At 34.4% G+C, this 72089-nt stretch overlaps 1 protein-coding gene and 1 non-coding gene across 2 annotated transcripts; one reads left to right on the top strand and one right to left on the bottom strand.

The window, feature by feature from the left end:
• Nucleotides 1–14116: 14116 nt before the first annotated feature.
• Nucleotides 14117–14189, bottom strand: TRNAF-GAA (transfer RNA phenylalanine (anticodon GAA)). The gene has a single exon. It is a non-coding gene; the product is annotated as a tRNA-Phe (tRNA).
• A 29554-nt stretch (nucleotides 14190–43743) lies between these two features.
• Nucleotides 43744–66915, top strand: wgn (Tumor necrosis factor receptor superfamily member wengen). The gene is made up of 2 exons (XM_090393625.1): nucleotides 43744–44514; nucleotides 65978–66915. The coding sequence occupies exons 1-2, from the start codon at nucleotides 44028–44030 to the stop codon at nucleotides 66238–66240; spliced, it is 750 nt and encodes a 249-aa protein (XP_090249751.1). The 5' UTR covers nucleotides 43744–44027; the 3' UTR covers nucleotides 66241–66915.
• The last annotated feature ends 5174 nt before the right edge of the window (nucleotides 66916–72089 follow it).

Raw genomic sequence — 72089 nt, 5'->3', positions numbered from 1 at the left:
CGTTTGGCACTGCTGATATCTTGGATACAGCTATCCTTCAAGACATTAAACTTCAGTACAGCCTTAAATCACTAAGATCAGCGGATCACAATTCAATTCTACTACAATTGGGAGAACAAGAATACCTGTATCCTCCCTCTCACTCAGACATATCGTGGGAGAGAGAGATTGTCTAAAGCACTTAGAGATCAAATTGGACCTGTCCCTCACATATGCACAGCAGAAGATATGGAATCTGCAGTGACTAGCCTCATCCAACAGATTAAGTCCGCTAAAACGGTTGCAACCTTCCACAAACCTGTTCCTAAGCCTGATCGTTTGCCTGAGGATATTATGGACCTTATCAGAGAGAAGAACAAAGCTAGGAAGAGATTTCATAACACTCACTCTCCTCAGGACAAAACAGTTCTTAATAGATTGAATGGGGAAGTAAGAAATGCACTTAAAACTCATAGAAACCAAGTTTGGGATAAAAAGTTAGCCTCTATCTCACCTGTTGATCACTCTATTCGGGGGTTTACTGAGAAACATCAAAAATAAAAAACAGATCCCCCCCCTCCATAATCTCAAACCAGGGCTTAGTTCACACAGATGTAGAAAAGGCAGAAGCCATACTAAAGAATCTAGAGGAGCAGTGCAAACTTTCTTATAACAACTTAGATTTCAATCACTTGTATAAAATCCACAGACAGGTCAGACACGTATTAAATCTCCCAGATACTAGTGCTGACCATATTGTACCCACATCACCTGTTGAATTATATGATATTATTAAAAACCTTAAGAACAATAAAGCTCCGGAACAGACGGTGTCTCAAATAGGGTGGGGTGGTCAAGCTGCTGCCTCGAAAAGCTGTAGTGCACCTGACCAGTATAATAAATGCAATCTTAAGATTTCACTATTTTCCTTCCACCTGCAAACTGGCTGATGTAATCCCTATACATAAGCCAGGCAAGGACCCACACCTACCGCAAAATTATTGTCCAATCAGTCTCATCTCCAATCTGGGTAAAGTTGCAGAGAAGGTCATCCTCTCACGACTCCAAACCTTAGTAAATGACCTAAACATCCTCTCTAAAGAATAGTTTAGTTTCAGGCAACACCATAGTACTACCCAGCAAATCCACAGAATTGTGGAATACATTACCACCAGCTACAACTGGCACCAGTGCACAGGCGCTGTTTTCCTAGACTTATCCAAAGCATTTGACAAAATCTGGCATTTTGGACTCCTACACAAACTTATCTCAGCCGGTATCTCACTAAAAATGGTTCATCTAATCCATTCATATCTTCAGAATAGATCAATGCAAGTTCAAAATCAACGGTTCTACATCGTCCCAGCGCCATATCTTTGCTGGAGTGCTGCAGGGATCCCTACTGGCTCCATTGCTGTTTTCTGTATACATGTCGGACATCCCGCACAATCCGATGTCTTCCATTTTGGCCCTGTATGCGAACGATACAGCAATACTAACCAGATCTCTCCGACCCCATCTCATTACCAGAAAGCTTCAAGAAAACCTTCTACAGCTGGAGGGTTGGTTCTCTAAATGGAGATTGGAAGTCAACCCTCAAAAAAGCTCAGCCATTCTTTTCTCGAAAAGGCCAATGTCTCCTGCAGGAGGCGTGTTACTATTCAATACTAAAATTCCCTGGCAGACAGAAACAAAATACTGGGTGTAATTCTCGACAAAAAAAGCTATCTTTCAACCAACACATCAAGTCTACGTGCGCAAAGGCATCTAAATCAATAGCTCAGATCTATCTGCTAATTAACAGAAATAGCAAGCTCAGCAACAGAATCAAATTGCAGCTATACCAGATGACGATTCGTCCTATATTAAAACAATATAGGACGAATCGTCCATGATGGAGCCCCACCTCTAATACTAACATTATCAAGATATAACGAGTGCAGAACAGAACAAGTGCTTGAGAATGATTCTGAACGCCCCGTGGTATGTTAGAAACAATCAACTTCATAGAGATACAAATATTCCCTATATTTTCTCTTTTCTACAATCTTTAGCATCCAAGTTTTTCCTAAAGACGTCCACACACCCCAACGATTTGGTTCAGCAAGCTGCAGCATACGAGGCAACGGACATAATCAAACATAGAAGACCAAAAGCTATATTAACCTCCTATAGCGATGCATAATCTCCATGCCCATTCAGGGCGAGCAACCTGCTCATAAATTTTACCCTCACTGTAACTACAACAAATAGTGGGGAATATGAAAAGCATCTTGCTTCACCCCTAAAGACATAATTGCCAATTGTCAAAAACTGTATAACAATAGAAAATAATACCTATCAAATATATTTAAATTAAACATAAGAACTATTGTTTTAATACTGACCATTTACAAATATCTTACATCATAGCTACCAGTTTCGCTAGCAAACTGTCTAGCTTTTTCAAGGCGTTTACGGAAAAACATAAAAACTAGAAAATTCAAATTGAAAGGAACATAAAAACGTTGTAAACAAACTAGTATCTAAGGTTACACGTTCGCGTGACAGAGACTGAAAGGACTTATCGTTCTTATTCATTATCACGCATGCGTGTTTGTTGTAAACGTGTAATGTGATTACTGGCTAGCTGTAGTTCAGATGGATTTAGAGAGAGGATCAGGTTTTTTCACGAACTGTTTAGAATGGTACCCTGATTTCTGTTGAGGTTTCCGCCGGTTATTAACACTATTGTGGCTTCCTTGAATAAATGATGCCTGTAGTCGTCATCCAGATATAGCATGGAGCTGTTTTTGCCACTCTGTCGTGTGGTTAGACGTACAGAAATGATGTGCTAAGCCCGAAGAGATATTTCTCTTGTGGTTTACATCACACATGTTCTTTTTGTCTGATTTCTAAACTCCGCGAAGTTTGTCCGATGTAGACAAGACCACAGGAGCAAGGAATGTAATATACTCCTGGATATTTGTAGAATGGCACCTTATCTTTTGGAGATCCTAAAAACTGTCTGATGCTGGTGGTTGGTTTGAAGACCACTCTGATGTTGTAGGCTCTTAGTATTCTGGCTATTTGATAAGAAATTGACCTGAAGAAAGGGATCACTTCAGTAGAAATGTGCTGGGAGCTTGATTCTTCTTGTCTCTGGTTGTCATTGTATAGATATTTTTGATGATGTTTGGAGGATATCCATTTTGTGATAATGTGTTGGCTATTAGTGAGAGTTCAGTCTGTATATCCTTCTCTTTTGATATAAAATTGCTGGTCCTATTTTTCAACATGTGGATAATGCTCAGTTTGTGTGTCTTGTGATGGTTTGAAGTATAATGAAGATATCTTCCAGTATCTGTAGGCTTTCTGTAAATAGATAATTTGACACTATTTGATTGTTTCTTTATCAAGATGTCTAAAAAATGCAGTTGGCTGTTGTTTTTCACTTCTAGAGAGAATTTTATCTTGTTATGTATTGAGTTAATTTTATTCACAAACGATTTTAGGTTTTCTAAGCTGTCTTGCCATATAATGAAAATATCATCAACATATCTCCACCATATAGATGGTCTAGGGGAGATTGTGGAGAGAATTTCTTTTTCAAGTTTTTCCATGAAAAGGTCTGCACAAGATGGTGATAGTGGGCTTCCCATTGCTAGGCCTTCTAATTGTTGGTATATAGTGTTGTTAACTTTTGAAGAAATTAGACTGAAGGCAGTGTCTAAACATCTGTGTGATGTCTAGAGGAAAGAGGTCTTGGATAATGTTTATTACTTCTACTGGTACATTGGTAAAAGGGATAAAACATCTAGACTGGCTAGCATGTCTATTGGTGCAATCTTAATGGCTTGGAGTTTATTTACAAAATGCTGACTATTCTTGATATAGGATTCTGTTGATCTTATTTTATTATTTAATAAGTTTGCAAGAAGCTTTGTCAAAAGGTAAGTTGGGGATGATCTTCCATCAACGATTGGACGGAGAAGTATATCCTTTTTATGTGTTTTAGGTGTCCCATATAGTCTTGGAGTGATGGGATGTGAGGATTTTAGTGTTCTCTTTACTTCTTCTGGCCAAATGTTACAATTTCTGATTAGTTGGTTTGTTTCATTATGATTTTTTATTGTGGGGTCTCTGTCTAGGATCTTATAGGTGGAGTTGTCTGAGAGTAATACGTTTAACTTATCATAATAGTCTTTAGAGTTAAGGATAACTGTTGAATTTCCCTTATCAGCGTTTGTAATAATGATATCTTTGTTTTTCTTCAAGTTGAGGATTGCCTTTCTATCATAAGGAGACGTGTTGAGAATAGGTTGTTTGGCTTTGGCTAGGATTATCGTACTTTTTGAATCTAATAGTGTTGGCTACGTTTTGCGGTAGTGGGTATAGGCCTTTTTCAATTCCACACATGAAATCCATTTTAGGAACGTGTTTGGGCGTAATCGCAAAGTTAAAACCTTTTTTGAGAATGTCGTATTCATTTTTTGTGAGCCTATGATTCGACAAATTAAAGATCACTTTGTCGTCCGGGAGGTTGTTTTGTGTCCGATATTTTTTGTTGTAAAGTTCATTGAATTTCCTAATTTGTTTGTCTTTATAAAGTTCGAAAGTTTTTTCATAACTGCGTTGTATCATTTGATCTATTTGATTCCATATGGTATATTCTAAATTGTTAGAAATGTCATCAAAGAACTTGCGGCAATTAATATCACTTTTATTTAGTTCGTGACACGTATGCCATAGTAAATAACTATTTTATTATGTAAATATTTCGTCTTATGTTCATAAGACATCATCAGTACAATTATCGAACAACAATAGGAATTGAATTCAAAAAAACAGTAGCGGGCATGCTTATATTGGTATTCCTCTACGTATATAGTCACGTGTTCATGAAACCTAATGGGCTGAAATTAAAATTAATAAAAAACAACAGATAAATTATTGAATACAATTGAGGATAACAATTTCCTAAACTTTTGAAACAGCGAGATAGTCGTTCCGATTAAAATTAAGTATATGAAATAAAGCTTCAGCACTTTCTTTATATAACCGTTCATCTTTATATATGGATCGATGTAGTAGCTTGGCGTTTGCCATCGGTCCTTGCACAAATCTGTCTATGTTGTGCAAGGACAGATTTTTGAGGTTTCATAAGACGGTGCGGTCTTAATGTTCAGAGATACGTTTATTTATAGAATTTCCTCTTTGTCCATAGTAGCATCATTGGTGAGAGTTTGTCTTTTGAAGAAGGTAGCAAGTTGTGAATTTGGTTCATGGGCTTATAGGTAGCAATGAGTTGATATTTTTTCATAATTTTTGTCAAACGTTCACAGATCCCTTTAATGTGTGGTATAGGAGTCTTGTGGGCTTCTATCCACAGGATTCGTGGTGCTACCTGGCGTATATAAAACTTGTCTTACTATGGACAAACACGAAGATCTATAAAGAAACGTATCTCTGAACATCAAGAACACATCTGCCTTATCAAACCTCACAAAACATGGAGATGAAAATGCTAACCACTAATGGCAAAACGCCAAGCTACTACATAGATCCACTTATAAACATGAACGTTTATATAAAGAAAGTGTTGAAGCTTTACTTCATAGACCTCATCTTAATCGGAACGACTGTCTCACTGTTCCAAATGTTTAGAAAATTGTTGTCCTGAATTGTATTAAATCATTTATTTGTTATATTTTAATTTGATTTAATTCATTTTAATTTCTGCCCAGTAGTTTTAATCCATGAACACGGGACTGCATACGTAGGATTCCAATTTAAGCATGCTCACTACCGTTTGTGGATTCAATTCCTATTTTTGTTCGATAATTGTACTGTTGATGCCTTATGATACATAAGACGAAAAATTTACATAATAAAAGTTATTTACTGTGGCATACGTGTCATTCTATAATTATGGATACCCCACAGGTTTCACTGTGTATATATATATATATAGATAGATAGATAGATGTGTTTTTCTTGCCTTATGGTAGTGTTTCTCAAACTTCAGATATCCGCGTATCCCTTCTTAAATTTTCATTATTACCAAGCACCCCCTAATTAATTAAGTAAAAATAAATTAATTAATTAAAAAATTAATTAATTAAAATTAAATATCTATTTTATTTGAATTTATATGTTCATGTAAACAAAAAATATGATTTATTTTTAAATTTTGGTTCCCTAGAGATGTCAGACGACACATCCTTATCAATTTCATTTGATCCAGATGCAATATCAACATTTTCTTGTTGCTACTTGCATTTGCTATATTCCTCTCTTTTGGGGTTTTTATAAATCCAATCTTTTACCAATGATTCATACGTAAGAATTTGAAAGCTAAAAAAAAAAAAATACTGTATTTACTCGAATATAACTCTAAATTTTTTTCCAAAATTAAAGCTAAAAAATCGTGTTGCGAGATACGTGCGGGAATTTTCGGTAACTAAAGTTTTCAAAAAAAAACTGAAAATGGTGCGACTTACCAAGAAGCTCCTACTCGCTATACTTTTGGCATCGAGAACAGTTTCTTTGTGTGCATCGTCAAAGTCATCTATCCAAATAGCGTCATCTTCTTTCCTATTATTTCAAGCAAAAATTACCAGTAATTTACAAGACTTGAGATACGTACAGCAGCGAAGAACTGCATATGATTGGTGGGAATTACCAAAAGATCGCGCGAACCAAAGACAAATTAGCATTTCAACAGTTGAGTCGAAATGTTAATTCCCTTCAACCGAATTCCATATTATCTGAAACACATTCACTATATATTTCGTAGTTTTAACACGTTAATGACGGGGGTGGTGTCAAGCAAAACCATATGTTCCACCGGCAATATATGGTTTTGCTTGGTCTATAGTTTCTGTTGGAGAGGGAATGTGATTCATTAGTTAGTGCCGTTTTATCTCGGTTGTCTCTAGTTTGTTGAAAAATATAATGACTCCTTTAATTATGCATAGCGGAAAATTGCCACGTATCCCCTAACGACCTTTCGGGTATCCCCGTGGGTACGCGTACCACACTTTGAGAAACACTGCCTTATGGAAAGAACAACTGACATTGGATGAAAGGTTTTTCTTCACAGAATATCTCAAAGTGATCACTTATTTAGGTAATGGTAGATTCAACTTGTCTTGTTTCTTATGGCGTTTATGGAGGTTTTTTAACAGAATTATTGCTGAGTTCGTTTGAACATATATCATAATGCGATGCATACAATGATCTCATTAGAAATGTTACTTTCTTTTGTTACTCTATTTCAAAGCCTTGCTATTTTAGATTAGCGTATTTACTCGAATATAACTCGCCCTCGCGTATACCTTGCACCCCGATGTTCCTTTACGAAAAAAGAAATTACAAAGTTTCGCATATGGTTCGCATACTAAAAAAGTTTAAAACTTTAAGAAATAGATAGTGAATGTTGTTAAGGCAGTTTCAGATATTTTGGAACTCGATTGAAGAGAATCGGCATTTCAACTCCACAATCGTCGGCTTGCCTTTGTTGTTGAGTCGCGCGATCTTTTGTTAATACCGCACCAATCATATGCATGGAGATGGAAGCAACCGGTAGAGGAAATATGGGAGTGAGGGCACTGACTTCTTCTCGATCTTGGATTGCGTGGGGGTGGAGTAAGATTAAGAGATCATCATTAGAACTGGAGTACAACTGGATTTTGAGAGCTTGGGACATGATTTCGCCAGAAATAATTAATTTAATTACAGAAGAATTGTCTCCGATCGCGTAAATAACGTTGATAATTAACATTTAAATCTATTCATTTTATAAATAAGGTGAACAATTATAAACTATAATGAATACCGAGCAAAGCCGGGATAAGGATGAGGCAAACGAGGCACTTGCCTCAGGTGAACAATGGGAAAGGGGGGAGGGGGAATTGATGAAAAATGAAAATATAGGAAAAGAAGAAAATTGAGAAATGAAACAAATCAACATAGTGTAATACAGTTGCAAAATTGGCTAGAAAAACAGAATACTTCAAATACAGGCAGTTCACTTGAGACAATACCAGTGGAGCTCAAGAAAAGACGATTGAATTTGAAGAAAACACTACCATTGAAGATCAAGAAAAAGGAAGGGAAGTTGAAGAAGAAGAAATTGAAATACGAGAAAATTCGACAGAACAAGAAAAAGAGGTATTTAATTCTATTAATTTCGACGATCCTCCTTCATGACTGCCTATTACGGATAAAATTAGATGTGTTCTAATTGAACATGGACCAGAACAAGGAGAAGACACAGATTTTAGGGAATCTGCTTCAGAGGATGGCAGGAGATTTTCAAAGGATTTTCTTAAAAAATGTCCCAATGGAGAGCGAGTCCATCGTAACTGGCTAATTTTTTCAAAAATATCTATGTCATTTTGTTTTCCATGTATCCTTTTCGGTAAAGGAGGTAAAACAGATTCTGCCATCTGCAATCCAAGCCGAGGATTTAAAGATTGGAAAAATCTAAATCGAATTTCCGATCATGAAAATTCTGTATTTCATCGGGACGCGTATCTCTATTGGAAATGCTTTGAAAAGAAACTTAAAACTGGTGGTTTTATAGACGATTTGTTGCAAAAAGCAATATAGACAGAAAAGGAAAGATGGCGAAATATTTTACGTGTTGTGTTGGATGTAATTTTATTTTGTGCAAAGAATAAGTTACCTCTTAGAGGTACGCAAGAAATGATTGGTTATCCGAATGCAGGAATTTTTCTAAACTTGATTGAATTAATAAGCCGACACAATATGACCATCGCAGAACATGTTGCTAATCATAAGAAGGGGATCTGTTTCATACTTATCTAATAAGATTCAAGACGAATTTCTTTTCCTCTCAGGGAACCATGTTCGAACTGAAATTCTTTCTAGAATTAAAGAATCGAAATACTTTTCCTTGATGTTTGATTATACACCTGATGTATTGCATCACGAACAAATGTGCCAAATTATTCGATATGTAGTTATTAGGAACGATTCTATTATGATTGAAGAAAGCTTTATAGATTTTATAGCGATAAAAGAAAAAACTGGTAGCGGTTTAGCCTAATGAAATTGTCAATATATTAGAAAAGGATGGACTCGATATTCTAAACGTTAGAGGTCAAGGATATGACAATGGGGCGAACATGGTTGGTGTTTATAATGGAGTACAAGTCATAATTTCTAAAAAAAATGAACAAGCTATGCACATTCCTTGTGCGGCTCACAGCCTTAATTTGGTTTGTAAAAATGCTGCTTCTTCAAATGCTAACATGATCACATTTTTCGGAATCGTTCAGAAACTTTATACGTTTTTTTGTGAATTCGACGACTAGATGGGACAAACTAATGTCTGTATTAAAAACAACTTTAAAAGGTCATACAGACCCACGATGGACCTCGACAAATACCCCAAGTGTATAAGATATTAATTGATTTGAAAAATGAACAATCATTGCAATGCGCTGAAATTGAAAGCATATTGAAACAAATAAATTTGAAAATCTTATGTACATTATCTACATGGAATTTAATATTGCAAGAAGTTGATAAAATAAACAACGCTTTGCAATCAAAAACGATAACTATAATTAAAGCTTCACGTTTAACAGAAGGATTATCTAATTCCTTGCAACAAATGAGAGACACCATATGGGAAAATATTTTTTCTAAGAGTGAAATTTGGCTTCAGAAATGGAATTGTCTACAGATTTTGAAAACAAACGAAGCCAAATTATTAAATTAGATGATCAATCTCAGCAATCAGTTCCTTATAATGATAAATATTTATTTACAGTAGAAATGAAAGGAGTAATAGATATTTTAATAACACAACTTAATAGAAATATGAAAAACTATATGGGATTTCGTCTGACTTCGAATTTTTAACAGGTGAAAATTAAAGTCGATGGATACAGAAAATTTAAAAAAAGCAGTTTGTGATTTATACCTTAAATATCCAAACGATATAAACTCTGTAGAATTATTCTCAGACATAATCAGTTTCAAAAATCGGGCAGTGACGTTAATTCCAGACCTTAAAGCAGCTACAAGTTTAGTAGATCTTTTAAAAATGATTCATGAATATAGTTTAGTTCAGTCCTATCCAAATTTCGAAGTTGCATTGAGAATAGCCCTAACACTACCTGTTATTGTAGCCTCTGGTGAAATAGACTTCAGTAAACTAAAAATTATCAAAACATATTTAAGATCGTCACTTGCTCAGGAAAAATTGTCAAATATGGCAAATTTTATCAATCGAACAGGAATTTACAAAACAAATTAATTTTGATAAAATAATTGAATGAATTGGCTTCACTAAAAGCAAGAAAAGTAAAACTTTAAAAAAAGATTTTACATTGGGCATTTATTTATATAAGTATTATTAATATTACTTTTTCTCTATTATTAAATTAAATTACTGAAAAATTTGTAATATTCTAATTCATCTCATGTGTAATACTTATTTTGTTTTTCTTTTGTTAAGGTTGTGTGATTTTATTTTTAATATGTGTAATTTTAGTTACTACTACTACTATTGTACTATTACTGCGTTCTGTGACTTTTTTTTATTTAACAATTAATAAATTTATTTTGTTCCCCAAATCATTTATTTATTTATTTTTATTTAATACTTATTAGAAATAAAAAAAAAACTATATACATAGGGGCGAAAATTTATCCTCCTGCCTCAGGTAAAAATACCTCTAGGCCCAGCTCTGATACTGAGGATTTAATTTTTTCGTGAAAAACTTTAGTAGTTTCCGAACATCCCCATATATCTCGCACCATGATTTTTTAACTTTAATTTTTGGGGAAAAAAGTGCGAGTTATATTCCAGGAAATAATCAAGATTTTTTTTTTTTTAGTTATGAGAAACAAAAATATGTATCACCTCAGCAATAGATCATATACAGCTGAAAAAAAAAAGGTGAATTACAAGATTTGCTATTAACAGTTATAACATAATACAGTTTGACAGTTTGATAAACATCAATATAATTGAATTTTATCAAATTCAAAATTCAATTATATTGAATAATTCAATATTCAATAATTAAAATTCCAATTATTGAAATTTTTGAATAGTAATAATTGGAATTTTAATTATTACTACATAATCGAAGAATACAATCTTTTGTCTCTAGATGGCAGCACAGTTTCAGATCTTTATATATGTAATTAATTTTTGCTCTGACTATATGACGTCACATTCTTGTTTATCGAAAGTTCTTTTATTTCCAGACGTAAAATGATTAAATGTGAAATGTACCTTAACATTAAAGTTAAATCGAATTTAATAAACTGGAATGAATATTTTTGCTTTTCTCCTATAATAGTATGGTAAAAAAAAAATATTACAAATTGCAAATATTAGCGCTATCAAATAAGATATTAAAGACGTCCAGAAAATATTATTTGGAATAGGAAAGCGCCATCAAAATTGATTTTTGTATCGCTACAAAAAATGAGGAAGTATTGAATAAATGCATTTTTTACATATTAAAATATAAACAAAGATTAGCCTCACCGAATAGGAAATATAAGAAGCAATTTATCAAAACTCAAGGAAATCTCTAGAAATTTTATTGAGAGAACTATGAGGTGCCAATAATATTATATATATACACACGCACGCACACACACCTATATATCGCTTTCTCTCCCTCTCCAGCCATCTCTCTCTCTCTCTCTCTCTCTCTCTCTCTCTCTCTCTCTCTCTTTCCATCCTTCATTTCTATTCCATGTGAGCCAATAGAAATGATAATGACTGTCCTTGGTGTATTGTAATGACTCCGTGACTGGGACACACACGTATGTCGTGAATAATTTGCGGGAAATGCAGCTTGGTAGTGAGTCCTTCTCATCGCACATAGCCTGCTTGCGATCCGTCAAAGTTGCTGGTTTTGAGAAAATTGATTTCTGGTTCCTAACAGTTCTGAAGTTGGGGAGGACTGTTCATTAGGCCGTGTTACGCTCAACTGACAGTACCCTCTACAAAAGGGATGGCGTTCCTACCAGCACATAATGGGCGATTATTTTCTTTAAAAGGAGAGATGTGTTCGGCGAATGTTTGGGGAAGGGTGGGAGAGGGGGGGGATAAAATAGAACTGGAAAGTTTCAGTGAACGTATCGCACTATTTTTTTTTTTTTAACTTTCCGATGTTCCTGTGCGAATTTTGACGAGTAGATAATACGCTGAACAATTGTAGAAATTACAATCACAATCATTGATATTGAAATAGTAGAAATCAATATGGTAATTCATTTTCTAGGTAATTTCTTAATCATTCCCTTATTTTATTTTATTTTTTTATAATTGTTATCTAATTTGAAGTTATAGAGTTAAAGGCTTCAACAGCTAGAAGATAAACAAAGTTTCTGAAAGTAATGGTATCATAATATTATATACAGCTTGCTCCACCTTTGTTATGAGTTGTTACGATATTTGCTATTTTAAAAGACCATCTTAAAAAAAAAAAAAAAAAAAAAGTCTTTTCTCACCAATTAAGGAAGTATCGTTTCTTGTAAATAGAGCAGTAGAGAACAAGTGTTGGGAAGGTCGATTTAAACCGTATGCTATCATAGAGTGGTCACTTTTAGAAACTTCGATGCACAGCTAAGACGTTAGTGTTGTTTGATTGGAAAGGTGAATATTTTATTCTTCAAATATTATCTTTTGTATGGCTGTAAAGTAATTGCAATTTTAAAAAAAAAATCTTACAATTTATTTGAAATGTTTGTAATTTTCTGAATTCCCACAGAATCCAGTTTTGATTTATCTTTTCATTTTTAAAATACAGTAGTAATAGTATGGATATTAGTATATGTAATTATTATTGTTATTAAAACAAGAATAAATTTATCTAGAAATGTTAGTATTTATATTTTGTGACGAGCCTGAAACCCTACACAGTACTTTACAAAGTAATCCAAAAATCCAAAGTTCTCGGGGAAAAAAAAAAAAAAAAAAAAAAAAAATCTAGATCTAATTTAAAGGGGGATTTCTATTAATAAACCAAGATCATGTGCAGCAGAATAAAAATGCTTAATTTCTAACCCTTCTCATGAAAATATTTTTAAACTACTAGGATTGTACAATATTTATTTACGCTATAGCGTAAATCATTTATTTATTTATCATTTATTTTTATGCGAATACCAGCTCCAGTACCGTAGAGCTTCCCAAACACTTGGGTGGCGGACCTCTTCGCGGCCGGAGTTTTGTTGAAGGTGGGGGTGTGGGGGGATGAAATAACGAAAACAAATTTAAACTATTTTAAGACTAAGTATGCCATATCAAATGTGTACGTAAGATACTAAAAATGTAATATTTCCATTTGATTTTTGCAATGCTCGCTGTGTAGGTTTTGTATTGAATATAAATACAAATATTATAATAATATATGTCTGTATGACGATTTTTTTTTTTTTTTTTTTTTTATAATTGGGAGCCGTGAAATATTTTAATTTTTCTAAAGGGGCCTTTGCATCCATATGTTTGAGAACCACTGCCGCGGCCAATCTAGGGGTTAGATGTTTCGGAAAGACTGATCTAAAAACCTAACATGAACTTTTTCAAGCAACTTCAGGCCTCCAGTGAGTAAGATACTGATCGCACACCACGAGACTCTCCTACCATCTAAAAAATTATATATTTCACTTTAATCTTTTGTATAGTATTAATCTTTATTTCCAACCTACTATAAATGTCTTCGTTTATTCACATTGTTTAGGAACAGGAGTGCATTTATTTTAATCAAATTTAAAAAAAAAAAAAAATCGTGAACATACGTAAAACAAAATGTAATTAGTGAAAGAAAAAAGAAAGAAAAAAGCTGCACAATATTACTGAAGAATGCTATTTTTAAATCCACAAACGAATGTTTTTATTTTATATTTTTAAATCCTCGGACTCAGAAGGAGGAATAACATTATCCTATCTATGACGTAAATGGAAAACCAGGTAGCTTCTATTATTCTAAAGTATGCATTCGCGCTCTTTAGATATAACATGAACTAGCTTAGCTGTTTTGAAATTATTCTAATGTTCATTCTTGGAATTCTGATGACCATTTTATATTATCTAAGAGTAACTTTCTTTAAATAAATAAAAATCTGTGAATAAAAAAAACAAAAAAAAAATCTCTGCCGAAACCCGGGATCGAACCAGGGACCTTTAGATCTTCAGTCTAACGCTCTCCCAACTGAGCTATTTCGGCGCGTGCTGTTGAGCCTGAATGTTTGCTAGAAAAACACGGAAGAATTATGATAGTTTGTTATCTTGAGTGCTTGTTGTATAATAATGAACTTCTCTTATGGCGTTATTATTAAAGAATATTCAATAACTATAGAAATTGCTTTTGAATAAAAAGCAACCAAAAATACATTAAGCAATTACATCACAGTTATTTTTTTAAATAAAATTGGTCTCAGAATAATTATCAAAATTAGAAGAAGAAAAAAAAATTACAGTGCTATATTAAAGTTCGCTGTATGTTTTTTTTTTATGTTTAAAATGAGTTCTCCTTTCATTGCCCACTACAGTTGAACTCATTTCAAAAAGGAAGAAGTAGTCATATACTAGACAGCCTATAACATTCTACTTAATATAACTTTAAAAAATATTCACGAAACTACACAAGCAAGCAAAGTCTGCAATTTCTATTGAATATTCAAAAAATGTTCTGAAAATTTAAGAGTTCTGCAAGTTAGTTTTTTTAACCTTCAGTTTCTCAAATGTATTTTTTAATTATTCAGAATACATCCTCATATATACATAACTTCCATAACTTTTCTGATTTAAAATAAGCTATTATCAAGATATATATTATATATAATTAATTTATAATTTAATTTAATTTATTATAATTTATAGTATATAATTTATATATAAGATAATATGCGACATATATAAAATGCGATTCAAGTATTTATGTTATTTTTAGATTATCTTAATTCCAGATGGCGCAACAGTCTACTTGACATGCTACCTTTTCCATTTTAAAAAAATGCAACAAAAAATTAGCATTTTTTTTTAATGGAAAAGATAGCAAGTCAAGTAGACTGTTGCGCCATCTGGAATTAAGATATTCTAAATAAGTGAGCTAGTTTGCTTTTGATGAAGCATACAAGTGAAATATACATTTGTGCTATAGTATAAACTTTAATATTCAAAAATTATATATAGGAATAATGTACCTATTTTAAATTTATACATAAATTACATCAAATGATTTATAAATTCAGTTAATTATCGAAATAAAACTGAATATTTATTATCTCAGTTATTTATATTTTACATGTTAAATATTAAGTACAGTACTACCAAATAAATATTCAATATTAATTATTCAGTATTAATTAAAATATCATCAAATATACTACTACCAGGTAAATATTCAATATTATTTAATTCTTGTTACATGAAATTAAAAAAAAGTAGGTGCATATTTAATATTAAATTATTGATATTTAATATTATTCTTTAATACAAAATTAAATTAAGCTTATTCTTTGGTAAAAATTGAATATTAAATTATTAATATTCGGTTAATATTTAACTATTTAATAGTATCTATCTAATTTTAATATTTCCTATTGTACTGATTCAGTTTGTTGGTTCTGCTGTCCCACATAGAATTTAACGACATGCAGTAATTTAGGTTATGTGTATGAACAAGTGTCAGGATAATAATGGCAACAGATACATCGAATAAACTGCAGTTGCGTCACTGGTGACAAAGAATTTTTCTGAAAACATTTACCTACTAGAATCCCAAACGTTATATTGTAGTGCACTAATTTATTATTACACTACAGTATAACGGGTAACATTTTTATTTTAGATTATAGAAGTTGGAATTTCCTTATATTATTAATTTTTAATGATAAAAAATCCGTTTAGCCCTAACTAACTTTTGGAACCTGTGGAGAGGACTGCATTATTATTATTATTATTATTATTATTATTATTATTATTATTATTATTATTATTATTATTATTATTATTATTATTATTTTAATAATGTCGTATTTTAAACAATTCAATAAATCAACCATAGACTATTGGAGAATGTGAAAATCTGTGTTAAAGTGCTGGACTTGGTGTTTCTCACCCTTTCTTATTTTATTTTATTTTATTTATTTATTTATTTATTTTAAAGTACGACCCTTCTGAATATTAAGAATGCCTTGATTCCTTCATTGGCAATACTTAGGAATGCTAATGTTGTATCGAAGACTATAATATATATATATTTTTTTAAACAACTACCAAATTAATTGTATTAATTAGCTGTTGCTAAAATGGAAATGAAGAACAGCTTTAAATCTCTGACGCTTGATTTGTGGATGAGTACATTTTATTTTCTTTCTTATCGTTATGCTGGTCTCATTTCGAATTTTAGAGCTAAGGAACTTTTATAAGGGCTTTTCAAATGAGGACGACCTGGTCTCAGTCTCATACGCAATATAACTTCCTTCCTTCCTTCCCTTCTCATCCGTCCCTTAGGACGCGTACACTGTACGAGTGCACGTAACTAACAATCAGAATACACTCATAAATTTAGTTGTTTCATCCCATAATTCCTCCCAGCCATCATATACGAGTAATACGGTAAAAGTACCATTTTAGTTTCTGTTTGAAAACTTAAATTTTTATTAGTTATGTTGATTTCATGCTTCTTCTGTTTCTTGGATTTAGCATGAAATTTATGGGTAATAATTTCTTTATAATTTTATTTTATAATAAACCAACGAAAATCCATTAACTCACACATAAATGACTACTAAATGCATTGTATTTAATCTAAGTTGACAGTTGACGCACCCTGGTGCGAGGAAAAGAAAACTCTTAGATTACAAATAAAATTAAAGCTATTTTTATTTTTAATTTTCCTTTACAATATTTATGAAAAAATTAATTAGTTTATGGAGTGCAGCTATAATTCTATTTATTTTTATTAATATATAAAATGATAATACATTAAATGTATAAGTTAAAAATAAAACTTTATAATCAGATTGTATTAAAAATGTACGTGTACAGAAAAGACATCTTTATTTGATTACCTGAACTGCTATCTAAAATTATAGGATTAATATAAAGGGCTACAACGGTCTTCTAATAGTGAAATATTCGGAAATCCCACGCCATCGTGTGATCTATCTTCGTTTCATGGAAACACTGGGGATATGACTATACTGTATATTCCTAGTCACATCTCTAGTGTAGTATCGCAAATTAGATGAGAATGTTGTTGTAGTGCCATCTATTGTTCATAATGTACACTAAGTTCTTTAATGACAAAATTAGCGACAACAAAATTTTGACTATTTAACAGTCTTGGGAAGGGAGGAAAAATCCCATTATTTTCATTATTTTGAATCGTTATTATTTCTTAATAATGATTAAATTGAGACTTAATTGAAATGGATTATTTCTGCATATAAAATTATCCCAGTGAATATTATAATGTTATATAGCTTTTATGATATTTTACATAATGAATTCTAGGGGTTCTTCATAATATCCATAAAATAAAAGAAATTCTCATTTAAAATGTAAATTACGTAGTTATTTTCATAAGCTAATCTTCATAATCTTCCTTTGAAATTTTATGAAAAGTGCCAATCCCTCTCCTACAATATCTCCTGACCATCCCACAGATCTGAAGAAGCAGAAGAAGTATTTTAGTTTCTTCTTCTTCTCACCAGTTTCTTTTGAATAGAAATAAAATAAAATTATTGATTTATCTTAAGATTGTTATACATACTATAGATATTATTCTAGATGTTATTATTATTATACGTAATTATTCAAGTTATACGAAAATAAAAAATAACTTCATCTAGAAATTTCAAAGGCAAAAATTACGGGATTTACTTTTTTTTAAAAAAATCTTTGAAATTTTGAAATTTTTCTAATATATTTACAAAAGGTTTTAAGCGAGGATATTTTAAAATTTGTGACCCTGAAATTTATTCTATAAAAATTAAAATATCATCACGAGATGGCACCATGTATTTTATTATTCATTCAAAACCAGATATCGTACTAGTGAATTTAGTTATTGTTCTACGTATTACTTTCCGTACAATGTGTACACAAACTCCACATTGCTTCAGTAACGCAAAATTTTATTTAGATAAAAAATACACTTTTAAATCAATCAGTTCTGAGATCAATCAATCAATGACGGGCAATAGATGGCGATGATGGTTGTAGTGTCATAGTAAGATTAAGTAGTAGTGGAGAGAGAGAGATGTATTTAGAGAAGTAAAGTACCCTCCTGCGATGAGTCCTTGAACTTCCTGGAGGTGTCACATAATAATAAATACACGAATGAGTCCTAATCCTAAACTTACTAGCGTGCTCTTTTAATAAGAAATATGTTTAAAATAATAAATCCCTAAAAATAACTTAAATCATATATTTAATGTTTGATTCCATGCTTGATTCTAATAACTTCTATTTCTTAAATAAAATTTATTTTATTACAGTTATTTACTCTTCCAGTTTCTTCTTAATCTTCTAAACTGATAGTTATAATTTCTCTATAGGATTTCAATTTAATTAATATTACTTATTTAAAAATATGTTGGAGTATATTTTAGTCACTGTCAATGAGCAAACATTCAAACAAATCCTTGTTTAGAAAATAAACAATAATATTGGGTTATTCGTTTTGAGAACGATAGATGGCAGCATAATGCAACAAATGTCAATGTAATTTAAATAATTGATCTCTGAACATGACTGATTTTTTATAGCATGAAATAAAAATGGTCATGATATTTTTTTTTATAAACACTACTTCTGAATTTTTATAGCTCCAGGAAATTTCATAAAAACTTTGTTGTTGTTGATAAATAAATGCCTTCAGCGTAGAACACTTCCGGTTATAAAAAAAACAAAAACTAGAACAAACGACTAGTTTGTAACCTAAAGAGAATAAACTCATTCATGAACCCCCCCCCCATTCTATTTACATAAAGTAAACACCCAATTACGAACTATAGGACACTGTTCTTAGAGGAAGTTCACCCACGGTTTAACCTTATTCGACCTTTTCATGACTAACCTGGTGGCTTAGAAAACAGGTAACACTGTAGCCTTCAAGCAAACACAAAGATTCAGTTATTTACTCTTTCAAAGCAGACGTTACGGCACGTAGATCTAAGATGTCACCTAGAAAAACACGCAAGGCAAGCCAGAAAATAACACACTATTCAATATTTTTTATTATTCATTTTATTTATTTTATTTTTTTAATTCGTATTTCTTTTTATATAACTTATATAGAGAAATCAACTGTAGTGTGACCAATCAACGTACCCACTGGTGGTCATGCGCAATGATTACAATTCTAAAGACTCCCAAACAATTATTATTATTATTATTATTATTATTATTATTATTATTATTATTATTATTACGGGCGACTCCAAGAAGTCCTTAGACTCATCGAGGGAGGCCCTAAATATCATGTCCGCACAACTATTCAACATTCTCACAGTATCTAATCATACCTTGCCTTGAACTCATTCACTGTTATAGCACCCACAACAGACTCTGGCAGCTTATTCCACTCATTCACCACTCTAAAAGTAAAAAACCCAGCTCTAACACCCTTACTAACATCACTCTTGTCCAGCTTCCATAGATGTTCCCTAGTCCTCCCACCACCAGTCCTAATCTCAAAAATATCCTCTAAATTAATCCTATAGAAACCCTTCAGCAATTTAAATATCTCAATCATATCTCCCCTTTTACGCCTATCAACCAATTTCTGCAACGCACAAATCTTCAACCTGTTCTCATAAGGTTCATTCCATAGACCCGCTATCATCTTGATCACTCGCCTCTGGATCCACTCAACCTCCTCCCCATCAAGAAAGAACCTAGATGACCAAATGTGGGCACAGTAGTCGAGATGAGGTCTCATCAAGGCTTGGTACAGAGGAACAATCACTTGCTTATCTCTGCTGGTCAAAGTATTCTTCAGCAACCAAGTGATTTGATGAGCTGATTTAGCCACTTTTGCAATGTGCCCCCTAAACTTCATCTCCCTATCCACCAACACTCCCAAGTCCCTGGCCTAATCAATCTCCTGGAGTACAGTTCCACCAATGTGATATACCGCTGCTAATCTTTTCATCCCAAAATGCATAACCTTACATTTGTCACATTAAATTGACATCCATTCTCCTTAGCCCAGACCTCCAATATATCCAAATCATCCTGCAAGATTTTGACATCTTCTGCATTCACTATCGCCCTACCTAACTTTGCATCATCAGCGAACAAATGAACCGTTCCTCTTAGATCCTTCCCTATATCGTTAATGATCAAATTAAACAGCAGTGGTCCAAGAACAGAACCCTGTGGCACACCACTAGTCACAGACCGTCTTTTGGACTCTACTCCTGAATAAACTACTCTCTGATATCTCTTCATAAACCACCCTCCTATCCATTTCACCAACGCTTTATCCATTCCCATATGTTGCAGTTTACGGATTAGAATTCCATGTGGTATCCTGTCAAACGCTTTTGCCAGGTCCAGCAGTATCACTGTAAACCGATTACTCTTATCCAGTTCAGTCGTCACTGTGTTATAAAACTTGACCAAGTTACTGAGGCATGATCTACCCTTCACAAAGCCATGCTGTCCCCCATACAGTTTCTCATTTTCATCAATCTATTCCTGTATTTTTCCCTTAACTACTTTCTCCAAGACCTTGACCACGACTCCTGATATGCTGATCGGTCGGTAATTTGCAACAGTAGTCTTGGATCCTTCTTTATGTAGTGGAACTATTTTCTCCTCTTTCTACCCCTTCGTGACTAAACGAGACTCAGATTAAACAACATGGTCAAGGGCACTGATAATTCTTTAGCCGCTTCACGTAAGACCCGTGCCGGTATACCATCCAATCCCACAGATGTATTCACATTAAGGTTCTGTAATAGAGTATTCACCTCCACTTTATTCACCACAATTCCCGTATAAACTAATGGTTCTTTCATTCTTTCAATGTCACCACCTGGATGATATACTCTTGAAAAGTGCTCGCTCAGCAATTCCACTATATCGACTGATTCAATGACTTCCTTGCCATCGGCATTCCTTAAAATCATTCTGCCATGTACAGTTTTTTCATTTACTTGCAGCATATTGAAAGAACTGTTTGGGATTCTCTTTAACTTGCATGGCTAGTTTCCTTTCGTAATCTGCTTTTGCTTGTCTTACCACACTCGTTACCCTTCTGGCCCGCGCTTTATACCGTTCGTGTGCCTGCAGGTCACCTTTCTCTTTAAGTTCCCTCCACATTTTTTTTTTTTTTTTTTTGCAGCTCAAGCTTAATGGTGTTATTCATCCATTTAACCCGTATTTGTTTTACTATTCAATCAGCCATAACCTCCTGAAAATGTTCCTTGACCACTTCCCATGCTCTATCGACATCCAGCCCTTGCAGTTTTGCATGCCATGGCATTGAACCAAGCAATCTCCTAAGCTTGTCATACTTGCCAGCATAGTAATTCCACATATACCCTGTCTTAATCAAAAATTCTATCACTCATGATCAAACCTTTTGATCAAAAATTTTGAACCTTATGATCACTCTCACCAATAGGTGGCAACATGGTTTTATTCATTACAGTCAAATTCTCAGATGCTATTACCAGGTCAAGGACTCTCAAACCCCTAGTATTTTCTATAACATGCTGTCTCAGATAGTTATCCCTTAGTAACTGAATAAAGTACAGTTCCTTTCTCATATGTGTCCTCTCCTCCTTCCAATCAATGTTACCATAGTTGAAATCTCCCATAATAATTAACCTCCTTCCACTCATTTCATCAATTTCCCTATGCATACTATCTCCACCATCTATTCCATCACATGGTCTACAGCAGCACCCAACTACATATTTTGTTCTGCCAGTCTCAATCTCACACCAAATAGCCTCAAATGAGCTCTTTTCACTATCCTGCGATACAACTTCAATTCTTCTTGGCTGCAGTTCATCAGCTATCATCAATAACACTCCACCCCCATTTTATTCTCTCTGTCCCTCCTAAACACACTATAACCTACACATCCCACTAACTATATCATCTTCCGTCAGCCATGTTTCATTAATGCCAATAACCTGTGACCAGGAAGAGCCAATCAAGGCCAAAAATTCTTCCTTCTTGTTCCTAATACTCCTGGCATTAGTATACATGAAATGCAGAGGTCCCTTTGTCCCACCCCTATCTTGATGCGTTATTCTAACTGTTCCATTCTGATTTTTTGTCCTTAGTGCCGGCTCGGGTACATTATATACATTCTTACTCTCAACTGTCTCACTGATGTCCGCATATCCACCCCCCCCCGTTCCTTGGTAGTTCTAGTTTCCCTGGTTCTGCACATCTATTTTTCACTTCATTCAGCAAACCCTTTTTCCAGTCTCCGCACACCAAATCCATTCAAATGCAGGCCATCCATCTTGTATAAATCCTTTCGCCCGTCAAACTCATTCCACACGTCCACGAATTCCACACCACACCATCTGCATAACCTGCGCATAAAGTCATTTGCGATTATGGCCCTCCTTCTAAACTCTTCTCTGTCGTACCGCGACAACAGACTCACCATTTTAACTCTGTCACTCTTTTCTTTCGCCACCTTTAACAATACTTTCAAGTTTTCAAGTCCTCTCTCATAAAAAAAAATATCTCCTTTCAATTCATTCGTACCTGCCACAACTATCAATTCTTTTACCCTCTGTTTTTGCACTCTAATACTCTTATAAAATAATGAAATGAATACACAACAAAATCGATTGTTTTGAGCTTTTTTTTTAGTAGAAATGATTTAAACACAATTTGTCACATTGCGTGTATAATAATACACTAGATGTCGCTTTGTAAGAACCTTTTAAGTGAAAAAAAAAAATTGCTTATATATTATACACACGCATTGGCAAAATGCCAACAGTTCCAAACAGCATTAAGGTCCGCTGGGAAAAAATAATACTCGGAATTACACTGTTTTGTATTTTCTCTTGCAACAAATAGAGAATTGCAAATTAAGCAGAAGTCTGACATTTAATACTTAAAGTAAGATTTTTTAGACTTATGTTGCCGTATACTTACCTAAGCAAAATAGCATATTTCATTTGTTAAACACATGCTGACTTAAGACGAAGAAATGATGACGAGCGATTTACCCAAGTTTCCTACTGAAACCGCAAGAAAAAGGATGATGCAAGTTCCCACATCTGTCCTTGTTAAGGAAGTTACAAGAGTCGTGCTAGAAAAAGGGATAGGTGTATATGACTTCACTGAATTTTTATACCGTCAGAGAAGTTTAGAATTTCTAAGTATTAATTATTAAAACTAGCAACTTAGAATTCTTAAAAAAATAAATAACACACAGTGAAAAAGTTAATAAAAATTCCAGTAATTATTTATCGGCCTGGATGGCACTCGCGCCTCCTTGTGGCAGGAATGTTTTGTGAGAGTGAAGTTGTAAAAATAAATAAATAATTAATTAATTAAATCATTTACTAATGTGATGGACTGCGGATTAAATATAGAAATCCTTCTCTTTTTTACAGCCACGTCCTTTCGGTTGTAAATAATTAGATGTCACGGCTATTTAATTATTTATTTAGACAATCTATAATTCAATGTTTTTTAATGAGATTTCGCCTACGAAAGGTTGTAAATAAACCTACAGCACATTGGAGTATCGTTGATGTAAAAAGGATCAGAATAACCGGGAATGTTGTTATATGGACTAAATATAGAGTTTAAAAAAAAAAATGGTCACAATAAGAGAATAGTAAAAATAATATCCTGAGAATTATTCTTGCAGGAAATCTGGTTACTACTACTACTACTACTACTACTACTACTACTACTACTACTACTACTACTACTACTACTACTACTACTACTACTACTATTATTATTATTATTATTATTATTATTATTATTATTATTATTATTATTATTATTATTATTATTATTATTATTATTATTATTATTATTATTATCGAAAGTTCCTATCGAATAAGGCAGCTTGTGCTCTTGGAGAATACAGAGACAAATGTAAGAAAGCTAAACACTGTGTAAAACTGGCTAAACAAAAGTCATGGAAGGACTTTGGCAAGAACACAGAAATTAAATAGCAAGAAGGTGGTAGCAAGATATTCTGAAGGTTGTTGAAAAAAACTCAGAAATTGGGGAAAGATTGCTGTAAACGGAATTAGAATTGATAAAGGTGATATAAAAACTGGAGAAAAAACATATATCCTTGAAGTATGGAGTAATTACTTTGAAAAATTGCTAAATGAAGCAATCGCTGATGACAGCACAGTGGTAAGAAACACTGATCAGGCATGCGATCAGGAATAGATACTCACAGTTGAAGTTGAAAAAGCCATCAAAAGCCTGAAATGTGGAAAGGCAGCAGGAGTAGATGATATTCGACCAGAAATACTCAGGTATGGAGGTATAAAAGTCGTACAGGGGCTGCACTGCATAGTTCAGAAGGCCTGGACAGAGGAACGAATTTCGGATGATTGGAGTAGAGCGCTCATAGTACCCATATCCAGTGGCGTATTTAGGTATTTCCCTCCCCAAGGCCCGCAGAAAGTGCCGTTGGGATCATGACCTACCTATGGGCAGGTCACGATCCCAACCTCTAGTAACTGAAGTTGCTATAGAATTCCACTTGCTTCACATCGCGTAATTTTCTTCTGGGTGGTGTCATTTTCAATTCTGGACAAAGTGGAAATTATTTCCGTTCCATCCCTCATGAAGACTCCGATAGGCATCGTCACGAGCTGACCAACGAGTAGGCGAACGAGGTTTGATTACTTTTGCAGGTTTCCAGGTGCTTTCTTAGAACACTCCACCGATGTATTGAAGATGTGAAAAATATGTACAGTCTCTGAAGGACATCAAAAAATGCAGAAGAGTACGGACAGGATTCGGCAGCACAAGTAACAATTTGAGACAGAGAATGTCCAGCGCACGGTACGAATTCTGCCAATGGATTTATTTCAAGAATTCTTGCTTGCAGACCTGTGTACTTGCCTGACATGTTCTAGCATTATCATATGCCTGCCCTCTGCAATTTGCTACATCAATTCCAAACTCGTTTTGTGGAGGCAAAACCGCCTCTTGTAACTCTTCAGAGTTACAAGAGGTTAGAGTTACAGAGTTACATATCGTACAATGAAGGACAGCTGATCAAAATGAGACAAGTCTCGTGTTGAGTCAACGTTTATGGAATAGTACTTAGCTATTTTAATTTCTTCCACAATAAATCTGATTACTTTCTCGCCCGTTATTTTAATAAATTCCTTATGCGTGGCAAAGAAAAGATAGGAAACAAAACGTTTTCCTTTTTTCCCCGCTTTTGGCAATGTGCTCAGCGAGAAAGGAATCAAATTCACTAATCCCTATTGCCTTTGTGTCACGTTACTGATAACAATACTAGCACGTGTCTCGGTCTGTATAGTTATGCAGAATCTGATTACATGTCACTATGCTTGCAGACTAAACTTACAATGAGGAAAAGAAAAATATTTCTCTAGTTGTGAGTAGATGCGGCATATAAGGAAAACATGTTATAATTAAAAAATGAGAACTTGAAAATTTCCGATACCCCTCAAAATTTGCCACTCTAGGCCCGGGCCTATACCTAAATACGCCACTGCTCGTATATAAAAAGGGAAATAAAACTGAATGTGAGCATTACAGAGGTATTTCTCTACTGAGTTCTCCTGGTAAGATATGTACAAGAATACTTGAGAAACGGTTGAGAAGGATTATGGAAGAAAAGCTTGGTGAAGAACAAGCTGGATTCAGGCCAAATAGAAGCTGTGAGGATCAGATTTTCACTTACTACAAATTGTTGAGAAAGCATGGGAATATAACAAAGATCTTTATTTAAGTTTTGTCGATCTGGAAAAGGCATATGACAAGGTGCCAAGAGAGAAGCTATTCAATACACTGCAGTTATATGGTGTGAATGGGGCATTATATCAAGCAATATTTAGTCTTTATTTGAGTTGTAAGTCAGCAGTTAGAATTGAAGGAGGTTAACTGAGATTAACATCTCCAATCAAAATTGGAGATGTTAATCTCAGCTCTTTGCTTTATGCAAACGATGTTATACTTCTAAATAAATCCAGTACAAGTCTGCAAGATTCCTTGACTGAATTGAATAACTGTTGTAATAAATTTGGTATGAAAATCAGCAATAACAAGAAAAAGACAATGAAAATAGGTAGAAATTGAAAATATCAACTGCATCGTGAAAGGAGAATCTATAGAACAAGTAAAACATTTCAGCTACTTAGGCACGATTTTTAATGAAGATGATAAATTAAATATGAAAATAGACAACAGAATCAACAAATCTAGTATGATAGGAAGTCAACGGAATAAATTTATATGGAATAAGAGAGAAATTAGTCAAAACACTAAATTAGCTGTATACAAGACAATGAACAAACTAATTTTAACTTATGGATCTGAGAGCTGGGTTAGAAATAAAACACTTGACCAAAGACTAGACCGCAGATATGAGAGTCCTGAGAAAGATTAGGGGCATGAACAGATGGCATCAATGGCAATATCATATTAAAAAAGAGGATATTAGGAAAGAACTTGTGGTTGTTAGTATCCAGGAATGTGAAAGCAGAGCTAATCTCAGGTGGTTTGGTCATTTAAACAGAATGGGAAAGATTAGGAAAACGAGTGTTCTCTGCTAGGTTGGCAGGAAAAACACCCAGAGGAAGGCCAAGATATAGGTGGATTGATACAGAAAAAATTACCTTAGAAGATAGAAATATAAGATTTGATGATAATGGAGGCCCACAGGTAACAGATTGATTTGGAGGAAAATTGTTGATAGGAAGTGAGTAATGATGTAAGTTTTTCATGTAGTACTATTATAATATCCTGTAAACTTCTTGAGGGTACATGCCAGGAATTTCATTATTATTATTATTATTATTATTATTATTATTATTATTATTATTATTATTATTATTATTATTATTATTATTATTATTATTATTATTATTATTATTATTATTTTGTGAGTTTGAAATTTTGTCTATCAATTTTCCCAGAGATCCGCTAAACATTTTTTTTGTTCGAATTAATCAGGAATGGTAAGGCAAGTTACACTTGACAAGTAATTATATTATTGTTTTAATTATATAGCCAAGAGTAAGGCACAGCTGGAAATTCACGACATTACCATGATCAGTTTCGACCTTTATTGAGGGTTCATCAGTGCAAGCTAGATCCTGTAAGCTACCAATGTTAAATCAATGCAAAAGATATATTTTCTGTCTTACTACGTCTAGATCCCACCGATGATCCCTGAATAAAATTCGAAAATGGTTTGACCCTTGCTGTAATCCTTTTGCATTATGAGATATTAAAGTAAATGTTGTGAAGTCAACAGCCTCTATATACAAGTAGTATTGATGCTTCAAGAGTAAACTTTGCTTTCTCTTAGGTAAAGATATAATTGTAATATAATATATTTCTTAAATCTAGCGGTAAAACATTTTACAAACGATAAGACTTAAATATGTATTTTCTTCCATATATACAGGTAGGATATCAACTTTTCTAAGCACAGTTCGATTGAAATCAGCGAATATTTCTCAGTTTAATTCCCTTGGACGCACACACGTTGCAAGGAAATCTGATAAAGTCGCGATGCACTCCTACTTCCTTATTAATCGGGATACTCTGGTAACACAGGAAGTAAAACATTCTGAACTTCCGCTGTGAGTCATTATGGGGTATACAGAACCTCAGTTCCTTATAACCATTCTTTAAATATCAGATACTGTACTCTGCTGTCTCCATCCTACGTAGGATTGTGTCATCAAAAACTTTCCGCAGTTATTTTTCCTCTAATATTAATTGCTATTTCATGTTGCTTCCATTGGGAAAAAAAAAATCTTTAATGCGTCCATTTTTTGTGTTATTTTCCGTGCATCTGAATGGACATGTTTTATAAGACGTGTTATAAATTCTACTTTAGCTATAACTAGCAAATAAATTTTGTCTACTGCAGTGCCATCTAGTTGTCAGTCGAGAGTTTCTTTTTTTAAACATCTCATATTTTTTTAATTTCAATTGGTAGTTATTTTTCAACACTCATATGCAATGAATGTTCCCCAAAATGACAATTTTGGGTGTAAATAATAATTATTGAAATTTTAAAGTAATTAACTATAATAAATAATAATTATTATTTTATCTGTATTTATAAAATTATATACAGTTCGAGCATTTCATAAAATTATATTCGACGTTTTTTTTTTTTTTAGCCACAGGTGGAGCTCCAATTGTAGACGATCCAAACGATAATCATAAATCTGAGCCCAGTTGCATGAAAATAATAATTGGCATTCAATATTTAGAAATCCAATTTTGAAATTATTAAATATTTTTGAAATACGAAAACAAATATGTTTAAAATCGTCCCTCTAGGTGCACCACTGAGTAATACCAAAATCGCTAAATAGTATGTATTGCTAAATAATGCGTAGATTGTTAGAATGTCTTTTGGATGTCTTTTGGCATTTCGCCAATCTTTCTCTGAGATCTGCTGCTTCTATACTAAACCGTCGAGGTTATGGTTTCTATGTGTTTTTGCAAGTTTGGACTTGGAAGAGCTGTTTTGTAATTAGAGGCATTATACAGAGTCGAAATATACTGTGTCATTCTGGATAACAAAGTTGTGCCTGACTTGAAGAGGATAAGGCTCGTTACTCAGCTAATACACAAACATCAGAAAGTAAATTGTAAACAATTCTGCTATTTTCAAGGTTCAGTAAAACAGTGAATTTTATTTAAGCAGATTTCTTTTATTTATTTATTAAAATTGAACATAGGGAATTTTCTTTGTTTCTTTTGATGTCAGTTATGACTTGAGATGAGATTTTTAAATCTTGAAAACAGGACGTGAGGTGGAACTATAAAGACTAGAGACACCGGATCTTCCATCACATTACGTCATATATGATGATGATGATACAGTGTTCAGTGAACAGAGCGCAATGCAATATTTTGCACATTATTAATAAAATTTCATTTTTATAAATTCAGTTTATCTTTTTATTTTGGAATTCTTTTATGAAATAGTTTCACTAACAGATTAGTAGATTAGTATATGTCATAAATTTTAAAATCGCATATCATAGAAAATAACATCGGAAATAAAAATAATTCGAAATAAAAGAATTTTGTGATTATTACTAATGTAACAAGAATTAGGATAGGGTGTTATTGAGCTATATATAAAGCTCTCATCATGGCAGAAGGGTAACAGCAATAGCCGAGCTTCAGTTAGAACTTCATTGGCTACAGCATTGCCATCCATTACCCTCTCTGGATACCCATTTTAGTCGCCTCGTATGACATGCATGGGCTACATTGGTACTATTCTTATCCTAGCAACCACACGGGGACACTTGTGTAACAAGAACTGTTATATGCTTTTGATGTTAAATGTAACTGATACAAAAAATAAATAAATGAAATAAAAAGGTGTTTCTGTGTAATAAAGAACATAATGTTTATCAGTTTTTTTAATTAAGCTTAAAACATATATTATTTTAATCAGTTTTGTTAACACATTTTTAATTTTAGTTTAATATATTTTTTAAATTATTAAATCTATTAATTAGGAATATATTTTTAGTTTCGAATTAAAATATCAAAAATTAAATATAGTTGTAACAAAGAATGTGGACTAATTTTCTTTGTCTAAATGATGACGTCACAAATATCATGAACCAATGACTGATTGTCATTAGTTCAATTATTATTATTTTTAAACCCTTTATATGATCCACAAGAGGTCATCTTTTGATCTAAGTTGCAAGGATGCAATTGATATCCCCCCCCCTTAATATGTTTAATACAGATTTTTTTTTCCCCAGTAAACTTTATTTAGTCATTCTAAATGCAGTTAGATATTTAAAATAATTGCTGTTATTATTTCTATAAAAATTTGTTATTTAAGTAAAAAACTTAAAACATATTGAGGAGTCTTGGGTTACAAACTTGGTGTGTGTGTGTGTGTGTGTGTGTGTGTGTGTGTGTGTGTGTGTGTGTGTGTGTGTGTGTGTGTGTGTGTGTGTGTTGATTTTTCTTTACTTTGTATTTTCTTCCCTTTTCATTTAAATAAAAATCGCTGCTACAACAGCTAATAAAAATTATTAGCCGTTATAATAGCAATAATATTTCCAATATCGTTATAAAAACTTGAAAATATGGAATAATATTATTTATGATATCAAAACTGCTGAACGAAATAAATTTAGGTGTTAAATGAGTTTCACCGTTTGGTGTGATCCAACACTTTGTTTATTGGAGGTCGGAAGTGGCTTGAAACAATTCCATGTTTGGTCAAGAGCGTGGATTCCGGATTATGTGAAGAATAAATAAAAAGAAAAAAAAATAATTTAAAAAAATCTTAGCCTACCTGTGGTAATAAAAAATAATAAAATAATCGGTCGTTCCATATTTCGAGCTTTGATAATATCACTTCTTGTGAAGCAGTGAAGGTTTCCTTTTCACGCACAAATTCTCCCTTAGAATTTGTGCGTGAAACACACACACACACACACACACACACACACACACACACACACACACACACACACACACACACACACACACACACACACACACACACACACACACACACACACACACACACACACACACACACACACAGAGAGAGAGAGAGAGAGAGAGAGAGAGAAGAAAAAACGAGTAAGTTAAGTCACAACTATTTTCTTAGGATATCTTGGCTGGCGTCAGGAAGGGGTAAAAGTCCTTCCCTGAACTGTCTGAGCATTTTAACTCTGAGTTTATCTTGGATTTTTTTTTTTTTTCTTCACTATCTTTCTCTCGGTGGCTAATGTTTTTCAGTGCGTCATTCTGTTTTTAGTGAAAGCGATTTTTGACAGCCAATTAAAAACGCTGACCCGTGCGGAGATGACTCATTGGCAGGATTGTATTTCGTCAGTTATAAGGCTCATCCCCAATGATGTTTACAACATACCGCCGGTGTATCGACTTCTTGATGATGTTATTATTTAATTAATGAAAAATTTTGTTATCGGTGGACCAGGAGTGAAGACCTCACGGATAAAAAAAAAAATTAAAATAAAATAAAAAAATCGATGAGCTAATGCGTTTTGTTAGCAATAAAATGCAAGGCATTTCGGGATGTTTATGAAATTGAAATTTTTCACCCGTTTTAACATTGCTTACGTTTACATAATATATTTATTAAACTTGTACAGTCACTGTACATCTTTCTGCTTTATTCAGCTATTACTACGCATGTATAGAGATCACTGTTCTTGTTGTTTTTTTTGTTTTAACAACCCCTCTCCCTGAAAAAGTCTCTGTTGTCAGACGAGGAACAAGTTTTGTTAAAATTGTTCTTCAAGTATATTTTATAGCAATACATTCTTCATCTCCCTCAGTAAATATATGTTTTATTAGCGGTTTGGTCAATTATAAATCAAAATTTAGTAGCAACACGTGTTCCGCACCTTCAGACATCCTAAAAATCCTCACGAAATGAAATATATTTATTTTGACTTCCCTACAGCATGCTTAAGTTGTCTAAACTTGTACAAACATGTTCAGCGTTTTTTTATTTGGTACGGATATAGTATAACTCTTGACATTTATTGGCCATGACAAGTAACGACCTCTATAATATTTGTTAAAATCGTGTCATTCCACTTTTGCGTGATACAAATTACAGTGGCAATGACATGCAGCGCCATCTATGATATTCTCTCTCTTTGTATGAAATGTGTGCAGTTCGTGCACAAATTTAAAGAGAATTAGAATGTGTAATCGAACCAAAAACAGGATTTCTTCATCATGTAGGTCACTAATGAGACCTAGCAGAAACCTTGACTTGCCTGCTTTTAGAACAGACTAACGACCTGTTTATGACCCAGTTATAGAATTCTAGTGGTAAGAACTACTCGAGTAGCTCTGGTTAGCAGCAAAACGGAATTACAACGCCCTGCATGTTTGACCACATGTTTGAGATGCCCTCGTTCTTTCTAAAATCCCCATTTGCTCCTAACCCTCCCCACCTCAGACAAGTTAGTCGATTCTGTGAAGGCCCACAGCGATGAATACTACTGACAGCCACTTCCTGCGTCGTCCCTTCCCTTGTAACCGCGTGTTAGTGGCAGGCCTAGGGTCACAAGCGGAGAGTCTTAGTCATCATTCAGCTGATGCTAACAAATACATGACCTTGAGATGTGTGGTGCGTAACCTCCCCACTCTCTCTCTCTCTCTCTCTCTCTCCCCCTTGTTCAAAAGAAAGATGTGAGGGATGGGCGAATTTAATTGACGGTGTTGCTTCCCTTGGAGCTGAGGTTTAAGTGGGAGGGGTGAGAACACGAATCACAAACATCGGCCAACCACTGTGTATTAAAAAAAAAAAAAGTCTTATTCACGCAGGTAGGAGAGACTGTCGAAAAGGAGATAGATGAGCCTCTTTGCTAAGGAAATATCCTATTTGTAAAACAAACAAGGCTTTCAATAAACCTTCTTGGGGATATAAATCAACAAGGCAAGAATGTGTTCGATGTTTTGGATTTATATATACACGAATAAACAAATTAAGAGAAACAATTAAATGTAGATGCAAGACATCTTGTGGAATAGTTATGTAAAAGAAAATTCTAAGTTTTGACGGAATGTTCCCATTTTTATGAGGTTTGACCATGCTAAATGTTGTTATAGCATTTGTGGTACAAAGAACTAAACCATACAATAAACTTCAGAATTGGATTCGATTAATAACATATTTTTTCAAATATAATTTCATTTAGGACTTTTATGATCATCATTTATGATCAATGATGGTCTTTATTCAGTTTTATTCTCTAGTGCTCCTTCTAATCCACGCGGCTGTGCTATTGCAAAAAATGCTTAAAAAAAGCGGTTTCAATATAGTGTTGAGACAAACTAGAAGTCTGCGCATGCACCGAAAAAAAACTTCGAACCCTGCTTTTCGCTGTCTTTGTGTCATCTCAGGCATCTTGTAGAATTAACGAAAGAAAACAAACCTAGTTTACAAATAGAGGAATAATATAAGTTTAAGTTACATCTTTATTAAAAAAAAATCAAAACTCTAAAACTAATTGGGGCATCTGTTTTTCTTCCTGTGTTTAAAAGTTAAGAATGTAGATGAAGGAATTCATTATGAAATAAGATGGGTTTGGAGTCAAATATTTTTCTATATATACACTTCAGCTATATTTAATAAAATAATTGTGCAAGGTAATTAATTCTCTCTCTCTTTCCTCCATATTATCGTGGAAATAATTGTGATGTATGTGTGAAGCAAAAGTTTGGAAAAGTTTTTAGTGAATGCATAACATTCACTAAAGGGTGTTAGAGAATACCTAGAAGAAGAAGAGGAAAATCAAGAAGATATTAGTAACACCAATGTACACGATTGGTCCCTAACCAGACAGTACTGAGATCGGTAAATTTATTTGAAACGACAGAAAACCTTATGGATGGGAAAAACAAAGAGGTCATTCCAACCATCGTCTGTAATAAATGTCTCAGAGGATGGAAAAGACTAGTGAATCTTACAACGAAGTCCAAAGAAGGTTGCAAAAACTTTTACATCACATGAATCCGTATACAGCAATAGCGACGAAGATTTATTGATCTGACTTATTTAATCTTCCAAAAAATATTATAAATGGACATGGGGTGGGGGAAGCGCCGTTTTTGGTTTAACGACGGAATTCAGTGAACTATAACAAGAAGACCTTGAGGAGGCCAAAATGTAAGGCTCCGTAGACTCCCAAGATGTGATTGCTGACCATTCATTTACACTAATAGAACAGTGTGCATCCTCTGCAGTGGATAATTCTTAGATTAGAGTCTCTTGACGAAAACATTGCGAGAGATCGCTCAATTCCGTGTTGAGTTTTGTGACTATGGCATGGAAGGAACGTAGTTTCAATAAAAACAGTGCGAAATCCCAACTCCGAAGTACTTCTAGAGATTGTGAACGAATATTCTGACTGTAGACTGCTGTTTCTACGTAGGCGACGATGACATCCGACATCGCCAGATCGAAATCCATGTCATTTCTTTCTGTGGAAGTTCAGAGAGGACTATGAATCGGCAGAGTTTGAAGACACCGATTATAAAGGAATTTTTTTGGTCACAGAAAGACATTGCAAAATGATCTTCACAATTTCCATTTCGGACTTCATTCCCAATGTGTGTTATTATGATTATTATTAGTGTGTTTCGTGAATTTTTTTCCTCCACGCCGTTGAGCATATCATTTTGTTGATAACATTTCATTGGTTAGGTTTTGTTTATTACTTTTCCTGCACACGTTTGACTTTACTGTTTACTTCTATATCCTTTTCATTATCAATCACGATGAGTATTTTCACTTTCTATTTTATTCTTATCTTTCTGCAGTCCTCTATTCTTTTAAGCATTGACATTCATTCAAGTTTAGAGATCATAATCACAGTCTGTCCGAATCATTTTTTTTGAAGAATAGCTTTATTATTCCTAAAAATATTTATTCTGCCTTACCCGTTATTCTATTTTACCAACAGATTTTTTTCCTATCGGAAATTTCGATTTTTATCCCATCAAAACAAACCGAAGAAAACTCGCAATAAATACACGTAACAAACTTGTCTCATAGCTCTGACCTTTTCTGTGTAATCATAAACAGAATAAAAAAAAAAATTCTTTGTAATCTACAAGGCATGAGTTTGAATAGTAAACACTTCAGGGATATCTCATGAAATTATTATGATTATTATTAGATGACATTTCCAAGAACTGATCACTAGAGGGCACTCAACTTCTACACGTAAACACAACGTCTTCTGCACATTACGTTACAATCCTCAACTACACGCAATGCCATCTACAGCCAATAAAGCACTTTTTTTTTTTTTGTCTAAACTGCGTGTGCAATAAGGCTGATTTTCCTGTGTGATTTGTTAAAATCTAGATCACTGATATTAAAACAATTGATTACATCTAAATTGAATATGTTATAATAGTTAAGCAGATGGATTACTTTTTCATAAACCCATACCAGAACGTAGAATAGTGTTTACATCCAATTGTTTCCGTAATGTTATCTCAATGAATGTATTCGTTATATTTACTACTGATGAGATTATGCTTATCAGTCTGTAGTTTGTGAATCAGTCTTTGTTCTATTTCTGTCAGTCAGTCAGTCAGAATGCCATTTTACATGTTGTCTCACTACAACGCGCTTGAGTCACAGATATTTGCGGCCATTGTTTCAACGGTATTCTTATCTTTCTATACGATATTTATCCGAGTGTATTACTGCCGTCTTCAGTGTAGGGACCAAGTATTGATAAATAATCAGGGTCGGCTCTACCGACGGTATAAGACGTGCATTTTCACGGGGCGACTTGGGGCGACAAAATTCCCATAAACTATAAGAAAAAAATAAGGGGGAAGAGTCGGCAAAATTCCTAGGGGAGGGCCTGTAAATAATTAGTACTAACTGGAAGGAAGACTTCCGGCCTTAGCACACCATTCCTGTTGCTAAGGGAATGCATGTTGTAGATACGCACGTAATCCGAAGTGGAATTTCAGATGAGATGGGAGATTTTGTAACGATTTTGTATTTTTTTAAACTCATTTCTCCAGATTATGTTTTTTCTGATTTCATTTTGTTTAGTAAGGAATGCACGCTCTACGGATGTATATTTTACACGAACTGCAGATTTTTGAAGATTTTTTTTTTTTTTTTGAAAATTGAAAATCAGAAGGATAGTATAAGCAAGGCTGCAGTTTGCTGGAAGAGTCCTCCATTATCACCATAACCACTTAGTCAATAATTTCCACTTGTCTTATAATTTCAGACGCCTAACAATTCAGTGTATTGTCCTAGTAATAATTTATTCATCTTTAGTTTGTTATTATTTTTCTATATACGCACTTGAAAGTTACCCATAGAAGAAACATGCTCGGTATAATACTTCAAGACAGGAGGATATCCTTCCATTTGATAAGATCGAGAACAGATCTACGCAACATCATCGGTTGTATGATATGTATTCAAAATGGAAATAGACTGAACACATTTTAAGATATAATAATACAAGGTGGCCTAAATTATCAACAGAATGGAGACCTAGAAAGAAAGAGATGGCAGATTAAATGGTTAGGAGTGCTAGAGAATGCAATGGATGAGAAAAGTTGAAAAACAGAATGATTGCATAAAATTGTGGGAGACCTTTGGGCCGATCCAGGGGTTGAAGAAGAATTAAAGGAACACACACACACACAGTTCTAAACTGAAAGCAAACAAGTAACAGTGTTGTTACATGTTTGTTTTTACTTTTTATAATTATATTAATTTGTTTTTACTTATTTTTATACATTAATATGGTTAAATAAAGTTGTAAATGGCAACTTGAAAAATTTAATTTAAATTATAACCAAGTAAAAAAAAAAGTTTTTCTTTAAATAGGATTTTATTAACATTTTAATATAACACAGAAAAAAAAATAAGTAGATAGTACAAAAAGATGTCGTGAGAGGACTTTAGTGCAGGTAAACGTCACAAATCTGTGATCTCCCCCCCCCCACACACACACACCGAATGTTTGGCACATTAGCCAGTGTAAGCAATATTTTGCAAGCATGATTTTTATTTGTGTTTTATAGTTAGATTTGAACATTTGTGCAATATGCAGTCAAAAGCGTTTTAAAACTACAAAATCTGTGAAATCCACTAACGTTTTTTATTCTACCTCATTAAGAAAAAATGCTGGTTGCCACCCACTAAATTGATTTCGCGATCTACCGATGAGTTGCTACCCACAGTTTGCAAAACGTTGAGTGGACAGAACAACGTCTCAGAGATCAGCAGCTGAGCTGTTGATTCCCGAGACGTTGATGCCAGATATCCACTGGCATCAACCAGCGGATGCTGCGCTCCACTTGATTCCACAAATGTTCGATAGGATTTAAACCAGCAAAATTAGGTGGCCAGGGGAGCACAAGGAATGATTGAATAAACTCTTCGATCCAGACTTGCACAATGCGGTTTGCTGGAAGAGTCCATTGTCACCATTACCACTTGGTCAAATATGCCGGCGAATTACGAGAAATAAAAAAAATTATAATCAAATTTTGCAGTTAAAATTATAATAAAATGCTTTAAGAGATTATAAGATATACTGATTGAAGTATGGTGACCTTTCAAAACTTGTTGCATACAACTTTTTTTGAGTTATAACTCGTATTATGCATGAAATTTGTCTGTAATTTTAAAACTTTTGCCAAAGATTTTAAAAGTACATAATATGAGGTGTTAGCTCCTTTGGTCTCATGCTGTGGACTGCTAATATATAAGGTATATCTCAGTCTAAAGGTTTTTAATTAATTTATTTTTTTAAATCGGTCAGCAGTCACTAAACTTGTGAAACCGAGCCATAAATATAAACAATCAGATGGAACATGACCAAGCATTGGCTAAAGAATTGAGCACAAATCAAAATCAACAAAGAATTTTGACATCTTTGTTTCAATGAATCTTTTTCAATTTTTCTATTCGTTCCATCAAAAAGAAAGAAAAAAAAAAAGAACTGGTTTTAGTTCATTATTTTGGCTGAGTGCTGCGTGTTCTAACTGTTTCCACTATATTTATTAATAGTGTTTGCAGTTTTTAATTTATTAATTTTGTGTTGCTATAAAATGGATGCATCTCCAAGAAAGCATTCAAAAATATGTACTCTTCCTCAGCACACACTCAAAGACAAATTGCCAACGAATATGGTGTTGGTTTGGTTACTGTTTATGCGATTTTAAAGGGGTTTAGGAAGACAGGTACGTTTTCTCCTGCAGAAAAGGAAAATGTTGGTGAAAAAGGAAAACTTCACTTACTGAAGATTGGTTACTAGTTAGGAAAAGCAAAGTTATTCCAGATTGTCTGCTGTAGACATAAATAGAGACTTAGCAACTACTGGGATTAATGTTTCTGACATGATAGTCTGTCGGAGATTGTTGGAAGCAGGGAGGACTGCCCACAGGCCAAAAAAGGAAACAATAGTTGACGAAGGCTAACAGAAAAAGAGGTTCCAGTGAGCAAAACCGTACAAAGATTAGTCTGTTGAGAAGTGGAAGAAGATCATATTCTCAGATGAGAGCCATTTCTTTGTCCAAAGAGAGCAAGTACCCTATGTTCGCAAATCAGCTGCTGAAAAGATATCTCTGGGGTTGTTTTACACACGATGGTCCAGGATCACTTGTGTCTTTTGACTGTATGATGAAAAGATATCAATACATAAAAATATTGGAGAAAAGATTGGTCCCACAGATCCAGAATGAAAAAGAACTCATCTTCCAACAGGACCTCGCCCCATGCCACACTTCAATAAAAGTGAAAAAGTTCCTCAAAAATCACAACAACCAATTGCTTCAGTGGCCAAGTAACTCTCCTGACATTAACTCAATAGAAAATTTGAAGTGAAAAAGAGACTTGAAAATTTAAATTCTAATACTAAGGATAACTTAATACGATCCATTATAAAAATATGATTTTTCGAGATGCAGAAATAAGAAAAATGTGTTTTAGGTTGGTAGAGTCCATGCCTAAGCAAATTAATGAACTTATTAGGAACAGAGGAGCATATATAAATTAATAGATAAAGTTGGAGTTTAATTTTTGTACTAATTTTCTTGCAAAATTAAAATTTTTCTTTAAAATGTGTATTCGGATTAATTTGTTCGCTACTGTATAACAACGTTTATAACACTATTTAAATCGAAAAGAATGAAAATAGATATGAGTTGCTGAATGGAACAAAATTACTAATGCTATTACTGTCATTCCACATCCAAAAATGAGTCATACTCGATAGCTAGAATGCATGTCTGTAGAACAACGAACAAACTGTGAGCATGAAGAATTCCTTTTTCCAACAGCAATGCTCGAATAATTGGTGACATTCGAATGTCCGCCTGTAAGTACTCTACGACGTAGGGTACTTACAGGTCACCGTTCTATTTTGCTCTTATCTGATTTATTGTGGCCTTTCTGTTAAGATTGCTTTATGTTTGTAAATATCCAACAACAGGCTTTTTCCCGGCGTTGGCTATATACGAGAGTGGTCTGAAAAGTTCTCGCCTAACAATGAAAAAACGAATTTATAATTTCAAAATTATTTTTATTTTTCAACATAATCTCCCTTAAGGCTAATACATTTATTCCATCCATGCTCCAGCTCTATTATCCCGTCCCTGTAGTTGTTCTCAGTAAGATCTGCAAAATACCTCTCTACAGCTGCAACCATCTCTTGATTCGAACAAAAACGCTAATCAGCGAGGAAGAGTTTTAATTTTGGGAAGAGATAGAAGTCAGAGGGAGCCAAATCTAGGGAATAGGGTGGATGTTCCAACAATTCAAAGTGTAGATCCCTTAATTTTCCCATTGTCAGAACACCTTTGTGGGCAGGTGCATTGTCCTGATGAAAGATAATTTTTTTTTTTCTGCAAACTAAGTCTTTTCTCACGAATTTTTTGGTCTAAGCTGATTAAAAGATCGTAATAATATTCCCCGGTTATTGTTTTACCGTTTTCAAGATAATTAATAAACAAAATGCCTTTAGCATCCCAACACACCGATGCTATGACCTTTCCTAGTGATGGAACCGACTTTGTCTTCTTTGGCACTGAACAACTGGCTTCTGTCCACTGTTTTGACTGCTGTTTGGATTCTGGGGTATAATGGTGAATCCAAGTCTCATCCATTGTAATAAATCGACGCACACAATCAGTTTTATTCTTGTTAAAACGCTCCAAGCACTGTTCAGAGATTTTCATGCGAGTGATTTTTTTGATCTGCTGTGAGCAAGCGCAGTACCCATCTTGTGCAAAGCTTTTTCATTTGCAATTCTTCATGCAAAATATATCGTACACGTTCTTTTGAAATGCTATAGTCTCAGAAATTTCATTCACTTTGATTCACCGGTCATCCAATACCATATCGTGCAATCTATCAATGATTTCTGGAGTTGTTACACTTTTTGGACGTCCTTCATGTGGATCATCTTCAAGGCTGGTATGGCCATGTTTAAACTCAGCAGCCGATTTCTTACTAAAGCGAAGGAGAAAAGTGCCCATAAACTTTTAACTTCGAATGAATTTCTTTTGGCATTAAACCTTCTTTTACAAATTTTATAACCGCACGATACTCAAATTTATCCATTTCAAGAGATACAAACAACACTTTTGCTTCAGGCAGTTGTATAAAACAAACTACTTGATAGAATGACTTGCAATTTCACATGGATGCTTATGACAGATGAAAAAAAAATCTTGCCGATAGTGTTGCCATCTATGGTCGAGTCCGAGAACTTTTCAGACCACCCTCGTATTTGTTGATTGTTTCTTGTACCTTATAGGCCAATGTGTGTGAACATCCCTGTAGAGAGAGAGAGAGAGAGAGAGAGAGAGAGAGAGAGAGAGGTAGTTTTCGTTGCACTTGCATCGGCACATTTAGTGCCGACTATAATATCTCACTCAAAGTCATTTAAGGCTGCCGCCTTCATACTTCAGTCAAGTCAGTAACGATGAAGTTCTGCTGGAAAGATCTGAGTTCGAACCTTTTCTAGGACGCGAGGAATACTCACAAGAGCTTTTTTAACTGGAGAAGAGTTAGGCAGTCTCATACGGAAGTGGCAGGGTTTGTTATATTGCAAAGGAGAAGTCCTATTACTAAAATATGTTCGCTTTTTTCCATCTAATATGTATCAGAAATTGTTTCGTAGTTTTAGTTTCATTGCCATGCGCTGTTGCAAATCCTCAGAGAATGGGAAGAAAGGTTCGATGTAAATAAGGAAATCCTCCTTATTTTTTTGAGGGGGGAAGGGGGGACTAAAATATTAGAGAGAAGCTTAAAAAACAATAGTTGTTTAAAAATATTTCTTGTTTTATTAACATAATTTTTTTCAATAGTTCACTAACAACATTTATTTCAAATATTTAATTTGTAATACAATTCTATATATATATATATATATATATATATATATATATATATATATATATATATATATATATATATATATATATAGGTTATGTTGTTATCTAATTATTTAATCTGAGCTTCCAGAGCCCTGTCTAATACAGCAATCCCTCGATTAGTGCGCCTAATGCGTTCTTTAAATCAGGCGCACTAATCGAATATAATAGCCTAAGGGGAAAAGTATAATTCGTTCCTCAAATTTCTTTTTTGAACGTTAATTTTTTATATAATAATTAAGGTATGTCTCAGGGCCTAGTTAAAGGAAAACCATGAAGCTGAAAGACAATAAAACATATTCAGAATATAAATTTTATTATTCTACTTCTTAACAAAGAATTCAGCTAACGTAGTTTGGAGGGCATTTTGTTTCTTTTTTTCATACAATCGACGGTATGGCCCTATTGCCTCTTCTACAAATTTTACTGCTTCTCTATTCGCTAGGGTCCGTTTCTAAGCATTGCTGCTTAAAAACTTCGATTGTACGAAAAATATTTTCAAATTGTTTCCGTGTAATCTCTTTTGGTGGTTAACCACTGACTATCAGTGGTTAAATTTTCTTCATATTCTTCGGGATCTTCCCGCTGTGCATCTAAATTTAGCAGGTCGGAATCACTCAATTCTTCAGAATGAGATTTAATTAACTCTTGGACGTTATCATTGAAGAGGAGAAAGAAATGAAGGACGTACGAATTGGTCGCAACACGCGAAATCTCGTGCTTTATAGATAAAACTTCTCAACTGTTATACAGCAAAATAGTTACCACTTTAAAAACTACAATGATCATAAAAGAGAAGTTAATTTTCCGACGTGTAATAATAGAAAACACTCATCCCAGAAGACGGATTGATTACCCTATTATCGGATTGGATTCTCCTTTTTATGACATGCGCAGAAGTGTCGAAGTGTCTCGAATCTGTGAGCGTACTATAGCAGACGACATAAATTTTGCCGGTAAAAATTTGGAACATAGTGTACATGAAAGTAGTGTAGTATGCCATTAAAAATAACTTTGTAAAATGTTTTAAATCGGTAACTAAATTATTTCGCACTAAATTAGGCGCACTAATCGAATTTGGGCATTGAAAAAAATGACGCACTAATCGAAAACACACTGATCGGGGACGCAGTAATTGAGGGATTACTGTACTCAGTTTAGTAACTACAGAATTACCATTGAACAAATATTTAGATATGAAGCATTTTTTATTAATTATAAAAAAATAGATCTTTCTACAAATTCCAGGTGGCGTTATCGAAGAATTGAAGTGAATAACTAATAAACTGTTCTCTAATTTCTTATTGTTTCAATTTAATAATTCTTTTATGGCTATCTGAATGGCAATGCTTAAAATAACGAAACTAATAAATAACAAATTAATATTTTACCTAGGTTACTATTTTAATGTATATATTAAATATTAATATACGAAGCGAGCAATGAAAGACATATTCAATTAGCTTGATAGCTAACTGCATAAGCATGCGCATTAGCCACATTCCAAGTTACAACAATGTCATGTTATATTCATACGTAAGCGAGGAAAGGAAAAAATTCTGATGTATCCAATATCGCAAGCAGTGACGAAAGAGGAAGTTACATGCCTGGAATTTCTTTTCTACATAAATTGAATTGGAATTCAGTATTAACGGAAATTACGAAATAAAATAACGAAATTAATTCAGTATTAAAACAGATGGAATGCAGCTATTTATAAAAGATTTTGTGATATTAATAATATATTTTGTCACGTGTTCAAACAAATTAGAAGTGAACAAATTAAACAAAACTATACAAAAAATTGCAATTAAAAGGTGTCTCTAACAACTGAATGAATGCTGGAAAAATTTATACATGCATTAAGAACTCATATCAGTTCTGTTTTTGACGACGCAGAAGACGTGTTCTTTATGCTAACACTAATGCTTTTCCGTTTACTTTTGCTCCTTTTTTCTTTTTCTTGCTTTAAGTTTAAGTTTCCGCTTGTTGCGTCTACAGTACTTCAGTGTAGGCAGTAAGTTCATCGTTCTTTGTCTAAGAATGGGCCTGTTTTTCTAAATTTTTGGATTAAAGCTGCACATATTTTTATTTTTTTTTATTTTATTATTTTTTTTTTTTTAACGTGGAGATCATTCAATTTATTTTTCAAAATTTTCTCTGAATATTTTTCCTTTCTTGCTTTTGAATAATTTCAATTTTTCTACTTAAAGGCTTTTATTTCTTTCGAAAAGTATTTTCGTATGCCTTGTGACTGGACTCCTCATCAATCCTTTTGTTTAGTGACAAGTTCTGTTATCACCAGTTACGTTTACTCATGATTTATATTAATTGATAAACTTGCAAGCGATACTCACTCGTGATTACACTTGAATCAACTGCTACAAGAATAAACAATATTAATATAAAAAAAAAACAGCAAAAAGTCATCAGTTTGCTCTATTTTTATAACATAAATCGGCTTTTCAACACAACTGTGTGTGCATGTGTGCGCGTATTTTTTTCCTATTTACTTTCTCTTTAAAGCCATGACATCAAGTTAGAGACACGCCATTGGCTTCCAGGAAATGCGACGTCATAGGACGAGGCCATGAATGACTAGAACGACGAATTTCCAGCCACACTTGCTTGATTTCTAGTAAAGGCCTGAGGCTGTTACCCCGCGTTTGGGAAACGGCTCGTTTCCGGCGAATATATCAGTCACTTTCCTATACGAACGATTTCTGTGTGTGTCTGTGCGTCGATGACTCACATGCAAGTAGGTTGTCCGATAGAAGGAAATGTGATGCCGATCTGAAGGTTTTTACGTTTCTGTAGCAGAACTGCGTATAACCCTTTGGCATATCAAGAAACGCAGATCGGTCACGAGGATTTCAACCCCCCTCATCCCCCCGTCTTCATTTTCAGCATGTTATCAACGTTCGGTTTCAGCCTGGCCACCTGCCTACTACTCGAAGCAGCGACCTCATATAAAACCAGTGAGTCTAGTCTTTGCCTCGTTGACGAAGCGTGGTACGATTCAGACCGAGGGCGCTGTCGCCCGTGTACCGAGTGCAGCCCAACTCAGGTGGAACTGGCCCGGTGTTCCACTTACAAGGATACGTTGTGCGTTCCCCTTTCCGCACTGGACTTTAAGCAAGGAAGTGAAGTCATGTCTGCCGGACTTCGAGCTCCCGCTACTAACGGACACAAATGGCACGAGACGGAGTTTGACGACGTTCAAGCGGCAAGTTACAGCTTGCAGCAGCCGTCGAAGACGATGGAAGTAAGGCCCGAATGGAACATGGCAGCAGTCGCCATTGGGGTTGTGTGTCTGATCGTAGTGATCGTCGCAGCGGTGGTCGGAGTACTGGCGGCCAGGTACATGCGGCGAAGAAGAAACGAAATGAAATCCGGTAAGTTTATTAGTCGATTGGTGAAAAAATCTCGAAGAAATATCAAAGTGTATGTGTGTGTTTATTTGCTTAGTTGGCGTTATATTCGCCTAATTAAATTTTTAGAGTTAATGAATTTTTTCTTAAACTGTCTTTCTTTCTAAGATACAATTAGTCCTAGCGAACTATTTCATTATTCAGATTTAACCCTAACAGAATAAAATATCCAGATTGCAGGGCGTGGCAAAAATTACACTGTGTTATGCATTGGTTAAACGAACTCTTGGTTTTAGATATGTCGATTATCGTGTGTTATTTTGTATTTTACAACTGACTTTTTTTTTTTTTTTTTGGTCAATATTAATAATTTCAAAACTTACAAATCCGTACAGTTTTTTTTTATTTTAATTTCCATATTTTTAAGAGGTATTACTGTCATACAACAAATTTTAAAACAGTGAATTGTACACATGAGAGATGGTGATAACGTATTTTTAATATATATTAAAAACTTTAAGTGTTAGTACTAATACATTAATCATACAAAGCTTTTCATTCAGTTTTTGTATAACGGATTCATCATGTTTCTTGTATTTATAAGACCCAATAAATAGTGCCCCATTTCTGAAAGGGATTTTGTATAATTACAGAGCAAAGTCTGCACCCCCACCACCAGTTCTCCACAGCTCATTAAAAAGAGACTCAGATTGGTTTTGTTGATACGAAACAATACAACGATTACAGAATAAAAATTTCCTTATCCTTATAAGGACTGGCTTAAAGAGGCGAAGCAAGAATGCTTTTCATCTTCCCCGTTATCTGTAGAGGACAGTGTAGGGATAAGGTGTTATTAAGCTATTAAAGCTCTGATCATGGCAGGAGGGTAACAACAATAGCCGAGCCTCAGTTAGAACTTCATTCGCTACAGCATTGCCATCCATTACCCTCCTAGAGTATTAATCACTGCATCTCACGGTCGATTATTCCTTACTTCCCTCTGAATAAACATTTATTTTTCTTGTCAAACCTATAATTATTCGTGATATGGAATATTTCAAGGTGTAAAATTTTATATTTTCATAATTTTTTAATTTTTTTTTAAAGATAATATTTTAAAGTAAATTATAAGTTTATTTATATTTCATAGCTATAAGATTGTTCAGTTTTTATTTATCTTATTCTTTAAGAGGAACCATATATACGTTTCATTGATAAACATGTAAATATATCGATATGATGTCACGTTCAAACAAGCTTTTTTTTTCCTTTTGCTATAGAATAAAGATTACTGTTCCATATCCACACACTTATTTTTAATTTAAGAAATTCATTATTTAAACATTTTAAAACTGGAAATTGAGAAATTTGTCACGCTAACTTCTAAAGGCACTATTTAACATAGCTATACTTATGTGGTTTTTGGAATTTATATGAAGTTTTATAACCTTAATAATTGAGTTTTTTATATTTTAGCTTGTTATAAGGACCGATACTAAGCTTCTAAGGGCCACTGCTTATTGTTCTCGTGTATTTCAGAATGTATACTATTCTCCAATTTATTTTGTCACCAGTCCATTTGAAACACGTATTTATCTGTTACTAGGAAATGAATTTGCTGTTTTATTTATTTTATGAACAACCCATCCACAGTCAGTATTTCAAAAGTACATAAATAGAGGCATGGCCATAATAAAATTTAAATTGAGTTTCTATTCCCCCCCCCCCTTTAAATTGCTCCAGAATTTCAGAAGTTTATTCCCCCACCTATATCTTTTTAAATATGTTTTTATCAACCTAAATAAACTGTCACGTGTCTTATTATTTATCTTCAGGCTGTTTTTGTTTTTGATCGCATCGTAGCATTTAGAAGCAGAATGCTTCTAAATGCTACGATTTCTCTTATTTTGCGAAATCTTTAGATTGTTAAGTGTAGTTTCTGGGAAAATACAATCTAAAGAATACTTTAGATTGTATATTAGTTACATTCTAAATAGCTCTCTAATCATAATGTATTTAAATTTATATATTTCATGAAATCATAAGTAATTTTAATCATACACATTATCTGAAATGCGATTTTAAAACTACTAAATAATAAACCTTAATCGCAGCTATAATTTCAGCAACGAGATTAGCTCGGTTCTTTGCAGAATATTTGCAATTTTACTGACGTCATTTCCTTTTTACGCTTAAAGGAATCGGTGCTAATAAATGATACTAATATAGTGTATTAATGTTCCTGCATTAAAAGCAGGCTTTCTTTTAAGCAAATCGTAAACTGCATATCCATAGGATGACGCTCTTTTTTGCTATAATAATGTGTGCTTGTATTTTTGATGTCACTTCCGGTTATACCATGATTATGAGCGAGTTTTCAGTTCATCCATTCTCTCTTCAACAAAACCAGCGTTAGAGCATGAGCAATACGTAAATACAACTAAGGATTTTATTTTTCATTGCTTATCTATGGCTACCCAACAATGAGGACATCCGGTTGCAAAACTCGGACGCCAACCATCAGTAGATCCTCGGGCTGTTTTATAAACAACAACAACAAAAAAAAAAAAGTGCAGTTAATTCGCCATGACATACACACTAACCTCTTTTTTTTATGTATATATTTGAAACAGTTTCAGGATGATTGCTTCTTGACAAGTGTCGGCGCCAGAATTATAAAATGTTTCTTTTACTATAATAATAAAAAATATTTTTAAATAACTTTATTTCAGTTTAAGATAATTTATTCATTTTCAAAAATATTTATAATAAACGCAACTATCATTAGACACCATAAAATTATATAAATAATTAAAATAGTAATTAAAATTTGGTAAAATGTCATTAGGCTGTGATATCGTAATTATTAGCAAGTTGAATTAATGATGGTCTCTCTCTCTGGCCTTATTATCAGTCAAATATGCATCTTTCCCAATTGACTGATAATGTAATTTCATTTGGTACTATCATTTAGTACTATAAGAGATGGTTCGTTTGGCCCAATACGATTCCTTCGATATTTCTGGTAAGGTCACTGTTATTTTGACATTGTTGATAAAAAAAAAAATTAATGATTTATCAGATTACGTCATTGTTTATTTTGTATTTTCAGTAAAGGTCGGCGTTATTTATAATTCCTGGTTTCATGGTATCATTTCTCTCAATGTTTATACAAACTGGCTATGCATTGAAAAATACAAGTGAATAATTGTACCAACATGTTTTTGTTCTGAAACTCCGTTAACAGGTCTTTAACAGCTGAGAGAGTAAATAAATTCCCTGCAAGGGAATGTGAAGAAATAGCAATCTTTTGTACATTGAAAGCAATCATGGAAATTATTTGATCGTTTAATAGTATATTTAAACATACCCAAATAATTTCAGCATACTGAATTTCTCCGCAGCAGGAAACTGCAATCAACGCATTCCTTCAGTCAAATTCCAATAATTTTGTTCTTCGCATTAAACACTAATTTGTTTTGTTACGCCCGAAACCATTTCAAATGAGGCGTCATGGTTCATACCAATCCCCTGGTGGTATATAAGCCTTTCTAAATTAGACATTGTTAACAACTGGTTTCTGAATAACATTACCCAGGAAACCGGATTAGAAATTCAATTTAGCTTCCATTTACTGTTCTGTGTGACTCAGTCCAGTAATTTTCTAATGAGCCTTGGTTCTATTTAACATTTCAATGTTCCAAGCAGACGATAGACAGTTGAAATTAAAACTAATAAAACTCGTGACTTGTTTATGTTTCAGTTGTCGTCTGCTTTGTTTCACTGTATTTGCTAATGGTTTTAGATTATTTTTAAATGTAAAACATTAAAGAAATTCTAGAAAAATTTACGACACGCTTTTGAAGTAATTTTGTAAACACAACGTCATTAAATACCTCCCCATCCGCGAATTTATTTTGCAAAGAGCAAGTAAATATATTCTTTTTAAGATAGCTGATGTACATGCTACAAAAGCGGTCATGTGATAATTTCTGATATTGCATCTGCCTTTTTTGATAGCTTCACAGGTGGTTGACTAACTTAATCTCTTCGATTTGGCACCGATACAACTCACGAGGGGGAGGCGTTGACAAATGCAACGTTTAAGGATAAGATAGCGAGACAATTTCCACTTAATGCCGAGTTAATTTTTTTTTTTTAACCTATACGTTGCCATAAGTGTGTGTCATCCACCGAGACATGAGGATGAAAATGACGTATACGGAATTTAATTTAACTGTCTTTAATTTGAATGCGTCATCACCAGACGGGTGCTACTAAGGTCAAACTGGCAGGGGAAAAAAATGGAATAACATGAATAGCTAATTCTTTCAATTAAGATCGGCATGACCGAATTTCGTAACTCAATGTAGGGCGCACCTTTTTAAACCGGTTTAATCTTTTTATAATAAGATTTTTTTTTTTTTTTTTTTAATGGCGAGTCGAGTGTAGCGACTATTCAAGACGTATTTCGTTGTTTATTGTTGTCCCGTTGCTCAAGCGATATATGAGTAATGAAATTGAGTGAACCATAAATTTATCAGTGTAAAGAAATGGTCCTACTTTTCCTCTTAAGGAGCCGTAAATTAAATGCAGATATTTTGATTGTATGGCCTATATGGACATTATTTGCAATAATGTCCATATAGGCCATATGGACTATTGGGATCAATTTAATGATAACATCTCAGTATTTACTTCAAAAAACTTAAGGACAAATACAATATATTTTCATTAACACTGAAAACGGATTTTTTTCTTTTTCATGAGATACTTGCGAAACTCATTATTCCAGTTTCACAGGAGACTAAATTATGCAATTTTTTCCCCTCTCCACCATTGGATGTTATCATTGTTAGATCAATGAACAGAAGAAAAAAAAAATATTTTTTTTTTCATAACTGTCTTTTGGGGGGGGGGGGTATTATTGAGCTAAAAGCTCTAGTCATTGCTGGGTAACGTCAATTACAGCATCTGTTACCCTAGGTCAGGATATATAACTGTCATCCTTATTATCCTTATAAGGATAATAATGACTGGCTTAAAAGGGCGAAGCAAGAATGCTTTTCATCTTCCCCGTTATCTGTAGAGGACAGTGTAGAGATAAGGTGTTATTGTGCTATTACAGCTCTGATCATGGTAAGAGGGTAACAGCAATAGCCGAGCCTCGGTTAGAACTTCATTGGCTACAGCATTGCCATCCATTACCCTCCAAGGGTATTGGATTGAATGAATCAATCACCGCCAACACCCCATAACTGTCATCTTAACTAGAATTTCAAAATATATCATTATTATCCAGGTAAAAAATAAGTGTGTAAACTTAATGAAATTTTTTTAATAATTATTAATTTTAAATTAAACTAAAAGACTAATTTTTATGAAAACATAATAGATTATATAATGTTTATTAACAATTTCTTATTTCCTAGAAATTAATATATTTCATGCAAAAGATGATGGCAGCGTACTTGGCAAACATAATGATCTATGTTTTTATAAAATTTTGGATGAAAAGTGAAACAACTTATAACTCTTGCTATATTTCATGAAAAAGAAAAGTAACGTTTATTTCGCGCATAAATTTTTATTTATATATCTGAAAGCATAATATATCCAACAGATTCTTTCTAATCAACAGTTTTGAAAAAACAAAAATTATAGTCTTAAATGCAAGATTCTTTTAAATGTTAAATGGCCAATGATTAGTGTAAATACACATTGGATATTACACTTTTTTTTTAACATAACAGGTTGCATTTTGAAGTACCCGATTTAAATATATTAAATGTTTATTTAGAAGTGGACATTTCCCCAACCTTTAAGTCTCGATTAAAGAGGACGCCGTTAGTTCGACTTTCCCTACAAAATAGGCTGCCTCTCCTGTAATTGCATAATTGTAAGTAGTGCCAACACGTACCTTCCCCCTTTTGTTAAAACCTAATTTAGTGCACCCACCACACCAACTAGCGTGTCCGTTTTAAAAGGGAAATTTGGTGAACGGTGTTCGAGAAGTAGTTCACAAGGAAACAGTGCATAATGATAGCCTCGGGTATACATCAATTAATGTGATCGACCTGGACAAGAACCAATCTTTCCGCTTTCGGATCGAGACAGTGGGAGGGAATTGGGATAAATGTAAAATTTGGCAGAATTATATTATAGCAGTAACACTGCTTGTAGGTATCGCCTTTTCCCTGTCCGACAGTAATTTTTCCCTCCTGTTATGTAGTAGAATAGGGAAGCCATATCATCTCGTGGGTTGCACCTAACAAAAGCTTCCCCTGAGACACATCTGCTATGAGTAGACTATAACTGGACGTGCTCGAAGCTAACACCTGCCCCTCCTAGAGGAGAGGTCGGTGGCTTGTGACGATCAATTGGTAAGGGGACAAAGATGTTTCCCACGCTCGGGGTTCTGTATATATCCCTCCTGTTTTTTTCTTTACATCTGTCGTTTTTCTGGTCATTACAGCTTCAGTTCGCTTGACTAACTGTATTATATACGCTACAGAGGATTAAGGGGCACAATACTCCCCCCCCAACAAAATACAATATCTTATCTATAATCCATTTTTAGATAGACAGGGTTTTAAGTCTCTCTTCATTTACCAAAAGATTTGGAAAAAATGTGGCAGCCATTTTTTTTCTTCTTTCGTTTTCTTAAATAATAAATGAAGGGAGAAACACGTGAGTCATTTCACTTGTCATGTACATACTTGACACGCCCAGTAATGGCCAACAGCTAGTCATGGTCGATCTTTTATTGATCCACACACCATTTTAGCCTTCTATCTGCTGCTGCATCCTGCCCTTTAACTGCTCGCACATTTCGTGCTGCTATTACTGTCGTTTCCTTGCCAACGAACACAATAATATCTAGCACGAATAGGTTTTCGTTTCGTAAGAAAACTCCTGTCGTTTGGAAGCTGGTTTGTAGCTCGAACGAAAACTAGCTCCAATTTCGAATGAATTTGGAGCTAGTTTTCGTTTGGCTAAACTGAATGTTTTTTCTAATTCTGTTAGAGTTAAAAAGAATAAAAATCTTAACAGAATGCAGAAAAACATAGTCTTAGGGGTGAAAATAACTGAAAAAAAAATCGTTCTGTTGAAGAGTTGTTGCTTGAATCCTATAGAATTACTTTCAGTCAAACGTATATCCTTAGGCTACTGTCAAAGTACGTTCCAATAATCCAATTTCTGCCTTCTTTTTCCCTCGATACACCTTGACCTCTGTCCTTAATGTCCGGGCGCCATCTGGCGTTATTTACACAGCTTGAGCCAGGAAGTTGGGGGGTAAAAATGGGAGTTTCTGTCAAACAAAATAATCACCTGGACTATCGGAGTGACTCATTGCCCAGGGGTGGACGGAGGGGTTAAACTCTCTGATGGAAGAGTTGATAACGAAAGGGACGCAGTTAATAGCAGCTCGTTAGAGGAAGCACATGACAAACTCATGGTTACTAGCGCTCACCTGCCGTCCCCTGTGGTATTAAATTACAAAAGCAACGTGCAGTCTCCATTTATTTTTACGTAATCAATCCATCATAACTTTTACCGCATACTGTCCCGCCCCCTGAAAACATTAGTTGTATTAGCCTTCCACCAACTGTGTTTGGGAAGTTTTCTTATTTAGTTCCGACGATAGTTTTCGTTGTTTTTCTATGACTCTGTAAATGTATAGCCAGAACAGTCTCTGATATATTAGTTAATAAGGGACTAGCCAACCACGCGATACTTCTTTTGCTGGAGAAGATTGTTTTTAAAATGATTATAAACTAGCCATAAAATTATCTGTTGACCAGATTATTTACTCGATTGGGTTATTAATTTGTATATTATTAAACGCTCAACATTTCAAGGCGTTTACTATTATTTTATTTTTATTTTTTTTCAGCTCGGTTTCCAAAATCTGGTAGATTGGCCGTCTAGTGGCTAGTTCTTTCACTCTTAGCCATTGATTTCTCTAGAAGTCGATGCATTTTATCGCTCTTCATGTGCAAATTACCTTTTTTATTGGAGGCCTGATGAGATTTCATGTTTGCTCTCTACAATAGGATGAGCCGAATTTCCAACCTCTCAACCCATAACCCATTTAAATCCCAACCATATATTGGTAACTTAAAATTAGTCTAAATTTAAGTTCTTAAATTTCTTTGGTGACATCAAATCATGTCTAAAATCAAAAGTTTGCTGATATAATCTTCTGAAAAAAATAATAAATAAACGCCTTCCAGAAAATTTTATCTGATTCCAGATGGCAACGTACATGCTTGATTAATCTTTACATAAGTTTTACTTACTATTATAATAACGGAATTAACTCATGTAAACTATTCTTTATTAGTAGAATTTTCGCCTGAGTATCACAGGCATCATCATCAGTACAAGTACAAAGGCTAATTAAACAATAACTGATATATTCGCAAAGCGCCACCTAAGTGGCCAAGGTTAAATTTCCTAAATTTATTTCAACAACAAAAAAAATTAAATAAATTTTTTTTTTTATTTATGTGTATGCAATTACAAAAGTTAGGAAAGATTTTCTGAATTACAGAGTACTATCTCCCACAAAGGGGAAAGACCTAAACCATCGGATCTGTTTAAGTTAGGGGAGTGAAGTAATGTTTCATGTTTCTTTGTAGAGCCGTTCCATAAGGAACCGACTTTTGTGAATGTCTTTTCCGATGACCTCTGTCTAGTGTTGATGGCATGCTCCAGACTGTTCAGCTTCAAGGTAAAGGTAAGAGCAGATCTTCATATTTGTCCGAAATATGATAACTCACAAGAGCAGAGAATCTGGTAGACACCCGGGTTGCGGAGATGTGGGAGCTTGTCCTTTGGAGATGTGAGGAATGTACAGATTTTTCTGATGGGTCGAAAGGCAACACACATATTTAGTGGTTTTAACACTTTAGCTATGCGTTCACTAACGCCTTACACATAGGTGATAGGTTTGATAGGTGATATACGCAATATTGTTTCTGTAATTGAAGAGGATGCTGAAACATGACTACTCAAAGCTCTTTTTATTGAAGAATTCTTATAACCATTGGATAAGGAGGAATTAATATATTGTAATTCTTCAGAACAAAAGGAGTGGGCTCTATGAACCAGTGCTTTTTATAGTACTTTTGACTGGGATGTAATGGCCTGTATGAGTCTCCTTCCTATAGACTGTGAATTGTAGGTTACCATCTGGTTAGCGAAGAATTAAGAGGTCTAGAAAGGCTAATTGTTTATTTACTTCTAGGGTGAACTGGATCCTTGGATGAAGTGCACTTATTTATTTGTAATTCTTCCGAAGTGCCTTTCCATATGGCAAAAATGTCGTCCATATATCTGACTATATCAGTTATTGTTTAATTAGCCTTTGTACTTGTACTGATGATGCCTGTGATACTCAGGCGAAAATTCTACCAACAAAGAATATTTTACGTGAGTTAATTCCATTATTATAATAATAATGTCTACTCACGGTATTTCCTTACTGAAATTTACATAGGTTTGTTTGATTAACTTAGTTCGTTGTACATTATCCCCCTTCTTAACAGTATGTCCTATTAAACTTCCTTTCTCCCTTTTGTTACCTTTTTTTTATATTTTATCTTTTTAAATTATGACTATCAACTGCGTAATAATAAATAGCCAGACACCACATTTCCGTTAATCCATCTGTTGACACCCGTTTAATTTTTTTTAAAATTTATTGTAAATGTTCAGCAGCAATATTTACGTACTTGATTTTTTCCTATTCGCAATAAAAATTAATTTCAGCTAAATAAGTTCCCAAAAGAAGAAAACTGAAGAACCACACAAAAGGCAATAGCATTTACACTTTTGCTTATTTTCCACACACAGTCAATGTTTCCTGTTCAAACAGCATAGGTGTACTTAAATATAAACAGTCAATAGGCTTCACTTCGGTGATGTAACATTATTTAAATTAAGGGGGATATTAAATCCCCCGTTGTTTCAAAACCGAATAAGAAGCTCAAAGATCGGAATCAAAGAGTTTCATGCCGAATATAGTAAACTATTCTGTTTTGAAACAATGGGGGATTTAATATCCCCTTAATTTGAATAGCATAGGTTTATATTCTGCTGCTTTCCTTCATTTTTATTTCAATGACGAACAGTAGTGAAGGGGAGACATTCTCAGAGGGTAAAAAATAAAGGCTGGAACCAAATAGTGGACCAAACAAACTGAAATAAAGAATAGGCAGGCAGTCATCGCTTTAGACGATTTTTAGTAGCAACAACACACAAGGACCACTCATCACTACAATGAGTGCACAAAGGATTAGATTATACTGAAACTCTTGCTCTAGAGATTAAATATTGAACTTTTTTTCACTGTTTCTACAGCATCCCTGTTTGAGTTTCATCATAGGCAGGCCTTAATCTTCATAAAGTAAGGAGCGAAGTAAGTTTTTATTATTATACAAACACCTCCTGGAGTCGAGACTCATCAAGAGATGCTATAGTAAGATGCATTCTAATAGAGATCATTTTTCATTTGCGCACTCACCATCTCATTTGGCAATAAATTCCACTCGTCAACCACTCTCCATACAAAAAAAAAAAAAAAGTCCTGCCGTACTCTCTTACGCACCACACCTTTTATACAACTTCCAAGAATGACCTATTCTCTCTATCCCCTTCTCTCTTTCAACCCTCTTGAAAAATACCCTCTTATCTATTTGATAAGAACCCTTAGCAATTTGTCTCAATCATATCGCCCCTCTTCCACCTACTGACTAACTACCCCAATCAATTTAATTCACTACGTTTAATGTGTGACTCAGCTATAAGAATTTTTATTCAGAAAAAATTGGAAATAGAATAGTAATCATTATGGCTTTGGTCAAAGTGATGCAAGATTATTTTACTATTCATATAGCTTAAACTTTCTGATAAGATTTTCAGACAAAATTTGCAGCCATCACACACACACTAACGTCCAGCTGTGTAGCCATTCTGTTTTTTTATCACAGATAATAGAGCGATTTTTTTTGTAGATCTATAAACGCATCGGAGATATTATCATAAACCACATACATATTCTCGTCATAACCGCCGTATTCGAGGTCAAGAATCCTTCCGTGCAAAAAGTCATTGCATATCTCAATCATGCATACTATTTCGTAGGTCATGCTCCCAGAGCTACAACAACAGTCATGCTTCTCAACTAGAAGAGAGGTGTGACATCTACTTCGAAACGTCCGCTCTTGGAATACAATGTTAGAAAACGTTGACATAAATTATTCATGTCTGTGCAAGTCGTAAGAGGCCCGTATACCGGGAGAGACTGCTCCTAAATTCTTGACCTATTTAAGTGGTTGATTTCATGTACTGTATTGTCCAAAGAATTCTTCGGAGTTTTTGTCACAATGAACCCAATGACTCATGCTTGTCTGAGGATAACTGTGGCTACCCCTGACACTAGAAAGAATGCACGTACTAAAAAGAATCAACCCCCCCACACACACACACTTACCCACACAGCCAATGTTAAGTGGTTGTGATAATGGATACTAATATCCATCATGTTATCTATGACAATTGGAACTGTGCCACGCTGATAAACCTAATCGATCTCGTTAACGTAGTTTCATGACCTCTCCCACGCAAGCTTTGTCAATGACGAAATCGTAAATAAACGCTGCTATCTAAAGAACTTTAATTTGGAGGTTGAATTTTGTAAAGAGATCATCACTGGGAAAATCGTGTTGTTAAGCCTAAACACTCGCAATTTAAATTGTTGCTCTCCCTGTATGCGAGGGGGGTGTTGTTCTGTAAACTCAGCCATGTGGTCTTCGTTAACAATGTGGGGGATTATAGGGTGTGTCCTTCCCTTAACTGTTTAAAGGTTTTCCGAACGGAAGCGATCGGATTGCTTTTTGGTTTCCTGAACTAATCACGCCTCCAAACTTGTAGAGAAGGAAATTATTAAAAAATGTAGGTTTAAAACGTTAGAATGACTCCTATTTTTTAATTTCTGGATAGTAAAGAATTAGGTGTATCGTGTGCAAGGTATTTAATAAATTGTTCAATATTAAATTCCAAGTTGGATACAATTTTTTAAATGTTTTTCGTTTTAATATTCGCCTTTTGTCACGTCTATAACAAAACTACTGTATTTCCATTTTATTGACATTTTATATAAATGTTAAAAATACCAAGCAATTTTTAAACCTGGTTTTACTCCACTTCCCAAGTAAGCAAACAGACAAACAAGTCAAGTTTGCGCCTGCAAATGATGCAAGTCTAGCTGATCCTACAGGTAGTGCAAGACCAAGGCAACTCGTGGTAAAGGTGGCATAAGCTCCGATCACTAATCTTAATATTTACCCTTAAAACACATCTCCAAGAAGGACTGACTTTTATATATAAAATAAAGGAGTTTTTAAGTTGTTTCTATAATACTTCATTGATTTTTATTACTAATGTCTATATATGCCAAAATTATTCACATTTCGAAGTTTTTTCTCCTAACTTTTAAAACTACTTTTTAATTCAAAAATACTGAATTTTTGTGGATATCCTCGGATCGGTTTGATTTGAAAAAAAAAAAGTACTGCAGTAGCAACATTTTATAAAGTAAATTATGATTTAAAACTTTTTTTTTTTTTACAAGAAATTTACTCATTTAATTCCAGTTTAATTTTTATTAGTATACAAGTTATAACAAGGAATGTATAAAAGTGATTTTTTTTACGCAACATTGCCAAGGAAACAATTTGTGGTTTCTTTATTTTCAGGTACTAGTGAACTTTTATCGCATTGTTTTTGAGATACTTAAGAAGCATCTTGCACTCAACCAATTACACGGTAGCCGTCTTCTGCGAACCAGGTGCGACTTGATAGGATCACAGATCGTATAACAAAGTGGACTTTGGTAAATAGACCACACCATGATTTAGAAATGAGCTTAATCAGTAGTTCAGAGTATTCTTAAAAATACCCTAGAGGGTCGTATTCAGAATCTTTGTGTCCTGAACAAGCTCCTCTATTTGTCCCACCTGCCAGGTAACTCGGTTTACATAGGATTTCAGTTGCTGACCTTGCACAGCTGGCATGTTAAGACCAAGACGCCAGCTTAACTGCTGGAGGACAGGTTGGAATAGGAACAGATGGTTTCGGTGATCTGTGAGGGGTAATTGAGGTGTGTGTGTGTGTGGGGGGGGTTGAATTGAAACACGAGGCAGATGTAACTTGCTTGATGCAATCTTAAGTGTTGTTTCCTTATTCGATAGACATTTCAAGTTTTGGTTTAAATCGGAGCTTTCAGTTTTTAATGTTTTTTTTTTAATTTTGAGTAGTGCATCTGTAGTCTGTGAAACAGAATGAATGAATTAAAATTTCGATTATAAAGGCTTCATCACATGAGTTAGTCTTTCTCATATGGTGGTGGCAGCATTTCCTCTAATCACAAACTGTTAGAACACAGTAGTTGAATATTTTGAATTAAGGGGATATAAAATCCACATTGTTTTAAAACCGAATAAGCAACTCAAAGATTGGAATCAGAGTTTCATGCCGAATATAGTAAACTATAAAGTATCGGCGATCACTAGCGTGAGCGTACTAGGGTCACTTGCATTAGCTCACGCTAGTGATCGCCGATACTTTATAGTTTACTATATTCGGCATGAAACTCTGATTCCAATCTTTGAGTTGCTTATTCGGTTTTAAAACAATGGGGATTTTATATCCCCTTAATTTAAAATATTGTTTATATCGCCGAAATGAAGCTTATTAGCTCTTTATATTTAAGTAACAGTAGTTGAATCTTATTTCAACCACTCATTAATCTCATGATTGTAGAGGCCACAGATAAGATTAATTGTTACGAATTGATTTAAGTTGTAAGACTTTTCAGATGAAGGGGGAGATGGTTAGTTAGGCAAGTCTCATGCAGATATGCAAAGTTTTTTTTTTCTCTCAGAAAACACGGGTTTTAATTCCTCCAGAACAGACGTAATACACCAGCTTTATAGCCTTAATCACTATGCAAACATGAACAGGAAAAATACAAGGAGGCCTATAGGCCTAAATAACACCACCTATAGGCTTTTTTTTTTTTACAGCGGCTCCTGTGGCTATACAAGGTTTAGTTTGCTAAACCTGAGCTGTTATAGTGGTGGAAACGGATGTAGTCTTGGTGCTTTAATATACTAATTTCTGGTAGTCTAGCCATAGTGGGGAAAGGCTACAGCTGTAGGCTGCCTGATAGACCACAAGTAAATCCAGAAGCAAATACAGCTGTTCTTTAGGGGAACTGATAACGAATGCCAACTTTTTGTGTGGGTTTTGTAGGTGTATAACCCGATTGTATTATTTTACAATCTTGGTTACCTTTTTTTCAAAGATGTCAATGGATATATGGGATAGTGATGGATTTGTTGTATGTTTTGACGATGAGAGGGGAGGGAGGTATGGTTATTGGCTAAAAGAGTTTTGTATATGGTTGAGTTCAGCATTGAACGCAGTGTTATCTGAACGATAGTATGGCATTATAAAAACTCTGGTGCACAGAGCAAAACTGATTTGCTCCGATAATACTGCATGCATACTCGGCGCTTAAAATAAAATAAATAAATAAAAAAAACTTCCCCCTTGGATCGTTTTCACACTTTTGTATTCTAGGCACATTTTTTGCTCGCCGGAAAGAATGGGTGTGCTTTCTGTCCAGATTTAGCGATTGCTCCAAACTTTTTTTTTTTGTTGTTTAAAAAAAAATATTTATAATAAAGTATGAGATATGCATCATTTCCAGGGATGTATTCATCCCTCTGACTTCTCGGGAACCCTTTTTTCATTCAAAGAAATCCCTTCTTTCTCTTCTGCGAGGAATAAATTCCAACCTCTGTAATAGGGATAGTAAGGCAACCATTCCTCATCTATCACTGCTTCCGTCTGCCTACTCCCAAGACATATGGTAACTGCCCCAGTTCTTAAGAGAGGTCAGAGGCCCTTAAAAAGGGATGTCCAGGAGTGCTTACTCGCCGAAGTGAGAAGAAAATACTCGTTGCCACCTGCATGAATGGATGACAGATGCTAGTTGTTAATGAACCATCGAAGTGACCCTCGTAATACTCGACGGGTGGATTGGCAGTCGTGGGTGGAAAGTTAAGTCGGTACACGAGCCGACAAGTCAAAGTTGCGAGCCTATTAACGCGGAACATTTTGGCAAGCAAAGCATTTGGCTTCATTCCTGTTACTTTTTTTTTGCTTGCCTTTTTTAAAAGATGCCGCTGGAGCGGTAAGTAACCCAGGAAACTTCCTAAACAAAGAGACAACACAACAGAAATAGAAGCGACTTGTAGCAGTTACTAACTTCTCGTCTACAGGCTTGTGATGTTCTAGACTAATGCGATTTTTTTTTTTTTTTTAACATGACTTATTCCTTTCTTTTACGACTCGGTATGAAAAAATTAAACAGATGTGACCTAAAGGATAAATCTTGACTAGTAAATATCAAACCTTGTGCGTATATTCAGTTATCTATATAATACAATTTTTCATGAGTCCTTGGACTCAGAGTGAAAAATAAGTTCGTTTCAAAGTGAAGGGTCAAAAGTTAACTCTACAGTAAGAGTACAAAGTTCACTGGTTAAATACAAAAATCGAGTTCTCGTGTTATACAATACGGACTCGTATACGAGGCCAATTTTCGCAATCTCTAGGATTGCTGAAATTGTCGACTCCTGAGGGGAGATTTAATTTTTAGGAAGAAGTAAAAGTCGATACTTATAGGCATAAGCTCTTCATTATTTTTGATTTCAAGTTACTTAGATACCTTAAATTATCTTTTGCCATCCCCATTCCCAAGTCGTTTAGGCAGCTGGGGACAAGAGATAGTCGCTAAAGACGCCTGAAATAGCGAGTAACTGTTTAAGCAGTTTTGGCGAGTTTAAACTGTACTCTTTCTAAGACGAAAATTTAAACTTTGTCTGGGGAATAACAAAACACGTTATTGAGATGGTTTCTAACATCATTCAACATCAATCCTTGATGGATGGGAGGATTGCTTTAGAAATGTACACACTATTCCTATTTACGATTTTTTGCAATCGTCAAGCGGATGCTATGACTGTGAAGAAAAAAGTCATTGAATTCAAATTAAACAATAAATAGAATATAGAATACAAAGGGAAGTTTTTATTTTAGTTTTGAAATTTAAAAATATTTAATCAGTTTTTTAATTACTGCTTTTTAGACATACACTTTTTTTATTTGTTAATAACTTCATAATATTTTAAGAGTATTTCAGCAATTTATTGGTCCCCGTGTGGTTGCCGGGATAAGAATAGCACCAATGTAGCTAATGCATGTTGTACGAGGCGACTAAAATTGGTACCCTTGGAGGGTAATGGATGGCAATCAAGTTCTAACTGAGGCGCTGCTATTGTTGTTACCCTCTTGCCCTGATCAGAGTTTTATAGCCCAATAACACCTTATCCTTACACTGTCCTCTACAGACAACGGGGAATATGAAAAGCATTCTTGCTTCGCCCCTTTAAGCCAGTCCTTATAAGGAAGCAATTTATTGGAATTGACAGAGTAGTGAAGATTTAGCTTTTTCGTAATACTCGTCTAATTGTGATTAGGTCTTTATTTTTGGAGGTGTTTCTCCAGTTGTACTGGCTCCGTCTCGGTTTGAATCCTACTTTCTGCGCGAAAAGTGTGAGGCCAATGGCAGTGTAGGCCCCACCTGATAAGAGGACTAGTGGTGGATATATGGTTTCTAGAGAGAGAGAGAGGCGGGGGTATTTTGAGTTGAGGCACGATACTCCCTCCCCAACGCTAGATGTTTTTTATATGCACGTTGCTTTGCTAGTGGACTCACGCGCGAGTCTACAGAATTCTGCTGGTAGATCAATTGATTTACTAATAGGCTCTCTAGCCCGCAGGATTGCTTGGACCGACCAGCTGTGCTTTTGGAACTGAAAATATCTCCATCCAGCCGCGCTGCTTGTACAAGCATGGAGAGCATTAATGATATCATTCAGACCTTAAACCGAGACCAGGCACTTGACCTTTTTATGACATTGTTGAGAAGGATTGAGTCGGAGTGGCTCAGTTTTTTGAATCTGTATGCCCAAGTCAATGATCCTGAAGGAGAGGATGAGGACGTACTGAGTGAAATTACAATTGTCCCATCACCTAACAATCCCCGCTAGACTGACTCCCAGGGAGAACACACAAACAAAAGATGGAGGACAGTAGGCGATTATATGGATGAGGACTATATCTGAAGACAATGGACCTCATTCTCAAAGACCCTTAGGGAACAAAGCATTTCTTACTTCTGGGACACAAACAGGAACGAAGGGATAAAAAAATCCAACTGAACTCAGTCACAGACTACAGGTTGATGATGTTAGATAACTTTAAAAAATTGCCCCTTCATGCTAACCAGTGAGAGAAATCATAAGGTGGTTCTCCATGTGGTTGCTGAAGGCATCACCACTGAAGAAATCACAACAGACCTTATCAATTAGGGACTAACCCCAATTAAAGTTAACAGGATGCTGAGAAATGATAAAAGACCAATTCCACTAGGTACTGGTCGAAATCAGCAACACTCAGAAAAGGATATGAGATAGCTGCTGTCTGCCAGCTTAAAATAATAACAGAGCCGCTAAGGAAAAAGGCATCAGCAGGGCAGTGTCATAGATGTCATCGGGGATCAACAAGAACTACCCTTCCACTCCCCTGCAAAAACACTCAAAGCAACCAAGAAGGCCACCCTCCAACTCATATATAAAGTCGGCTCTGACAAATCAGGAAAGAAAATAACCCACAACTAAAACCAAATCGTATGCTGAGGCTGTATACAAACAAAGACTACAACATCTCAAGAGCGAGCAAGCTCCAACCCAACATCAATATTGACTGCCTCCCTAGCTAGCATGCTACATGAATTCAGCAAAACTAGCCCCTCGCCATCCTCCACAAAAAGATTCTTGCAAGGAACTCAGTCAATTTTAACAGCCCTTAGCCATGAGTAAAAGTAATTTCGAACCAAATTCTTTCATGATCATAGCTTGGAATGCTAATGGTCTGACCAACAAGATCCTTGAACTGCAAGAGTTCACATTCGGATATAATTTTAATTAATGAAACGCACTTCAGACCATCAAATATCCCTAATGTTAGTAGAGGCTATGTTATGTACAGAACTGATAGATTTGACGCCAGAGGTGGAGCTATCTGAACCATAATATTCTAACCCACAAACTGTGAACATGGAGGTGACTGGCGTGGAGGTGCATACCAACATGCAGGCGGTCTCAAATCTATGCAGTTTACAATTCACCAAGCAGCCCCCTATTAATGTCAGATTTGGACTCCATCCTTGGCTCTATAGATTCCATTATCATAGATGATCTGAATGCAAAGTACTGCTTGGTTTAGCTCCACAATCAATAGGAGTGGCTATGTTCTTTATCACTACTCCACTCTCAATACACCATAGTTGATGAGCCCCACCTATCACAGCCCTTTAGGCAGATCTGATGTAGTTGATATTGTTATTCTTAAAGATATCAGTACCAGTTACAAACTGTTACTGAACTGTCATCAGATCATAACCTTACCTCATCTTGCTCAAACTAGGCATGCAAGAACAACTTTCTCCTTGTGCTCATTCATAGCAAGGGAAAAGCTGACCAAAGTTCTTCCTGAGCACATCTGCTCTATACTTATCCTCCGATAAAAGAAGAGATAGATGTACTCTTGAATAACTTGACAAACTAGATCAATAAAGCACTAGCATCTGTCACCGAAACTAGATGCATCTAGTCGACTAGCCGTATCCCAGAGGATGTAATGGAATAAAGATAAAACAATCCTAAATAACTTGAATAGACAAGTCAGAGATGCTCTTCAAAAACAAAGAAATCAAAAACGGTAAAGCAAGTTAACCTCGCTCAATCCAGAAGATCGTACAATCTGGAAATTAATAAAAATCCTTCGCAGAAAAATCAACCCCTCCCTCCTATGCAGACAAAACGCGGAATGGCACACATCCCGATAAAGATAAAGTTAGCTCTAGTTAAAACCCTTTCTGACCTGAATTTTTATTTTTTTCCCCAAGTGAAAAACATTTTCTATTTATTTTGTCTTTTAGGTCTAAAAAGCAAGAGTATCAAGTATTTTGATGAAAAATGCATTTCAGGATAGGAATTCTGCCTGACTGATTCCATATGGAATCATTATATTCTGGTAGCAAATATTCAACTTCTGAGCTTATACTCTAAAATCCAATACATGCATATTATTCTACTAAGTCATAAAAACCGATATTGGTAAGATTTATACGTATAATACATACCTGTTGTTATTATATTAAAGAAATGGAACTACGACGTACGATACCAATTGTAATCATTCGCCACGTAATATGGACAATGAAAGCCAAGACGGTTAGTGATTCCAATTGGAATCACTAGGGCAGAAAGAGTTAATAGCCTGCTGGGGAAGTGCAGCCCGTCATATGAAAATCAGAATATTAATCTCGTATATAAGGTTCTCTTGGCCTGTCTATGAGCCTTGAGAAAAATAGAGGACAACTCGGACCCAATCACCCCTACTACTCCAGCGGAAATAAAGTATTTAAATTCCAAAAAAGCTCCTGGTCCAGATGGTATCGCCAATAAAATCATAAAGATTCTCCCTCGAAAGGCTTAGTGCATCTAGCTAACAATGCAATTATAAGACTACGACAGCTTCTCATAGCATGGAAGACTGCTGATATTACACCTGGAAATAACCCCCAACTCCCCCAAAGTTACAGACCCATTAGTCTGCTGTCCAACCTAGTTAAAACTGCTGAGAAGGTCAGTCATCCTCTCAGGATTACTAGCAACAACAGATAAGCTAAGAATCATTCCTAATGAACAGTTTGGCTTCCGAAGGGAGCAAAGTACAGTACAGTACAGCACAGCAGATATACAGAATAGTGGAACACCACGCATGGTTTCAATTGGAACTACACGCCGCCGCTGTGTTTTTGGATCTAGCAAAGGCTTTTGATAAGGTCTAGCACCCAGGCCTTCTATACAAGCTCATAAAAGCAAACATGCCAATAAACCTCGTAAGGCTAATTAAATCATATTTATGGTTATAGATATATGCAGGTGAAAGTCAACGGAATTTTATCATCCAGACGGAAAATTCTAGCAGGTGTCCCTCAAGGCTCTTTACTGCCTTCCCCCTGTTCTCAACCTACGAATATGTTGCGGATATCCCGCAAAACCAAAGGTCAAGCATCACAGTACTATATGCAGGTGATATAGCAACATTGGCCAAATCTCTCGGACCCAAACTGTCAATCCGGCGACTCCAGGATAGCACTCTTCCTGGCGGAATGTTCTCGGATTGGAGGATCCAGGTCAACTCCCACAAAAACTCAGCCATACTTTTCTCTAGAAGGAAGGTCCTCCGTCAATGACGATATCCAACTCTGGAAAAAAGATTCCATGGCAGACAGAAACCAAATATCCGGGAGTACAACTTGACAAAAAACTTCACTTCGATTTAACAGCCATATCAAACTCATTGGCTGTAAGGTATCCAGAGCCATAGCCCAGCTTTACCCTTTGATCAACCGAAGACATGCCAAACTGCTAATATATTTGATGGTGATACGTCCTGTGATTACTTACGCCTCCCCCAGCGTGGAGCCATACCTCTGAAACTACAGAGGATTCAAAACAAGTGGCTACAGATGATTCTAGATGCCCCATGGTTCATTAGAAACGCCCAGATCCATCGAGAGACAAATTCCATTCAACTTCTCCCTTCTTCGCGATGTGGCTGAAAAGTTCTTCATCAAGACAAGCACGCACCCAAATCCACTAGTCAAACAAGCCTCCAATTATGACGAAGCAGTCTACTGTAAACACAAAAGACCCAAATCAATTCTACTTCCAGCTGAACACAGCTAACCACAATGTCCGTAAGGGACTAGCATAAAGCTCAGAACCATCCCACTCACAACTTCCTTTTTCAAAGGAGAATATGAAAAGCATGTTTGCTTCACCCATCTAGTCAGTAATGTTGTGTGTATTTCAAATACAGTATTTGCAATGTCTCACTCCACATATAGGGGATTTTAAGCAGGCAAGCGTCAGCAAAATACTCTTATTTTACAATTAATTCATAAAGAACTTTTTTTTTTATGCCTCTTACGTTTTTAAGTGTGTAGATATCGCCCACATGGTCAATTTTAACATATTAAGAAACCATTTTAACTTTGCCAATGTTCTTCACAAGGCTATGTACGTGAATTATAATTTTAGGGAAAATTTCTATATTTGTAAGTGACGCACTGTTGTGACGTCAGAGAATGAAATGGGGCTCCGCCTTTAATTTTAATTTTTCATGGTACTGGATGCATTTTTACTGATAAACTTTTGTCGAGTACTTTCCTTTATAAACGTTGACGTCATTTTTTCTTTTATCTTTTTTATAGATCCTCAAATGGTTGCAAGCAGAGCTCGCCTCTTTTCTCGTGACCGTCTCAACACAACTGAATACATGCATACCCTAGCAACTTTGGATCGTCGACTAGCCATGGATGAGATTCTGGAAAAGAGGAAGCAAGCAATTCTAGACACGGAACTCATCTGTGACGGCACTAATCCGTACGCAGACGATGTTTTCCTTGACATGGGAAGCGACACTGCTTCCCGTGAACAACGTTGCAGCCTTCTAACGAAAGGAGAAGGAAGATGAAGCAAGTTCCATTTTAGTTGTAATAAATCTGAACGTTTTGTAACCAGGTGGCACGCCACCTGGTGTCGCCTTGTGGAAATTTTTGTGAAAAAAAAAAAAGACTGGATCTTTCCTCATATAACAGACGTCCATGTGTATATAAACCCTCATTTCTATAAATTGTACAAATGTTAAAACCATTTTTTGAAAATTTTTTGTTATTTTTAATTTTTATTTCTGGATGTGTCAGTACCGTAGCCCAACCGAACTCCTCTTTCAACGCACAGCGCCAAATGTAACGCTGTATTCTATTTAATCGATTTTTCTTACATTTTTTATACTTCAAATAATGTTTGTCTTCCCTCTTTTAAGTCTGCTGTACAGAATTTTTATATTATTAAGCACTAAGGCATAACATTATATTTGGTAATCCTGAAAAGTATACAACTCTTTTTCAGATTCATACTCTTGCTCAAGACCTCTTAATTCCAAAGTACTGTAATGATTTTTATTTGGAATTCAGATATGACGTAGTGCTTGGAAGAAGAGAGAACAAGGTGTCAAAAGATCTGTTTGTACTTAATTTAAATGTTAATAAATTTATAACGTTAAATCTTCGTATCTGGATAGCTGATGGCCTGATTTTTCGAAATGTAAACAAGTTTCATTTAAATAATAAAATGAAGACATTTACAACACAGTTGTTTACTTTTTAAGTATATAAAAAATACTACACAATCGCAACCGTTGCTGTTTTGAATATAATAAAAATTGATTGAAATTATGTAAAAGTGTATGATGTATTTCTTAAATTTTATTAAATATTTTAATTTATTTCAAACATTTCTTAATAATTAATAACAAAATATAAGTTACATTATTATTTCTAAGAAAAAATGAAATAAATCGTATCGACAAATCATGGGAAAGTAAATATTCAATTACGTAATTTCCGTCTGTAATAAAAAAAAAAAAAATGTCAGTTGAAAAATTACGATATGAGTAACAAATATCTTGTTAAAATAATCTAATCTTGTATCCACACCTCTGACTCTTCACTTCAATCTGCTCTTCCACTTCGATTAATGAAGTGCAATATGATGACACTGATTGATGGTGGCGCCCCCATTCATTCTCTCCTAACAGGCTACGTGTGCATTGTGCTGACAGCTAATCGAACGTACGCCATAAACCGGTACATCAATCTATTTCACTACGCTCCAAACTTCAAAGTGCGAGCAAAAAATAACGAACGTTAGTTGAGGTTACAAATTGATAAAGAGGCACATGCTGATAACATGGAGAGTTTAGTGTAATCAGATACATGCAGTTTTCTATAAGATTTAAACTACCAACTTTAAAGTACTTCCCTTCCCCCCCCCCCCCCACCACCACAGAAGTTGGTAGATGGCATGCATTACCACCGTGCGATTCTGATTTCATGGAAAGCAATATTTTGATTTATTATTATTATGTGACACCTCCAGGGAGTCCAAAGACTCATCGAGGGAGAGTGTGCCAACAGCGTCATGCTTGATATGGAATTGATTTTAGAGCTAGCAATTTACATCAGATTAAGTGCTCTTGTTTATGTACTGAATATATAAATATTAAATAGCATATCAGTATGTTACTTAATTTTGACAGAAAAAAATAGAGTTGAATTATTTAGTTTTTAATCGATAAATGGGTTTTATTTGGAGATTTCTCTAAATAAAATTTAGAGAAATAGAATGTGGTATCCGAATTTAAAACAAAGTTTTTCTTTCCAGTACTAAGCTAAGTTGTTTGTTACTATTTGGAATATTTCATGTTACTAACTTGTTTAATTATTGTTCCTTTTGATTTCTAATCTTACATCTTAAGATGTAAATTAGAAATTATTATCCTCTCCAATTAGTATATTTTATAGATCATAAAAGTTTCTAGTTTTTTTTCTTTATATATATGATAAAAATTATTTCAATATTTTTCACTACACAAACGCACCTTTCTTAGTTTTAATTAAGTGATCTATAATTGTAATTGGTTATCACATTTACAATAACAATAGCTATTTTGGAATGTTTTGTTTCTAATCCACTACTGTACAAATTTGAATAATGATCCTATACTTCCTGGTACGAATTCTCTATTTTCTCTTTTAATTTAGTTTTTCTTATTTCGATTCCGTTATTTCCAATGTAACTAAAAATTAAATGTCAAATAACACATTTTATTAATTTTCCTGATTAATTACATTTAATGTAAAAATATATGTACTATTTTATGAGAAGATGGCACTTTTGTGAATTTTTTTCTCTCAAAATTTAAAAGTAAAATTGAAATCTATGTATAAAAGATTTCGAAAATGCTTTTCAGTTAATTAGATAGAATGGTTTCTTCTCGAAATTTACAAAAATTGTTACTATTAGATAACTTCTTAATATTGCCATTTGTGAGAGGCACTGATGCGAAAATAATGCAAAGATCTGCAATCAGAAATTCATCTGAGCTACTTTTAACGTGTATTTTTATAAACAGTTATAAGCAGCTAACACTAATTTTTGATAATGTTAATTTTCATGGTTAAACTAGATTTTTTTTTAATTCTAATTGTCATTAATAATGAAATAATTCCTCCATGTCTTTCGATCATTTATTATTTTTCTTTAATTTAGGCCATTTTAATGGCAATTTGGAAAAACAAAATTGTGTGCAATAGTACATACAATTAATACTTGATGTATTTCATAGATAATTTCTGATATTTCAACAAGTTTATTATTACAAGACACTTTTAAAGAACTCAGTCGAAGGGCGTGGGGTACTCTTCACTATAATAGTATTTGCTAACTGCGTGTGTTCTCTGACCGATTTTGCCTGTGTGTGTATATATATTGAATGAAAAACATATTTTTTTTTCGGGGGGGGGGGGGCTTGCTACCTGCGTATGAGATCGCCTACCGTTACCTGCAATTGAAGAGAAAAGAAAAAAAGTCTATAAAAATTCCTCTATCATGACGAGACTCAAACTCGGGTCTTTTTAAGTTATGAATGTTCAACTAACCGATGGGGGTGTGGTGGAGAAGTTATATTACCTTGGACTGAAAATAATAAAAGCAGTTATTGATTTTATTCACCTACGAATTAATAATAAATCGCAAAAGACTTCTTCGTTTACAGTATATCAGAGAATTTCTTGTCAGATTTTCCCATGAAAATAAACTGCATACAAGAGCCGAAACTTGACCATTATGCGTGTCCATGCTCTCTCTCTGTGTTGCTCTAGTTTTCGTTCCGTTGCCCTCAGTCACCAAGTAATAAATTCATGACCTAGTTTTCCTCCATTACAAAATCGCTGCAGAGAATGACAGCTGAAGCCTACTCATCGGTCACGCGGAATAAATAATTACAAATATGACATAAAAGAATGGATTCGTCTCCAGGAAGCATATAAACCTGCAATAAAATGCTAGTTTATTTATGGATGTGAAAATTAAATGTGGACAAACCCAACGCAGATGCAGCATTACTAATTTTTTTTTTTTCTGTTGTTGAATTAATAAAAAAAAAAAAAAAAAAAGGATTAGTTTGAATTTATGGCATTAGGCATCCGCTGTCCCTCTTTCCACATGGAATAATAACCTTTTCACCTGCTTTGTGCACGATGAGACGACTGTAACATATGTCTGTAGATTCCGTGTGTAGTAAACTATTACATTAAAAGGAACTGGTAACTGCTAGAGAAATAGTCGTTCTAATGTCTGCATTAATATATAAAAAAAGTTATTTCTGATAGTTCTGTATTATATTTAAATTTATATACAATGTTAGTAATGCATATTTCCATATGGAAACGCAGTCAGTCCGCGACTTCGATAGGTTCACTTCAGACGATCCAAGTCATTATATGAACTATAAAGACATCTTTGTTTCTTTCATCTTAATATCACTTAGATTCTTACTTTTTGGTTTATTTATTTATTTTTACAAATAAATAAGAGTAATTTCTATGGCTATATTATGATATATATATAAATGCTTCCTTTTTCTCAAATAAATAAATAAAAATAAAACTACGTTATAAAATAATATTAGTAAAGAGTAACCAGATTTCAAGGTTGTATGTATCTATGTAGTTGAATAAAATTTAACATAAAGCATCCAAACGACAAAATTCTGTGTAAAGTGAAATGTTCAATATTACTGAACGATCTAGTAGGCAACTTTCGTCTGCTTTTAGCTTTCGGAAATAGAAAAAGAATTTATGCAATGAACGTGACTAAAACTTACCAGTAACAAATGCATTTTTTATAGACTATTTTTTTTTTCTCTATTTTATTACTTTCACGGTTTCTATGAAATGTGCGAGACATACAGTCCCGCCAGAAAGTGTGTAATGTTGTGACATAATGACCCTCTCTGTAGGAGGGATTCTCAGAGAAAGATGAGGGCCCCACCCCCCAAGTCAGGTCTGCCGTGTGCCATCAACCTCCCAAGGATCGCATTTCTTTTCTTTTTAGATCAGCAGCAGCAGGAAGATGTCACAGTTCGAATGTATCCCTTTCTGACAAGCGCCGTGTTCCTAGAAACTGACGAAGCGGGGGTCAGAGACGACAGGACAAGAGGAACATAAATAGACAAATGAAAAATCTAGCCTTTCTAAGAAGGCACTTTTATCGGCGAGAGGCCACTACGTTAAGGGCAAGTTTTTGCTCCCTACGTTGGCATGTTCATTCTGGATAATGTAAATAATCTAAAGTGCTGGCAGCTTCCGCACACGTGGCGGAGGATCGGGTATCCGATATTTTATACTCCCAGTAAAAACAAAGGAATCGGCAGCTCTTGGAGATTCCCAGCTATTATAAGCTGTTTAGAGTTAGAGGCCATACTTACACAATTATCAAATACTTATTATTATTTAGTGTAAATAGTTTTTAAACACAGACAACAAATTTGTAGAGATACTGGAATTAATATGAACTATGACATTACACTGTATTGGCGACTTTTGTATTTAGAAAAGTAAATATCATTAATAAATAAACAACCGATTGTTAACAACAAGCTACAATTTCATAACAGTGAAGAAATGTTTGGCAATTTCCTTCTGGTAACAGGAAAACTGTACAAATTCAATGTCCGGTTCCGTCATAACCGGACTTTTTATTTTATTTTTTAACAATAAACAATTGGAATTACATGGAACCCAATCATGGTATTGAGTTCTGTTTTAAAACTCACGCAATATTACAAATCTTTTTTTTTTTCTTTAGATAGATTACCATAACTGGTATTCAGAAACAATATGTGTAGAAATCTTAACGACTGCCGTTGATCGCATTAATTAGAGCGTATAAAGATGCTTCCTTCTGTATCTCCCGAAACAGAGCGGAGAAAATATCCTTTCAAATATCTTTTCTCCCCAGGCTAGCCGAGTTCTGTCCTACTAAGCACTAAAGCATTTAAATATAAGGGCATTATTTTTCAATTACGAAATGAATTTGGATAAAAGTTACGTTATGGTTGAGAAGAATGCTCACCTCAAACAATTTGTTAATTAAATCGTTTATTTAAACCTGGATGTACGCAAAGTTAGTCGAACTCGAATACTTAACAATTATACTAAGCTAGTAACTCATTTAGTTAAGCAGGGGGGGGATTAGAAAATATATTAATTTTCTACTGTTCTACATAAACTCAGATTAATCATGCATATAACTGAAAAGATGTAAATAAATGTATCAAATAAAGAGATATCAGATAAAAAGATAAAATTTACCTTACTTACGTTCTATACTTTATTTTTATCACATCCACAGACAATTATCAACATGTTGAACCTTGATTAACAACAAATAGTAACAGATGAATAGTATCTGGTGACA

The sequence above is a fragment of the Typopeltis vanoorti genome, chromosome 6 (assembly GCF_054136105.1).
Source record: "Typopeltis vanoorti isolate ZY-2024b chromosome 6, IOZ_Tvanoo_1.0, whole genome shotgun sequence".
Taxonomy (NCBI): domain Eukaryota; kingdom Metazoa; phylum Arthropoda; class Arachnida; order Uropygi; family Thelyphonidae; genus Typopeltis; species Typopeltis vanoorti.
This window is presented reverse-complemented; position numbering and strand designations above follow the sequence as displayed.

Excerpts from the sequence above, each read along its gene's own strand:
- wgn (XM_090393625.1), top strand. The coding sequence starts at position 44,028 with ATGTTATCAACGTTCGGTTTCAGCCTGGCCACCTGCCTACTACTCGAA. Across the intron at positions 44,515-65,977 it reads AAGAAACGAAATGAAATCCG|ATCCTCAAATGGTTGCAAGC; the intron begins GTAAGTTTATTA and ends TCTTTTTTATAG.